This window comes from Brienomyrus brachyistius, chromosome 7 (genome assembly GCF_023856365.1).
Source record: "Brienomyrus brachyistius isolate T26 chromosome 7, BBRACH_0.4, whole genome shotgun sequence".
Classification (NCBI taxonomy): domain Eukaryota; kingdom Metazoa; phylum Chordata; class Actinopteri; order Osteoglossiformes; family Mormyridae; genus Brienomyrus; species Brienomyrus brachyistius.
In genome coordinates, this window is record NC_064539.1 from 31,059,589 (window position 1) to 31,131,677 (window position 72,089).

At 50.7% G+C, this 72,089-nt stretch overlaps 1 protein-coding gene and 2 long non-coding RNA genes across 3 annotated transcripts; 2 read left to right on the forward strand and 1 right to left on the reverse strand.

Moving 5' to 3' along the window:
* Positions 1–16,360: 16,360 nt before the first annotated feature.
* On the reverse strand, positions 16,361–45,105 carry LOC125746423 (leucine-rich repeat transmembrane neuronal protein 4-like). The gene is made up of 3 exons (XM_049020364.1): positions 45,045–45,105; positions 30,708–32,239; positions 16,361–16,543 (listed from the first exon to the last, which is right to left on the reverse strand). Exons 1-3 carry the CDS (start codon positions 45,046–45,048, stop codon positions 16,361–16,363), a joined length of 1,719 nt encoding a protein of 572 aa, XP_048876321.1. The 5' UTR covers positions 45,049–45,105.
* A 936-nt stretch (positions 45,106–46,041) lies between these two features.
* LOC125746344 (uncharacterized) lies at positions 46,042–53,156 on the forward strand. Its single transcript, XR_007398949.1, has 3 exons — positions 46,042–46,171; positions 52,175–52,232; positions 52,418–53,156. It is a non-coding gene; the product is annotated as an uncharacterized LOC125746344 (long non-coding RNA).
* Positions 53,157–59,613: 6,457 nt separating this feature from the next.
* Positions 59,614–60,795, forward strand: LOC125746345 (uncharacterized). The gene is made up of 2 exons (XR_007398950.1): positions 59,614–59,675; positions 59,761–60,795. It is a non-coding gene; the product is annotated as an uncharacterized LOC125746345 (long non-coding RNA).
* The last annotated feature ends 11,294 nt before the right edge of the window (positions 60,796–72,089 follow it).

Genomic DNA, 72,089 nt, shown 5'->3' on the forward strand with positions numbered 1-72,089 from the left:
CGATGGAGTACAGCTGGCTCACAGACGTTGATGGGATTTCGATGGAGTACAGCTGGCTCACAGACACTGATGGGGTTATGCTGGAGTACAGCTGGCTCACAGACACTGATGGGGTTTCGATGGAGTACAGCTGGCTCACAGACACTGATGGGGTTTCGATGGAGTACAGCTGGCTCACAGACACTGATGGGGTTTTGATGGAGTACAGCTGGCTCACAGACGTTGATGGGGTTTCGATGGCATACAGCTGGCTCACAGACACTGATGGGGTTATGCTGGAGTACAGCTGGCTCACAGATGTTGATGGGGTTTCGATGGAGTACAGCTGGCTCACAGACACTGATGGGGTTTCGATGGAGTACAGCTGGCTCACAGACGTTGATGGGGGTTTCGATGGCATACAGCTGGCTCACAGACACTGATGGGGTTATGCTGGAGTACAGCTGGCTCACAGACACTGATGGGGTTTCGATGGAGTACAGCTGGCTCACAGACACTGATGGGGTTTCGATGGAGTACAGCTGGCTCACAGACACTGATGGGGTTTTGATGGAGTACAGCTGGCTCACAGACGTTGATGGGGTTTCGATGGCATACAGCTGGCTCACAGACACTGATGGGGTTATGCTGGAGTACAGCTGGCTCACAGATGTTGATGGGGTTTCGATGGAGTACAGCTGGCTCATAGACACTGATGAGGTTTCGATGGAGTAAAGCTGGCTCACAGACACTGATGGGGTTTCGATGGAGTACAGCTGGCTCACAGACACCGATGGGTTTATGATGGATTACAGCCGGCTCACAGACAGCCCAGCACTTCCACCCTTTCTGAGTTCTCCCAGTATCGGACAGATCTGAAGCTCTGGTCCCGTGGGTGTCAGGGACCGCTCCGAGGAAGCCCCTATGATGTCATGTGGGGCTTCCCTTCCAGACCCTCAGAGTTTCCCAAGAAGGGAGTCTAGCAGCGCCCGGAATATTCCCTCCCAGCCCCCCTGGGAACTGGCAACTGTACACCTGCATGTGTCAGCTGACTTCCATTGGGGTTAATGAATGATCATACTTATTATTGCAATTTTGAGCAGTTATACTCCTTTGCCTGCCTGTTGTCCTGGCCCTGTTCTGCCTTTCCGACGTCGAATCTAGCCTAGCCCTCTGAGTACTGATGAAGATCGCCTGAACACCCGCCTGTTCCTGGACCTTGACCACCATTCCTGGATTACGTTTTGGTTTTATGTCTGGATTGCAAGCAGGATTAAAGCCCTTTCACCTGCCTGATCCGCAGCAGTGTCCCCATTATTTACGCGACCCCCTCCACGACAGTGGATGCAAATAACAGCCCAGCTACTCCCCCGCAACAGTCTCACAAAAACCTTCATTAATTTCTCGGGACAAGATGTTAATCCCTAGCAGATTAAACTGCAGGGAGCTTTTAATGGATCATTCTGGGATGTGTCTCGCTGGCTCGTAGGGACCTTTAGAATGTAAACCTTCATCAGGTTGCTGCAGAAATGTAAAATTCTCAGGTTCCTTCCTTGAGATTGGGTTTCCATAGTGATGTCAGTCTACTTTGGAGGGGGCCAAATGGGAGGTGACACTCTCCCCCCCTCGGTGAATGAGAGGGCACCACCCCCCCCCCAAGCCACCCACACAGATTCTCCTGCTTTCTTCCGTGATTTTTAATTAGTCAGTTTCCGGATGAAAGGCTCTTGTTCGCGGTTCTGCCTCAGTATCGGGTTTCTCAGTCATAAATGATGGTGTGTAAACAAACAGGGTGAGTAGATGTAAAGTTCTCCCAATGTGCATCTCGTCACCTCACTCCCTCTCAGTCTGCGACTCACCCCCCCCTCCAGCCTGAGGATAACCTGGCTACAGCTTGTTTGTGTGGCTCGTTTACAGGCCACAACTTCTCCCCGTTCCAAATTTCCCTGCCCAGAAGTGTGGGCCCTTATCTGTCTGGTGGACGAGAGGGGCCACATGGTCGGAGCAGAGGGAAAAAAGTCTACGTCTTTCCAAAAAGATGCCGATCCAGTACTTTTACATCCAGATGCATCATACTGAGTGAACAGATACACCGACACACTGCAGCCTGCTCAAATGACAGTGGCTGAGAGTTGTGGAGATGCTGCTGCTTGCCTCCTCTCGAACCATGTGTTTGCGTGGGGCCCCCTGTTGGCCACAAACAGTCACTACACTGTAACAGCAGTAACACGCTCAGGGTCAATCATACCAGCGGTGCCAATCATACCAGCCGGCCAATCAGAGGAGGTCACACGAAGGCAGAGGCGGGCTCATAATGGCGCCTTGGTAGGGGGTGTTGTGCCCTTTAGCAAAGTACTTAAGAGTCCCTAAGTAAACATGCACTTGAGTCAGCATCCAGCTGTGAAAATCTGCTGTGGAAATTATGCAAATTGCTCTGATTAAGAGCTTCTGCTAAGCTGTGTGTTATTACTATTGCTAGGGACTTTCCACAGGTGTGGATGGATAGTGGGGGAGGGATAGGAAACACGCTACCCCTGGCCACCCCTTGGTGGCGCCCTTTGCGTGTGAGTCCGTGCACGTGTGGCCCAGGCCAGTGCTTGGCCAGGGAGCGGACGAGAAGAACCTTTACATAGATCTAATATGACTGGATTTATACTTGTAATTGGTCAGCCAGTATCAATACTCGTAATTTACCAGCTGTTATTAGCACTCACGATTGGCCAATTGGCATCAACGCTTGTGATTGGTCAGCTGTTAGCGACAAGCATGATTGGGCAGCCAGCATCGACATTTGTGATTGGCCAGTTGATAGTGACACCTGTGACTGGCCAGCTGGCATCGACACTCAAAATTGGTCACCAGGCATTGCCACTCATATCTGGCCAGCCAGCATTGACACCCATGATTGGCCAGCTGGCTTTGACTGAGAGGCAAGTGACTGGGAAAAGTGAATGCCACCAAAGACAGGGAGACCATCGTTAATGAGCGAAATAAGGCACTGCTAAATTAGTGCTTAGTGTCTGTATTTTATAGCTGATTTAGCTGTCTGGAGCCAAGGGGAAAGATCCAGTGCAGCTAAGGATTCTGGGATGTTGCTGCCACAGAGAGGGAGACAGAGAGCAGGGGGAGGTGAGAAAAAAGAGGAGGGAGGAAGAGGGGGAGGGAAAGAGAGGGAGAGATGAAGGGAGTGAGAGTAAGGGGAGTGAGAAAGGAAGAAGGGGGGAGAAAGAGGGAGAGTGACAGAAGGAGGGAAAGAGAGGAGAGACGAAGGGAGGGAGAGGGTGGTGTGGGAGGATAAAGGAAGTAAGTGAGAGAAAGATGAATGAAGTAAAAAGATGACGAAAATAAAAAGAGGTGTTTAAAATGAAGCAACTGTTGCATTTCATCCGTCACACTGTTCATGTGAAGCGTGGCAGCTTACAGAGGGGAGAAAAAGCTGCCCTCCTTCCTGGAGCTTCACATGCGGCAGCGGAACGGGACCAACGCTCCACTGGGAATTCCATTCAGTCTGTAACTTGGGAGTAAATTGGAGTGATGAGCAGCCACTCTGAGTGGGACACAGCACTGGAACCCCGGCCACACCGGGAAATCCAACACAGCAGGGGCAAGATTTGAAGCCGCAGCTGCCCGACGGTTCTCTCCCGGGCATGGAAATGACAATATTTAAGACATAAAACAAAAATGTTGCTCTGCTTCTTCATTGCATAAGCAGCATCCCATAGGTGGATTTAAGGGACAAGCGGAGCACCGTCACATGACCCGCTGCAAAGCCTAACCCCGCCTCCAACTCCTCCCACTCTGCACCCATGTGCCACTCAGGCTTCCTCTGTGAGGACTGACACATGCTGCCCCCTCACTATCACCCATGTGTAAAATCACAGGTGCATGCCCACAGCCACCACACCCCCCTGTTGTCTGACAGACAGGTTGCACAATGAGTTTTGTTCTCGCTTTCCGAATGGGGGAGGCTTCTGTCAGGCAGCATTGTCCTGCAGGCCCATGCTAAGTACCAAAGTCAGGTAACCTTTCCAGGGTGACAGTGACTGGCGTGTGACACCAGGGGGCGCTGCATGTGGCCAGAAGGACGGACCGCAGCCATTCAGATTCCACTATGCAGAGACACAGTCAGGGCTCACTGTCACTGTGGCTCATGGGAGTTTTACTTACACAAAAATGTTCTGAGGGCAGAAGGAAAAATGACTGGTTCAGAGAGATAACCTAGCTAGAGGAGGTGGGACCAACCAATCAGATGTCTTGGTCCCTGTGTCATCTACAGTCTGATTGGTTATCTCTCTGAATAATTTTTTTTTCCTCTGCCCTCAGAACATTTTTGAGTAAAACTCCCATGAGCCTGTCAGTGTGACCCAGGTTCAGAACATGATTCCGCCCTTAGAACAGGACCTTGAGGAGGACCATGCCCTAGGGTGACACGGTGACATGTTGCAGCCTTTCCCACGGCAGGCCTCCGGAGCTTTCCGGAAGGCTGCTCCTCACCCTCAGTGCAGATTGTGCCAGTTATGCTCCCATGTATCTGCCCGTGTCTGACAGATAGCGAGGAGAACAGACCTTTGCATGTCTCCTGAGAAACGCGAGGTTGGTGCTGCATGGGAGGTTGTATGATAGGGCGCAGGACAGCGTTAGCCAGGACGAGCTCCCAGCCACTGGGATCGGCAGTGGCGACATGCACTGGCAGGCTGGCATGTTAGCTGGGATGGACCAAATGGGAATCTGCCATAATGGTGCTGCAACAATGGACCTGTCAATCATTCTCGCCCACAGGCAGAGAGAGAGAAAGAGACAGCGAGGGAAACACAGCCCCCTCCACAGACTGCAATTTATGCAAAAAAAAAAACTATTTGTGATGCGCGGCTGGAATAATGATATTGTAAACGATATGGGCATAGGGGTGGCGAAACAAGCCAGGAGGGGTGGGATGAGAAAGGCGGAAGGTCTGTCCCAGTCAAGCAGCAGGGGCAAATTCCTACAGACGAGACAGGCGGGGGGCAGGAGCCTCTCAGCATCCCTTAGAGCGTTACCATTAGCTGTGAGTGACCTGGCCGTAGCTGCACACTGAGCCATGCGTCTCTCACCCAGAACCTCCCTGTACGACCCGGCTAACAGATCAGCTCCAACGGTGCATCCTGACTGCAGCCGCTCCGCTTCCACTCTGACAGTCCCAAGGGTCGAGGATCCTTCCGGGTGGCCGGGTGGGCAGGGCAAGCGAGGGGGTCCGTCTCGAGGGGGACTGTCTGCGGCGTCGGCATTTTGCTCTGCGCTTGCGGCCTCCCTGAGTATGTCCCAGTACCACGCCGCCCGCTAAACGGCTACCGTGAGTGTGCTGCCCGCCAAGGTGTCATCACATCACCTAACCCATGCACTGCCTTTATTACACCAACAATGCAAGATCACTTCAGGGCCAGTGGGGGGCGCTGTTATGTAACGACACCGCTTAACTGACATGAGATGCAAAGGCTTGTTGACATAGCAACAATAATGGGATAATGGAATGCTCACGTCACATCGAGAAGTGTAACGACGGAATGCCTTGTCTGTTCCATACTCGGTCACCATGGTAACGTGCCGTTGGTACATGGAGTCTGCAGAGGGGCACATGAGGTACTCAGAGGGAGACAGAGCATGTCACACATTTAAACAGGACGTGACACGCTTCCCACCGCCATGCCATGGACCCCCCACCCCCTGCAGAAGAGCCGCTGCCATGCCATGGACCCCCCACCCCCTGCAGAAGAGCCGCTGCCATGCCATGGACCCCCCACCCCCTGCAGAAGAGCCGCTGCCATGCCATTGCGGCGAAAGCTTTCGAATCACTTCTGCTGAGTCAGTGCTGCTCTTTGGAGCTTCTCTGGACTTGATGAATGTAGCAGCCAGAGGCAGCAGAAGGAAATCCAGCCGGCAGGTTAACTTGAGGGATTTTAACAAAACGGATGCCAGACCTCCACATGGTGGGGACCTCGACGACGGCACGTGTCTCTCCCTGGGGGGGATTTCTCCTGTCCCGCCCATGCTGGTGTGATGGAGATGGGGAGTGGGGCTCCAACCACATCAAATGTTCATCTTGGTCCATTTTCCATTATCTGCCACGGTTTTGCCTGAATTCACCCCTGAAAAGAGCCAGGCCTGCGTCACGTCGTGGTTTAATGAGCCCGATACCTGGCTGGCAGGGAAACACGACTGTTAACAGTCTGTATCAGCAGAGGCTGACTGAGACCTGGGCCTGTAATCTCCGCCTCGCCCGACACTGTTCCTGCTATCACATCCATAATGACCCTGTCATCGGGGACAGTGTCACACACCTGAAAACACTGAAAGTTTAAGGTACCTGGAGCACAGATCAAGGAGAACCTCAGAGAACCACAGATGAAAAGCCAGGCTGTGAGAGTATCAGCCCCCCAGCAGGAAGGCAACCAATGCAGGAGCCCTGGAGAAGGGAGGGAGGCTGGGCTCCTCCAGCATCTTTTCTCTCCACCCTCCTCCTCATGCTCTTCTCTTTCTTCTGCACTTTCCCTTCTGCTCTGCATGTTCCCGGTTGGACCCAGACAGCTGTGTGACATCGGTACTCAAATGTACAGCTGGAGAGAGATGGTACAAACACAGGGGCTCTGCATTGCTGTCCCCTCTCCATCGCTGTCCTCTCTCCATAGCTATCGCCTCCCCATCTCTCCTTCCTTGAATTCCAGATGTTGAAGTGCTGTCCAAATACTGAAAATAGTCATTGAGGGCCAATTTTCACTAAAATCACTCAATCAATTTGCCGGTGGCATGTGGAAGTTCAAATGAGGGAACCCTGTACTGAAGGGAAAATCACCTTTGGTGACACCCATACATGAAGTGGTAGAGCCTCTACTTCAGAGGTGACTTCAAACATGCAAGGGGAACGCAACAAGTCATCAAGGATGCAAGTGTGTCCCGATACCACTTTTTGTCCGTGCTGCCTTCCTCGCTCACGCACTACTTCCAACCCTCATCAGCTTCATAAATGTTCAACTTTAGCCAGGTGTCATCAAGGGAGCTGTCAAATGATCAGCTTTGGGATGTAGGCCATGTCTTTGTACTGTGTGAGGGAAGCATGTAACGTGGGAAGAAACACGGTGAGAACATGTGAACTCTACACGGACAGAGTAGAGGTGGGATTCAAAACCCCAACCCATGACGTGTGAGGATGTCTACTGAGGCACCGTGCCTCCCCCGTGCCCCCCCCGTGCCCGAAACAAACACATGCAACCTAAGATGTACTTTGCATTATTAACACGGCAGTACTGAAGCTGCAAACTGCTCAGTGTTATGTGGGCTGCGTCTATCCGGCAGCCCTGCTGTGCTGAGGGACATGCATCCCACACCTACCTGCTTGATCACTAGCCCAGCCCAGCCCACAGCCACCTGCACTCTGCGACCCCCCCCCCCCCCCCCCCCCCCAACACACACACTGGACCTGCCCTCCCCATCCCGGCCCCGCTCCTTCAACACGTTCCACAGAACGGGAGCCAAGCTAAATCCCACAGGTCCCACAGCTGTATGTTTTCCTTCAATAACCTGCCGTAATTACTACTAATTAGCTATACAGCTTTAATACCCCCAGCGTCCTCCTGTTGTATCACCAGAATCCACAAATACACCAGTGCAAACAGTACAGGACCAACTGGACAGTAAAGCCAAAAGAAGACGCGACAGGCACAGTCCACTGCGAAGTGAGTTTAATGCTCCTGCTATTTATACCAAGTCTGGACCGTTCCACTGTTGCTTCCCGGGGGTGGGGGGGGGGGGGTGGGTCCTTCTAGTCACGCTTTAATGCTCGCAAGCAGACGCCACTTAGGACACCTTGGGAACCACTTTACTAATGATACCAATCAGGCAATTAAAAGACAAGCACGAGTGAACAGCTGTGAGTCTCCCTCCACCTCAGCCCGCATCGAGACAGACTCTCCTGTTAACGAGGATTATGACCTGAGGTGCTGAAAAATCTGAAAGCTGGTGTGACAGCCTCCATCAGTGAAAGCATCACGAGTGGACGTGGAGGTGCTGTGGCAAATCCCACAAAAAGGGCACCTTTAATGACAGGGGGCCAGCAAAGCAGAAATGCACACCGCATATGGCATGCCGTAAACCAGGGTCAGCTTTTCCAGTGCCATGCACTGGCAGGCCTGCAGGGGGGCGGCAAAGTGGCCTGGAGGTGCTGTGCTCTGCCTCTGCCTAAATCAAGCATGCGTGAAACAAGCTTTAGTCAGCACTGTTTAAGGCAATTCTTTAAGAGCGTGATTCATTTCCTCAACAAGGACGAGGCCTCACCTCAGCGCCTGGGGGGTGGGTCTGGGGGGGTGATGAACTGCTGAGAGGGCTTACAGCCGCCGCAGAATTCACCGTAATGCTGAGGATAAGATGCAGCCTTTGGTGGTGTAGCTTATAGAGAGCAGCCCCACTGCTGTGCCCCACTCACATACCGGCCTGGCCTCCGGGCAAGCCCGCCCCCCAACGCCTTATCCTCCACCCCCCACGCTCTCATTAATGCATGTTTTTATTTTGCCCAAAGCCACAATCAATGGCCTAACTCAAAATCCCACACCGAGCATTAATATTATTAATTGATATTAATTAATAATGAGTATTATCACTATAACTGTATTATATGAAGGGTTTCCCCTGGGATCAGTAAAGTATGTTGTGTCCTATCTTTTGACAACATGCAAAACAAAACAATATTTTTGCCCTTTAATGGTCATTTCTGTCATCATTTTTTCTGCAGAGCTGCCATGCAGCCTAAGCGCTTCTCTCTGAGGTGCAGATGTTAGACTCAGATGGAGATGCCGGCTTATTCATCTTAAGTGCATTCCTAGGGGATGCAGGGGCTCCACTGCCGACCGCAAGGGTACCTGATATGAGCCTGTGCTGTGGGCCCTGGGTGTTGGGGTGTGGGGGGGCTGAGTTCTGAGGCCTGGGTGTTGGGGAGTGGGGGGGCTGAGTTCTGAGGGCTGGGTGTTGGGGAGTGGGGGGGCTGAGTTCTGAGGGCTGGGTGTTGGGGAGTGGGGGGGGCTGAGTTCTGAGGGCTGGGGTGTTGGGGAGTGGGGGGGTGAGTTCTGAGGCCTGGGTGTTGGGGAGTGGGGGGGCCTGAGTTCTGAGGGCTGGGTGTTGGGGAGTGGGGGGGCTGAGTTCTGAGGGCTGGGTGTTGGGGAGTGGGGGGGCTGAGTTCTGAGGCCTGGGTGTTGGGGTGTGGGGGGGGTGAGTTCTGAGGGCTGGGTGTTGGGGTGTGGGGGGGTGAGTTCTGAGGCCTGGGTGTTGGGGAGTGGGGGGGCTGAGTTCTGAGGCCTGGGTGTTGGGGAGTGGGGGGGGTGAGTTCTGAGGGCTGGGTGTTGGGGTGTGGGGGGGTGAGTTCTGAGGCCTGGGTGTTGGGGAGTGGGGGGGCTGAGTTTCTGAGGGCTGGGTGTTGGGGAGTGGGGGGGTGAGTTCTGAGGGCTGGGTGTTGGGGAGTGGGGGGGGCTGAGTTCTGAGGGCCTGGGTGTTGGGGTGTGGGGGGGCTGAGTTCTGAGGCCTGGGTGGTTGGGGTGTGGGGGGGCTGAGTTCTGAGGCCTGGGTGTTGGGGTGTGGTGGGGGGCTGAGTTCTGAGGGCTGGGTGTTGGGGAGTGGGGGGGCTGAGTTCTGAGGCCTGGGTGTTGGGGTGTGGGGGGGGCTGAGTTCTGAGGGCTGGGTGTTGGGGTGTGGGGGGGCTGAGTTCTGAGGCCTGGGTGTTGGGGTGTGGGGTGTTGGGGAGTGGGGGGGGCTGAGTTCTGAGGCCTGGGTGTTGGGGGTGTGGGGGGGCTGAGTTCTGAGGGCTGGGTGTTGGGGAGTGGGGGGGCTGAGTTCTGAGGGCTGGGTGTTGGGGAGTGGGGGGGGGTGAGTTCTGAGGCCTGGGTGTTGGGAGTGGGGGGGCTGAGTTCTGAGGGCTGGGTGTTGGGGAGTGGGGGGGCTGAGTTCTGAGGGCTGGGTGTTGGGGAGTGGGGGGGGGCTGAGTTCTGAGGGCTGGGTGTTGGGGAGTGGGGGGGCTGAGTTCTGAGGGCTGGGTGTTGGGGAGTGGGGGGGGTGAGTTCTGAGGGCTGGGTGTTGGGGTGTGGGGGGGCTGAGTTCTGAGGGCTGGGTGTTGGGGAGTGGGGGGCTGAGTTCTGAGGGCTGGGTGTTGGGGAGTGGGGGGGTGAGTTCTGAGGGCTGGGTGTTGGGGTGTGGGGGGCTGAGTTCTGAGGGCTGGGTGTTGGGGAGTGGGGGGGTGAGTTCTGAGGGCTGGGTGTTGGGGAGTGGGGGGGCTGAGTTCTGAGGGCTGGGTGTTGGGGAGTGGGGGGGTGAGTTCTGAGGCCTGGGTGTTGGGGAGTGGGGGGGCTGAGTTCTGAGGGCTGGGTGTTGGGGAGTGGGGGGGGTGAGTTCTGAGGCCTGGGTGTTGGGGAGTGGGGGGGTGAGTTCTGAGGCCTGGGTGTTGGGGTGTGGGGGGCTGAGTTCTGAGGGCTGGGTGTTGGGGTGTGGGGGGGTGAGTTCTGAGGCCTGGGTGTTGGGGTGTGGGGGGGGTGAGTTCTGAGGGCTGGGTGTTGGGGTGTGGGGGGGGTGAGTTCTGAGGGCTGGGTGTTGGGGAGTGGGGGGGCTGAGTTCTGAGGGCTGGGTGTTGGGGAGTGGGGGGGTGAGTTCTGAGGGCTGGGTGGTTGGGGAGTGGGGGGGCTGAGTTCTGAGGGCTGGGTGTTGGGGTGTGGGGGGGTGAGTTCTGAGGGCTGGGTGTTGGGGAGTGGGGGGGCTGAGTTCTGAGGGCTGGGTGTTGGGGTGTGGGGGGGTGAGTTCTGAGGGCTGGGTGTTGGGGAGTGGGGGGGTGAGTTCTGAGGGCTGGGTGTTGGGGTGTGGGGGGGTGAGTTCTGAGGGCTGGGTGTTGGGGAGTGGGGGGGTGAGTTCTGAGGGCTGGGTGTTGGGGAGTGGGGGGGCTGAGTTCTGAGGGCTGGGTGTTGGGGTGTGGGGGGGTGAGTTCTGAGGCCTGGGTGTTGGGGAGTGGGGGGGTGAGTTCTGAGGGCTGGGTGTTGGGGAGTGGGGGGGCTGAGTTCTGAGGCCTGGGTGTTGGGGAGTGGGGGGGCTGAGTTCTGAGGCCTGGGTGTTGGGGAGTGGGGGGGCTGAGTTCTGAGGGCTGGGTGTTGGGGTGTGGGGGGGCTGAGTTCTGAGGGCTGGGTGTTGGGGAGTGGGGGGGCTGAGTTCTGAGGGCTGGGTGTTGGGGTGTGGGGGGGCTGAGTTCTGAGGGCTGGGTGTTGGGGTGTGGGGGGGTGAGTTCTGAGGCCTGGGTGTTGGGGAGTGGGGGGGCTGAGTTCTGAGGGCTGGGTGTTGGGGTGTGGGGGGGCTGAGTTCTGAGGGCTGGGTGTTGGGGAGTGGGGGGGCTGAGTTCTGAGGGCTGGGTGTTGGGGAGTGGGGGGGGCTGAGTTCTGAGGGCTGGGTGTTGGGGAGTGGGGGGGCTGAGTTCTGAGGGCTGGGTGTTGGGGTGTGGGGGGGCTGAGTTCTGAGGGCTGGGTGTTGGGGAGTGGGGGGGCTGAGTTCTGAGGGCTGGGGTGTTGGGGTGTGGGGGGGCTGAGTTCTGAGGGCTGGGTGTTGGGGAGTGGGGGGGCTGAGTTCTGAGGGCTGGGTGTTGGGGAGTGGGGGGGCTGAGTTCTGAGGGCTGGGTGTTGGGGTGTGGGGGGGCTGAGTTCTGAGGGCTGGGTGTTGGGGAGTGGGGGGGCTGAGTTCTGAGGGCTGGGTGTTGGGGAGTGGGGGGGTGAGTTCTGAGGCCTGGGTGTTGGGGTGTGGGGGGCTGAGTTCTGAGGGCTGGGTGTTGGGGTGTGGGGGGGCTGAGTTCTGAGGGCTGGGTGTTGGGGTGTGGGGGGGCTGAGTTCTGAGGGCTGGGTGTTGGGGTGTGGGGGAGATGGGTACGGGGGCTGAATTTAGCTGGCAATGGGGCCAGTGGATCAGGTCTCATGTCCTCCAGGTGCCCCCCGCATCTATGTGGATGGAAACAGTACAGAGAGAAGCAACAGAAAACACAAAAAACATGGTAGAATAATGAGAGGCCTGACAGGCTGGAACAGCAGTGTCTGCTTTGCAGTGTCTGCTTTGCAGTGTCTGTGTTTGCAGTAGATGTCACTGTCACCCGTTTCACACCCTCAGCCAGCGCCCATAAAGTGGCTCTGTGCAGGACAGGTCCGCCACTCTGCACACAAACACTGCGTTCTCTGGAAGGAGGCTTCCTCAGAAATACAGACCTGCGTTCTGCTTGTCTGTGAAACCTGAGCAGTGTGAGCCGGCAGCTGGGCAGCCCGTCTGGGCAGAGTTACAGCCCCTTAATAGTGCCACCTGTTGAGGCTCCTTCTGCCCACCACATTCCCTTTAACACCTTTAATAGCCGAGAAACCTCACATTCCAGAACACCTTTAATATTTGAGAAAACCTCACATTCCATCCATCCATTTTCCAAATTGCTTATCCTACTGGGTTGTGGGGGTCTGGAGGCCTATCCCAGAAGCAATGGGCACGAGGCAGGGAAACAACCCAGGATGGGGGGCCAGCCCATCACAGGGCACACTCACACACCATTCACTCACGCATACACACCTACGGGCAATTTAGTAACTCCAATCAGCCTCAGCATGTCTTTGGACTGTGGGGGGAAACCGGAGTACCCGGAGGAAACCCCATGACGACATGGGGAGAACATGCAAACTCCACACACATGTGACCCAGGCGGAGACTCGAACCCGGGTACCAGAGGTGTGAGGCAACAGTGCTAACCACTGCACCACCATGCCGCCCCATCAGAAGATCCTGCATTCTGCAATATCTTTTCACAGCTGGTTTATATATAACTTAAGGTTTTGTCCAGATTATCTTGTATGCAGATGAATCCCTGCGCAACAGCACCATGACGCGGTGTGGGGGTGGGTTGGGGCTCCGGGAAAACCTGCTAGCGGCGTCTTTATGACAGCAGAGTGATAATGGATCAGATGGCAGAACAGTACAGTATCATGCGGGCGACCAGGGGGCCACTCAGGAAGGAAGAGGCAACTGAAAGCTCATCTGCCTTCGGGAAAAGGCAGCTAGCAGGGAAACACAAGAAAAAGTACATAATGAAAGTCAGGGAAGCATCTGTGAAGCGAAATACAATGTCTTCAAGCTGAACAACTCCGCTGATGTGGTGTTTTTAGTGATATTAAATGAGCCCGACATTGTTTTGATGGTCACAGAGAATGCAGGCGTTTGTGTGGGCTGTGCAGAGCTGCCCCCCGCCGCTCAGAATACTGTGACGGCTCCTGAGATGAATGAGGGGAAAATGCTGAAGGGGGGGGGGGTGCAGGCAGGAAAGCCAACTTCGGCGGTGAAAAAAGCTAAAAATCTGAATCAGGGATGTTGCCGGTGTGTGGGGCGGTAAGGAATGCTTGGTGCATGGTTTAGGGTCCATCTCCACAACCTGTCTCAGCAACAGATCGAGGCGGATTGGACTTGGAGCATGAGGCCCTGAGCACGATGACCAACCCCACCCATACCAGTCCTCCCCCCTCAGCATGGTATGGAAGATGGAATAGGGGATGGAGAAGGAGAGCACAGACTGTCATCACCACCTGCTCTCCTCCATCACCTACAAACTACATGTTCTCCTCCATCACCTTCACACCACCTGCTCTCCTCCATCACCTGCAAACTACATGTTCTCCTCCATCACCTTCACACCACCTGCTCTCCTCCATCACCTGCAAACTACATGTTCTCCTCCATCACCTTCACACCACCTGCTCTCCTCCATCACCTGCAAACTACATGTTCTCCTCCATCACCTCACACCACCTGCTCTCCTCCATCACCTACAAACTACATGTTCTCCTCCATCACCTTCACACCACCTGCTCTCCTCCATCACCTGCAAACTACATGTTCTCCTCCATCACCTTCACACCACCTGCTCTCCTCCATCACCTGCAAACTACATGTTCTCCTCCATCACCTTCACACCACCTGCTCTCCTCCATCACCTGCAAACTACATGTTCTCCTCCATCACCTTCACACCACCTGCTCTCCTCCATCACCTACAAACTACATGTTCTCCTCCATCACCTTCACACCACCTGCTCTCCTCCATCACCTGCAAACTACATGTTCTCCTCCATCACCTTCACACCACCTGCTCTCCTCCATCACCTGCAAACTACATGTTCTCCTCCATCACCTTCACACCACCTGCTCTCCTCCATCACCTGCAAACTACATGTTCTCCTCCATCACCTTCACACCACCTGCTCTCCTCCATCACCTGCAAACTACATGTTCTCCTCCATCACCTTCACACCACCTGCTCTCCTCATCACCTACAAACTACATGTTCTCCTCCATCACCTTCACACCACCTGCTCTCCTCCATCACCTGCAAACTACATGTTCTCCTCCATCACCTTCACACCACCTGCTCTCCTCCATCACCTGCAAACTACATGTTCTCCTCCATCACCTTCACACCACCTGCTCTCCTCCATCACCTGCAAACTACATGTTCTCCTCCATCACCTTCACACCACCTGCTCTCCTCCATCACCTACAAACTACATGTTCTCCTCCATCACCTTCACACCACCTGCTCTCCTCCATCACCTGCAAACCTACATGTTCTCCTCCATCACCTTCACACCACCTGCTCTCCTCCATCACCTACAAACTACATGTTCTCCTCCATCACCTTCACACCCACCTGCTCTCCTCCATCACCTACAAACTACATGTTCTCCTCCATCACTTTCACACCACCTGCTCTCCTCCATCACCTACAAACTACATGTTCTCCTCCATCACCTTTACACCACCTTGACCTTTGAAGAAATACAGAACATTCTCCTAGAGCATGTATTCAGTTAACTGAAGTGGAAGATAACATTCTTTTCATAGTAATGCAATGATCCAGACCCTGTCCAGATCTGCAGAGTCCCTCATGTGTTTAGCATCTGCTGTTGACAGAAGAGATTAGATACTCTAATCCATGCAGCACTAAACATGCTATCCACCACACGTGTGAGTTACCCTAGTAGAAAGTACCTACTAAAGGAATATTGAAGTAAAAGTATAGCAACACTGTGAAGAAGTAAAGGGACAGCAGCCACCCGTCTGATACAGAAACATTTACCACAGAGCCGCCTTTGGGAAGCCGACAGAACTACTGGGGCCCAGAAAGAGACGAGATCTTCAGAATCTTGTCACTTCGCAGAGGCTTTTATAGAAAGTGTAGGGTGTGATCTAGGGCCTGTTTATCCTTCACTGAAGAGTGCAGGAGAGTAAGATGCGTCACCATGGCCAGAGAAACAGCTACAAGCAGAACAGATTAGGATAAAAAAGAACAAGATGACTTTATAATGACAAAATCCTGGGAGCCGGGAGAACCGTGCAGGTGGAGTGAGGGTGAGACTTCAACACAAAGCAGGGACCTGATTCAGTGAAGCTCACATGAGTATCGGAAGGATCAATAAGAAGCTGTGCAGGGCAGTGAGCCCCAGCCAGCCATACCCAGCTCCAGCCAGTCACAGTCAGCCATACCCAGCCCCAGCCAGTCACAGTCAGTCATACCCAGCCCCAGCCAGTCACAGTCAGCCATACCCAGCTCCAGCCAGTCACAGTCAGCCATACCCAGCCCCAGCCAGTCACAGTCAGTCATACCCAGCCCCAGCCAGTCACAGTCAGCCATACCCAGCTCCAGCCAGTCACAGTCAGCCATAACCCAACCGCAACCAGTCACAGTCAGCCATACCCTGCCCCAGCCAGTCACAGTCAGCCATACCCAGCTCCAGCCAGTCACAGTCAGCCATACCCAGCTCCAGCCAGTCACAGTCAGCCATACCCAGCTCCAGCCAGTCACAGTCAGTCATACCCTGCCCCAGCCAGTCACAGTCAGCCATACCCAGCTCCAGCCAGTCACAGTCAGCCATACCCAGCTCCAGCCAGTCACAGTCAGTCATACCGTGCCCCAGCCAGTCACAGTCAGTCATACCGTGCCCCAGCCAGTCACAGTCAGCCATATCCAGCTCCAGCCAGTCACAGTCAGCCATACCCAGCCCCAGCCAGTCACAGTCAGCCATACCCAGCCCCAGCCAGTCACAGTCAGCCATACCCAGCTCAGCCAGTCACAGTCAGCGATACCCAGCCCCAGCCAGTCACAGTCAGTCATACCAGCCCCAGCCAGTCACAGTCAGCCATACCCAGCCCCAGCCAGTCACAGTCAGCCATACCCAACCGCAACCAGTCACAGTCAGCCATACCCAGCTCCAGCCAGTCACAGTCAGCCATACCCAGCCCCAGCCAGTCACAGTCAGCCATACCCAGCCCCAGCCAGTCACAGTCAGCCATACCCAGCTCCAGCCAGTCACAGTCAGTCACACCCAGCTCCAGCCAGTCACACCCAGCTCCAGCCAGTCACAGTCAGTCATACCCAGTTCCAGCCAGTCACAGACAGCCATACCCAGCTCCAGCCAGTCACAGTCAGCCATATCCAGCCCCAGCCAGTCACAGCCAGCCATACCCAGCTCCAGCCAGCTATACCCAGTCCCAGTGACCCTCTGAGTGCCAAAGAAGTGCCAGGAAGCTGACTATCAAACCAGACTGGCAGCAGACCAAATGAATTCCAGTCCCTTCTTAAGGACCTGAATATGTGTGTGCCAGGCTGGCAGAGGCATTCTGGGACACTGGGACCTCCAGCATGCCTGTATGAGGCAGCCTGCCCTCCCAGCTGTTAGCGCTGCTGTTTCCCAGAGCCATTCTTCTCATCGTGTTTGCTGACGCCGGCTGACTGCTGTCAGAGCCCGGACAGCACGGCTCTCCAACAGAACGCTGAAGCCATAGCCTGGCCTGTGAGCTCAGAGCGACTCAGTGAGCTTTAATTAGCAATCACACCAAGAAATGGCCTCAAGTCTTTAAGCCTCTTTTTAAATGGGCTGCTCAAGAAACCATGAAGAGGCGGACAGACCGACACAATCAGGGTTTTTAACACGAATGACGCACTGCTCACTGCGATCATCCCCACCGGCTGAGAGCAGGCCCTCATGGGGGCTGTTAGCAGTGCGTCAGCATGGCGTCCACTGTGGTTCGACAGTGAAGACTGAGAGCGACCTGAGACAATCAGACACACACACATACACTGTAACCCTAATGCTAACCCAGCCCTAACCTTACCCGGTTAATAACAGGTGGTCTCAACAATGAAATATAAACATAATCCACACACACACATAGACAAACACGGAAATGCGCAATCACCAAGGAGGGCACTACCCATCTCTCTCAGCCCGAATGACCCTCCCACCCCTCCCAAAACACCATTTAATCAGCAGGTACCTTTCAAAGCAGCACATTCATTCCATTCATTAATTTTATTTATGACGATCAATCAGAAACGAACATGTAGCAGCCCGTTGGTCTTTGACCATTACGCCATCTGCTGGCCATCTGCTGCCCTACTAGCACTGGGACACCAGTGGGACGCAGCACTCACTGTGGCCTTTACTGTGCTGGGTGCAGCCTGGGTATCTGCATGGGTCCTGTGACCCTACGACCCGAGAACAGGGCCCTTTGTGTTCACGGAAAAGCACCTCCCCCCCCGCCAGCCATGGGACACCAGCACCCCCTACAACCCAGGTCTGTGAAGCGTGAAGAGTTCCACTGTCCCGATGTTAATTAAAGAGCCACCCGTTTCTTTAAGTGTTAAGATGAGAGGAGGATTTTACGGGCATGTTATGTCTTTGTACTGACATTACCCTTCAAAAATAAGCTTATTCATTCGTGTTCTCCATAACTGAAATATCCCAGAAGTGATTACGGCGATGTCTTTCTTTACACAATAAGCCGCATTTTATATGATGATACATGAAAATGTTTATTAACACCGATTCGGAAAGCAATCCCGAACGAGCGCTGAAGGCGGGGAATGTGCTTCAGCAGCTCCCGGGGGTGTCAATGGGCAGGTTTTCCTGAGGTAAACATAACAGAGGCCGAAAGGTGACTTTAAACAACCTCCCCCATGGGGGCATGCTTCCATCCAGTCATGGCGCCGAAGTTCCTGAACAAATGATTGGAGAAGGAAGGACATGGAAGCAGAATGCTATGTGTGAGGTGTCAGGGATGGAGCTATGGTGCCCCCCCCGAGTCTGAGGGACCCTTCCTAATTACTGCTGCCAGGCTTCTCATGGACATTAACAACCCCCTCAGCCCCCAGCTTGTTTGTTTGATTTTTTTAAGCAATTAAAAAATGTAACGGGGCTTTCTACTGTTCCCAGAATTCCAGGTCTCAGGATTAAATAAAGTGGAAAAGAAAGCAGGCAGGGTCCTGCGTTGCGGAAGGGTGTGCTAGGAGCGTGACCTCGTTGAGGTGGCCTCAAGACATGCGGAATCTGCACTCGGAAACAGCCTCCAATACTGAACACAGACATGCGGAATCTGCACTCGGAAACAGCCTCCAATACTGAACACAGACATGCGGAATCTGCACTCGGAAACAGCTCCAATACTGAACACAGACATATGGAATCTGCACTCGGAAACAGCCTCCAATACTGAACACAGACATATGGAATCTGCACTCGGAAACAGCCTCCAATACCTAACACAGACATATGGAATCTGCACTCGGAAACAGCCTCCAATACTGAACACAGACATATGGAATCTGCACTCGGAAACAGCCTCCAATACTGAACACAGACATGCGGAATCTGCACTCGGAAACAGCCTCCAATACTGAACACAGACATGCGGAATCTGCACTCGGAAACAGCCTCCAATACTGAACACAGACATGCGGAATCTGCACTCGGAAACAGCCTCCAATACTGAACACAGACATATGGAATCTGCACTCGGAAACAGCCTCCAATACTGAACACAGACATGCGGAATCTGCACTCGGAAACAGCCTCCAATACTGAACACAGACATGTGGAATCTGCACTCGGAAACAGCCTCCAATACTGAACACAGACATGCGGAATCTGCACTCGGAAACAGCCTCCAATACCGAACACAGACATGCGGAATCTGCACTCGGAAACAGCCTCCAATACTGAACACAGACATATGGAATCTGCACTCGGAAACAGCCTCCAATACTGAACACAGGCATGTGGAATCGGCACTCGGAAACAGCCTCCAATACTGAACACAGACATGCAGAATCTGCACTCGGAAACAGCCTCCAATACTGAACACAGACATATGGAATCTGTACCCGGATACAGCCTCCATTACTGAACGCTGACATGAGGAATCTGTACCCGGATACAGCCTCCATTACTGAATGCTGACATGAGGAATCTGTACCCGGATACAGCCTCCATTACTGAACGCTGACATGAGGAATCTGTACCCGGATACAGCCTCCATTACTGAACACTGACATGAGGAATCTGTACCCGGATACAGCCTCCATTACTGAACACAGACTTGCAGAATCTGCACCCAGATACAACCTCCATTACTGAACACTGACATGCAGAATCTGCACCCAGATATAGCCTCCATTACTGAACGCTGACATGAAGAATCTGTACCCGGATACAGCCTCCATTACTGAACACTGACATGCAGAATCTGCACCCAGATATAGCCTCCATTACTGAACGCTGACATGAGGAATCTGCACCCGGATATGAGCAGCAAGAATATGGCTTGAAGGTTAGCAGAAAACGTCTCAGAAGGGAGCAGCTGTTGTACCTTTCAATTGGATAAACATTGAAGATATGATCTTCATAATTCCCTGTAGGTTGAAACACTAGATTACTCAAGAAGAACACTGGACTTTGTCTGCCTGCCATCGTGAGGCTGTCCGTGTCAAGGTCAGAGGTCACCACACACAGTGAGGGTGACGGTCATACTTGCCTGGTAGAGAAAGACACAAAGTCGTGGAGCACAGCAGGTACCACAGAGAGTAGAGCAGGGGACAGCACAGACCAGAGAGCAGAGGGGGTACTGCAGACAGCACAGACCAGAGAGCAGAGCGGGTACTGCAGACAGCACAGACCAGAGAGTAGAGCGGGTACTGCAGACAGCACAGACCAGAGAGCAGAGCGGGTACTGCAGACAGCACAGACCAGAGAACAGAGCGGGTACTGCAGACAGAACAGACCAGAGAGCAGAGCGGGTACTGCAGACAGCACAGACCAGAGAGCAGAGCGGGTACTGCAGACAGCACAGACCAGAGAGCAGAGTGGGTACTGCAGACAGCACAGACCAGAGAGGAGAGCGGGTACTGCAGATGGCAGAGTGGTGAACACAGCACACAGGCTGATTAACCCCTACGGGACCAGCAGAGGGTCCACTCAGCTACTTGGGTTTAGCTTTTTCTGAATTTCACTGGCAGTGCAGTGTGTCAATCATCTGTGAGCCCTCCCAGTCTGCTGTTTGAAGATGCCAACATTTCTTTGGTGTTGGTCAGCAGGGGGCATCAACGCCTCCCCATCCAGCAAAGTCCCAATTCAGATGCACTGGAACAGCTGCTGTCTAAAAACACTAGTGCTGGATTTACATGCAAACTGGATTTAATGTCCCTCTGCAGCTACCGAAACTCCGCTTGGTGTGTAAATGTCAATGCAGCTGCATTTTATCACACAGATTTCGATTTTCAGCAGTTTAGCTTCCAAAAAGCGAATGTAAATGTTATGAATGCAGATCCGGGGGCACAGTGCTGCATGATGCATGATCCAAGTGATGCAAGTGATGCATGATCAAACCAGGGTCTGTAATGCATTTATTCACGCCGAGATCAGCCAGGAAACATATGCAGGGCTGCGCTGCTCTCGCTATACCACACACTGCTCTCACTCTACTGCACACAGCTCTCTACCGCACACAGCTCACTCCACCGCACATTGCTCTCTACCATAAGTTGCTCTCACTCAACCGTACACTGCTCCCACTCTACTGCTTGCTACTCTTACTCTACCACACACTGCTTGTACTCTACCGCACAATGGCATCATTCTGTCACACACTGCTAACACTTTACTGCACACAGCTCTCTACCACACACTGCTCACACTCTACAGCACACTGCTCTTACTCTACAGTAAGCTGCTCTCACTCTACCACCCACTGCTCTTACTCTGGAACATGCTGCTCTCTTGCACACTGATTTCACGACACCTCATGCTGCTTGCACTGTATCATACATTGCTGTCACTGCCACACACTGCTTCTGCTTTACTGCACACTGCTTGTACTCATTCATGCTCCTCTTATTGTACCACACACTGTTCTCACTCTAACACCCACTGCTCTTACCCTATGGCACATTGCTCTCACTCTTTTACAAACTGATCTCAAGATACCTCCTGCTGTTCCCTTTGTACCACACACTGATTCCACTCTACCACATGCTGCTCTCACACTTCATTACATTGCTCTCATTCTACAGTAAGCTACTCTTAGTTTACCGCACACTGCACTCTCTACTGCAGACTGCTCTTGCTCTACCCCCCACTGCTCTCATTAATGCTGCTCTTATTCTACTTCATGCTACTCTTACTCTGATGTTACGCTACAGCACACTGCTCTCTCTACTGCACATTGCTGTTAAGCTTCAGCACACTGCTTTCTGTTTACTACACATTGATCTCACTCTACAACCCACTGCTCTCACTCTACTGCACACTACTCTCAATCTGTCACACACTGATCTCTGTCTACTACAACTGATCTCACTCTACAACCCACTGCTCTCACTCTATCCCACACTGCTCTCAATCTGTCACACACTGCTCTCACTCTGTTGTACACTGCAGTCACTCAACATCACACTACTCTCACTCTACTTCACACTGCTCTGATACATATAAACTCCACTAACACTCTACCACATGCTTCATCAGAGGATCTGTTATCGACGCGACTCCCACTAAGCGGTTTAAACCTTTAATCTGTGATTAGAGCAGATCCTGATTCTGGTTACTTGCCATGATCTCAGACACTGATCCTGACTTCAGTGATCTTCTGCATTCTCTGGGGCCATCATCATCATCATCATCATCATCAGCAGCAGCAGCAGCAGCAGCAGCAGTTGGAAATCACAGAAAATATAAAAATGGCTAACTGGCATGTAGTCGGTATGATTCGCATCTGTGGTGAGAGAGTGACAAGTGAGGTGCTGTGACAAGGACCACGGGGCCATTGCAGGGCACACGCAGCTGGGCACACAGCTCACACGAAGCTCAACTCCGTCACGTGAATATGGAGGGGACAGAGCAGTGCACAAGGAGGACAGACACCTCTGTGGATGATAAAGGTGGGGGCTCTCCATCCTTGTGTGTGTGGGGGTGTAATTTGGACTGTGTAGGAATGTGACCCAAATCAGTGTAGATATCAGAGCCTGGAAGGGTTTGATCTTCAAACGAATGGGTAGGAGGAAGCAACAGCAGGAGATCCAGCCCGCCGAGCCGGCGTGAAATGAAAAGATAAGCGAATGAAGCGACAGGAAGCCAGAGGGTAACCCTTAAAAAACGGCCCTGAAAGATGAGCGTCTCCTCCCCCAACACCCCCCCCCCCCCCATGATCCCTCCTCTGTGTGACACCAGCGCCCCCTGGACCTCACCAAGCATAGTGATCTGCTCTGAAATCAGCTCCAAGCATGAAAGCAGAGGACTGACAGAGGTCTCAAACTAACCCTAAACCTAACTCTAACTAACCATAAGCCTAGACCTACCTAACCCTAACCCTAGCATTAAGTGACACTGCAGCTGTCTGTTTAATGTACCACAGACCCAGCTGACAAACCCCCCCGCAGACTGTGGCACACAGCTGCATGCCAGGATCCACTCGGTGCTGCCTCTGAACACACCAAGATAAAGGTTTTCCGTGGGGCAGAGCTGCTGAGGCATGTTTATTACAAATTTTCACGCTGCGGTCTGTCACAGACGGAGAGGGACGTGGGGGGGGGGGGGGGGCTGGGGGCGGTATTCACCTTTCCGGAACCCTCAATTATCGGCCCTGTGATGTTACTGATGTGAATGATCCATCTTCATCAGGCAGACAGACACAGGGATGCACGGCACCATGAGAGGGCATCACTGCTGAAGGTGCTGTGTTCACTGACATGTTCTACACGCTGTGGACACTGCAGGATGATGATCAGACCCACAGAACACAGTCCGGCTCCACTCACAGACGGCCCTCGTGTTATACGTTCCACTATGACCCCCCACCCCGCTCCTCCCCAGCTAGAGCGGGGTGCTGGGGACAGTCAGGGGAGTGTCAGGGACAGCTGGGGGGGGATGTCACGGACAGTCCAAAGAGGTGGATACAGAGTCTTGTGAGCCCATCCAGCTCTAACAGTCTGTGTAATCAAGCTGTATTGGAGGACCAGTGTCCCAGGATGCTTTGCTGTGAGTGGCAGAGCAACAATACGCTGCTAAACTCCCCACCCCCCATGGTCCCAGGGAACCTCTGTGGGCCAGAAATGAAAAAATACATATCAAATGGGGAAGCACTTTGTTCCTGATTGACACGGGGGGGGGAGGGGGGGGGGACAGCTTCACATGCAGCTTTTATGACATGATAATAAACCGCGAAGCACTGAATTGTCAGACTGTGATCAGCACTAAAGCAAAAGCGAGTGAGATACTGCTCTGAGGCACTTCCCTCCACAGACTTGTGAATTCCTGCCCCGTTTAGCCTATCTAACCCGTCCTCTCTTTCGTCTACCTGACCCCTACCTTTGGCATCTCTACCTTTTCCCCTAATCCCTTTTCCCTAGCACCTCCCCTAATCCCTTCTTTGATTTACTTAACCCTTCCCGCAATTCCTCCCTTCTTTGGCCTCCCTAGCTCCTCCCCTAATCCCTCCCCTCTCTGGCCTCCCTAACCCCTCCCCTAATCCCTTCTTTGATTTACTTAACCCTTCCCGCAATTCCTCCCCTCTCTGACCTCCATAGCCCTTCCCCTAATCCCCCCCTCTTTGGCCTCCCTAGCCCCTCCCCTAATCCCCCCTCTTTGGCCTCCCTAACTCCTCCCTTAATCCCTCCCCTCTTTGGTCTCCTTAGCCCCTCCCCCAACCCCCCCGTTTTTGGCCTCCCGAGCTCCTCCCCTAATCCCCCCTCTTTGGACTCCATAGCTCCTCCCCTAATCCCTCCCCTCTTTGGTCTCCTTAGCCCCTCCCCCAACCCCCCCGTTTTTGGCCTCCCGAGCTTCTCCCCTAATCCCTCCCTTCTTTGGCCTCCCTAGCTCCTCCCCTAATCCCTCCCTTCTTTGGCCTCCCTAGCTCCTCCCCTAATCCCTCCCTTCTTTGGCCTCCCTAGCTCCTCCCCTAATCCCCCCTCTTTGGTCTCCTTAGCCCCTCCCCCAACCCCCCCGTTTTTGGCCTCCCGAGCTCCTCCCCTAATCCCTCCCTTCTTTGGCCTCCCTAGCCCCTCCCCTAATCCCCCCTCTTTGGCCTCCCTAACTCCTCCCCTAATCCCCCCTCTTTGGTCTCCTTAGCCCCTCCCCCAACCCCCCCGTTTTTGGCCTCCCGAGCTCCTCCCCTAATCCCTCCCTTCTTTGGCCTCCCGAGCTCCTCCCCTAATCCCTCCCTTCTTTGGCCTCCCTAGCTCCTCCCTTAATCCCTCCCTTCTTTGGCCTCCCTAGCTCCTCCCCTAATCCCCCCTCTTTGGTCTCCTTAGCCCCTCCCCCAACCCCCCCGTTTTTGGCCTCCCGAGCTCCTCCCCTAATCCCTCCCTTCTTTGGCCTCCCGAGCTCCTCCCCTAATCCCTCCCTTCTTTGGCCTCCCTAGCTCCTCCCCTAATCCCTCCCCTCTTTGCCCTCCCTAGCTCAACCCCTAAGTTCTCCCCTTTCTGGCCTTCCTGCCCTGATCTCTACTTTTTACATTTTACCTGATCCCTCCCCTAGCCCATGCCCTTTATCCCCTCCATTTCCCATCTCCCTAATCCCTCCCCCTCCTTAACCTTAACCCTCAATACAACCTATTTGTGTTCTTTATTCAAGTACACTGAGTCTGAACCTCACAAACGTGCCGAAGTGTCCATTTACAATCTGCATGGAAAGGCTCTGATAAGCAAAGACGCCGTCTTTTATGGGATTTAATTAGGCAGCTCTGTAGCAGCAGATCAGCACATTAGCATTTGAGTGAAGCTGATATATTCGAAACAGAAAGGCACCTCATCTGGTTACAACAAAGCCTCATTAAATCTACAGTGATGTCCTGCTGTATAACAACGAAACAAAGAAGGTCCCGTGGAGATGAATACTCTGACAGGCAGGCGCCGCGTAAGGGACGTCACTGAGCCACGGAGTGCTATAAACGCCCTGAATAAACCTTAGTCTCTGTGCTTCCTGCTTGAGTACAGAGGCTGAGCTGCAGGTGTCTCTCAGTTAGGGAGTGACCTCTGTCTGCCCCTGACCCTAACCCTGACCCTGTCTGCCAGCACTGAACAGCAGCAGGGAGGGCACCCCACCAGCATAACCAATCAATACAAATGAAGTCAGTCATCTGACTCCTGGGAGGCCACGCCCACATCACCTCATGACGACATAACATGTAATGGAAAAATTCATGCTTCAAGTCCATACTCTCACCTGTGGTCAGGAGCTCTGTGTATTGACTGAAAGACTGAGATAGTGGATACAAGCGACGGAAATAAGCTTCCTCTACAGGGTGACTGGGTTCAGCCTTAGAGACAGAGTAAGGAGCTCAGGTACCTGGGAAGGGCTCAAAGTAGAGCCACTGCAGCCCCACATCAAAAGGACTCAGCTTACGTGATATGGACGCCTCCTGGAAGCCTCCCCGAGGAGGAGCTGTGAGCATGGCCAACTGGGAGAAGACCCTAGGGCAGACCCAGGACACACTGGAGAGATTATATCTCTCAGCTGACCTGGGAGCACTTGGCTGTCTCCCCAGAGGAGCTGGAGGAGGTGACTGAGGAGAGGGAGGTCTGGACATCTCTGCTTAGACTGCTGCCCCCATGACCCGGATAAGCGGTGGACGATGGGTGGATGGATGGATGGATGGATGGGTGGCATTTCTGCATTGTCATTATTCTAAATGTACATTTTCACCACATTATCCAATTTATTGGACTCTGTTTATCATATATAGTGTCACATTGTAATTCTGTTGATGAACACAGAATACAATTATATTTAATCTGGAATGGTAAAGTTTAACACTCAGCTAACACGGCATGCGGGTAAATTCTGAATCCGAGAAGAATCCGGACATCTGCTTTATTGTATGCAATTTTATGTAATCATTATCCAGCCCCTGACAGTTCAGCATGGAGACTGAACTGGAGAAAAACAGACACTGAAATAGCAAAAGAACATTGTTAAAACTGGAGGGCTGTCACACAGATTACATACAAATAAACAGAATTTCATCATGTTTACTTCATCACACCTCACAGCTTAATCTGGTGCTTTTTAATAACCCGACTCCAGGACCGAACTAGACAACATAAGTCTGTGAAATTTCATTTCACCGAGTGGAAACGAGTTTCTTCGGGAAACTCAGGAATTCTCACAAAGTTTTTGTTTCATGTCTTTCAAATATGAAATTTGACGGCATGTGTTCATTTGTTGAAAATAACTGTTTTCTCTGGATTATTCTCTCAGCAAATGTTTTTAAGATTCAAATAACTTTGATTCATTTGGGTTGAAATGGGCTATATGGAGTTGCGCCATCTAGTGGCTGGACGGGGGGGTTACCAGTATGCAGTGAGAGTGGGGCTATGCTGCCAGGCTGATGTGGTGCCCAGCCTCACACTCCTTACTTTATGCCCCAAATTATTTGTTTGCTTGTTTATTTATTTATTTAACAGGGACAATGGACAGTTAGTAAATGTCCAGAGTAAGAGAGAAAGTTGTTTCATCGGCAGTAAATTTGACAAAATAATGTACAGCAGTGTCCAGTCATAAACCTCATAAGACACAACACATAAAAGTGTGCTATCCTTAATATCTTATACAAACTAATGGTCACATGATTGATTTCAGTCATATTTTTAGTTGTAATTCAGTTCAATTCAATTCAGAAATGCAGCTTTGTCTGACACTGCTGGGGACAGAGTTCCAAATGTTTGTAGCTCTAATGGAAAACAACGACCAACCAAATTCCGAGCACCTGCACTGCACTTACCCTTGGCGAGGGACTTGTTTGCCTGATGTTATCTGAGTATAGTAAAACAAATTCTTTCAAAGGACGGGGGGTAGCTTACGAAAAATTTTGCACATTAAACACATATTTGCACTACTGACAAAATAAAAATCTAAAGGTTATACTTAGAAATATAATGAGAGTGATGACAGCTAACTGGTTTTTGTACAGGACTGTCAGGGTGTATTAATATAAACTGAACATCGGCTTCAGAAGGCTTTTTCCCCACCTGGGACCATGCGGTGATACAGCTTGACAAATTTGCAAAAACCATAGAATCTATGTACAACTTGGCAGCATCTGTTGATAATCGATTCCTAAAAAATTAAAAATGTCTAAGGTTCAGTTTAGCCGTACTAATTACCTTTTCCACTTGCTTTTCAAAGGTCAGGTGTAGATCAATAGCTATCCCAAGGTGTTTAATATCTAAAACAATCTGCAGCTTTTCACTCTTAGCAAAGATATCAGGATGATGTTCTTCCATCTTGCTGATTAAGAAATCCATGCATGCAGTCTGGCTAATATTTAGAGTAAGACAAGCCTGCTTAAGCCAGTCAGAGATACTAGACATGGCTGCTGTTAATGTTTGCAACACAAACTGTCTTGTTCTAGTATGTATATAAATAACAGTGTCATCTGCAAATGTCTGGGTCACTACCTAAGGGAAAGCAGTAGGTAGGTCATTAACATATACGCTAAAGAGCACGGGTCCCAGGACAGACCCCTGTGGGACACCAGTAGTTTAGTGAATTAATGAAGAGAGCTCTGTACAGGTACATTGCCTCCTCACTGATAAATATAACTCTATCCATGTCACAGTATTTTCAGAGAAGTTAAAATGTGATGTTCGAAAGGTAGCCAGTTTGAAACAAGCAAAAGTTAAAATGCTTTATCTTGGCTATAGTTCAAATTCCACAATTGTTTGACGATGGTACCAAAGATGAATGTCCCTCTAAACCGGAGCAATTACCTTGATTGGAGATGGTCTCAGCCAGCATCCACTGAGCAATGCCGGCTGCTAGATCGGACCTTGGATTTTTCTGCATCTCCAGCACACACTCCAGGGCGGGGCGGGGGGCAGCCATTGGATAAATCGAGAACTTTCGTTGAGGTTGCTAAGATCTTTCTCTCATTGTGTTGGTTTCACTTGCCGTGCTCAGCTGCTTTGTAAGGTGTTAGAGCATGAAAGTAGCTGCTTGATGAGTTGCAAGTAACAAATGGCTTTGTTTCAGTCGTCTTCACTAGTTCATTAATCCAGCAGCCATGTACCAAAAGGGCCAGGAGAGCAGCCATGCAGCCAAAAAGTACAGTTTTCTACATAATATTGTTAAATGATGGCCAGTGTTTGGCTCTACCATTACAAATGAAGCCATGGAAATGAAGCTGATTTTGTGAGTGTGAATAAAATAGTTGTGAAGTTGGCGAGGGGGTCCGCAGGTCCTGGCTCTCCGTCAGACAGCGTCTGCCATCCATGACACTCTAACTCTAGCTAACTAGTTAATTACAGGTCATTACTTTCAATGGCTGAGTAAAGAAACGCGAGAAAATGACCAGCCCAGTATAGGATAATGAAGCTAGTAATTATGTGCAGGTTAACTAAGACGTCATCAGAGAGTGTCAGAGCAGCCCATCGGTCGCAGGTCATCATGACGCGATGCCACACATATCAACATGGGACCTTGATGTGTGAAGCACAGACTGGGACAGTGAACTGTAGTGACCTTGCAGGGTAGCAGGGAGGGGCAGCCGGCAGACAGGACAGGGCCGCGGTTCTCTGTCAGCTCCGGTCCACACTGCTGCAGCGCCCACATGGGGCTCGAACCCACCACTATGCTGTCGGTACGTGTCTTCCATCTATAACGTTACTGAGTGATAATCCAATGAAGAAGAACCTGACCTGGAGGTGAAAGTGGGGCTTCCATTTCTCACACATCTGCTGGACCGGGTATTAAACCTGACTGATCTCAGAGCAGTTCAGCTCTGCCCTGATTCAGAGGCCCCTTCCCTTTTCTAAAGCCCCCCCCCCACCCCCAACCCACCCGCAAGCAACTGCCGCCCCTTCTTTTGGGCTGCCAGCCCAGTTTTGAGCAATGCAACTATTATATAAATCAAACTCAACGTAATTAATAATTGAGTTTCATAAGAGTTCTCCAGGCTTAAAGCACATCAAATTAAATCTTCGGCACTCGGAGTACTATGCAGGCTACCCCTCCAGTAGATGATGGCATGTTCCACTTTGGCCTCGTCCCCCTTCCTTTCTGTTTGACATGGCATGGCCCAAACGCTTCAGACTTCAACATGCAATCCGTGAGTTAGGTGACATTAAAATATTACTTTCAATGATGTAAACAGTTTACATGAATCAACAATATACAAATTAGTAAATGATACCATTTCTCTGCATCTTCCATAGATCTGGGCGATATCTAAAAAAATTAATATGCGATATTTAATTTTCCAGAATATCAGGATGGTCAATAATATTGAGTTGTGCCCCCCCGCGCACACACAAACGCACACACACGCACAGACACGCACACACACACACACACACACAAACGCGCGCACCAGTGTCTAATTCCATAAAGGCCAGGTGCGATCGACACTTGCAGAATAAATGAGGGCTTACAAATTATTGTCTACTATATATTCAATAAAACTCCAGTGTAAATTCTAATAAAAATGTAATAGATCATACTAACAAACTTGCTCATCTGAAAGATTGTTTTTGTGTTGCAATCCCTTAAAATTTTCATGCCAGTCACTTAACACCCCATACAAAACTTTCTACACCCCCCCACCCAGACGCAGCCGACCTTGGCTTTGTGCTGCTGATGGAATTTTGCCCTCAGGGATAAATAGGTGGAGGCCCTACTTATGAGTATATAACTCACAAGCAAGAAAGCGCGGTAACATCACATACATTAAGACGGCAGTTAACTTCACGGTCAAGGGAGCCCATTCCGGGGGTCCTAAAACAGTGCGCCTCCTACAGGACTCTCCTGCCTCGTGTTTGACTTCCCATGAGCTTGTGGGATTATCAGGTGCAGGGGAAATCACCGTGGGAGGTTCCCAAAATGAAGCTCTCCTCTGAAGAGCTGAGGCTTACAGCTACCTGCTGACTTCAGAATTACCGGCAGAGAGGAAACATGAAGAAAGGGAGAGGTGCAGAGAGCTGGCGTTTGAAGTGATCCCGAAATGAGACATGAAAGAGGCCCAGAGGAGCAGAGAATGGACATCCTGAGCCCTGAGTGGAAAACATCATCATTTATCAGGGAGAGATAGCAGAGCTGTGTGTGATGCACGGCGCCGAAGGCCGTGTTTACCTGCAGCTCAGCAGGCTTCCCGGGGTCACAGATCTTACCAACCGAAGCAGCAGTGAGGAGCTCCAGCTCAGTACTCCAGTTACGAGTTAAAATGCTTAATTCATAACTCAAACACTGGCTCAGGTGACTATCGGAATAATTACTCTAACGAAGCTAGAGCAGATAGTGAAGATGGGCACTCCTTGCAGACCTCAACCCTGAATCAGAATAGACAGGCTGCAGAAACGGGAGGCGACAATCACAGGGCCAGATATCAATGGAAGTGTCTTACCTCGCAGTCTCTGGAGCCTGAGATGGTGTAGGCACAGGGTCCCGACCCGTTCACCAGCACGTCCATGGTCTCGGAGCTCGGGCCGGGCTTGTAATCCACGAAGTACTCCTGCAGGGGCGAGGCGAGTGGTCGCTCCGTCTCCGGCGCCCTCCTGCGGTGCCGGCGAGCCGAGTGCTCTTGGAGCTGCCTCACGCTGCCAGGATAGCGCCTCCAGGACACGTAGATGACCAGTAGGATCATGGCCACCGACAGGAAGAGGGCCACGCTGCCCGCGATGATCTTGTGGAAGGAGACATGCTCGAATTCCAGGTCTGGGAGCGAGGGGGTAACTTGTGAGGGTGTGGGGCTGGGAGCAGCCCCACGCGCTGGCCCCCCCACCCCTCCGGGCGGTGAGGGAGGAGCCACGTGCTCTGGTCGGATGACCATGGTGGACACGACGGGAGCAGCGGTGGAAGGGGCGGGCGTGGCCCTACATATGCCACGCTTCTCCACCATGTCCATCACCTTCTCTCCCTGGGCCTCCTTGGGGGCAGCACAGATCATGGTGGTCTCCTTGTTGCCCCGGAACCCCCTTAGCCAGGCCACCAGGGGGCAGACTACAGATCCACAGTCCCATACGTTGCCCGCCAGGCTGATGGTTGTCAATGAGATCCAAGCGTCCACTGTTTCCCGGGATACATTGCTCAGCTTGTTGGAGTCCAGGCTGAGGGTATGCAGGTTGGGCAGCCGCTGGTACACATCGGCCTCCAGCACCTGCAGCTCGTTGCCGGAGAGATCCAGCTTCTGCAGCGACGTCCATGTCCAGGTAAGGCCCTGGCTCATGGAACGGATGCGATTCCACTGCAGGTAGAGCGCTCGCAAGTTTGAGAACCGAGGGAAGTTCGAGAAGTTGATCTTGGAGAACTGGTTGTGCTCCAGGTGCAGCTCTGTGAGCCTCAGCAGCCCATAGAAGGCGTTGCGGCCGATGCTCCTCAGCCGGTTGTAGCCCAGGTCCAGGAACTCAAGGTTGCGGCAGTCCTGAAAGAGGCGCACGGGGAGGGTCTTCAGTGAGTTGGAGCGCAGGTGCAGGCTAAGCAGCTTGCGTAGCCCCTGGAACTGGCCTGGCTGCAGCTCCTGCAGCTTGTTGTAGGACAGATCCAGGTTGCGCAGGTTGGGCACGGCCTGGAAGGTGTTGTTGGGCAGATGCGTGATCTTGTTGGAGCTCAGGATGAGCTCCTTGAGGCGGCGCACGCCCTGGAAGGCGCGGCCGTCCACGCCGCTGATGTAGTTGTGGTCCAGGTAGAGCCAGATGAGCTGATTGAGGCCGCTGAAGTGGGCGGTGCGCAGGGCTGCCAGGCTGTTGTAGCGCAGCGACAGGCCCTGGCAGCCGCCGGACAGGCCGCGGGGCGCATCGCGGAAGCCGCCCGACTCGCAGTACACAATCTTACCGTCACAGCGACAGCTTCGGGGGCACGGCCGCTCGGCCACGCCCACCGCCAGCCAGGCCTGCACCAGCAGGGGGGCCAAGAGCCAGCGGGCTCGCCCAGGGGGGCCTGCAAACACAAGGAGGATGCCGTTTAGCTGCAGAACAGGTGCCACAAATTGCCCGCACCCCTCCACTGTCTGCCTCCCCTTTACATCTGAATCCCCCCGAATTAGCAGCCTCGGTAATTCAGGAGATGCGGTTCACATATACAAATCTGAAGGTGTTGCAATTTTCCGCTTCACGCAGACACGTTTGAGGGTTTAGTGTGACTAACCAGCCCAGGGAGGCTCCACAGAGAGAAACTCGGCTTATATGCACTCAAAAACTCCGACAACAGTTAATTGTATTTCAGTGACACACCTGTAATGCTCAAGCAAGGAATCAAAGCCTTCCTTATATCATCCCACTTGGTTGTTGTTGAACAGGGCAGGTCTGTATCTGGTGATGGCATGTGATGAGCAAAACCACATCACGACCAAGACTGTGACTGTGACTAAACGTGACTCTGACCATGGTTCTAAATGTGATTCTGACCATGACATATTAAACCGTAACTGTTTTTGTCTCTCCAGCCTGATTTCTCTGGATGATGGTAGCTGACAGCATGTGTTGATACATGCCCTTGATCACCTTCATCTCTGACATGTGACCTTTGACTCCTGGGACCTGACTGCCATATCACGTGACCTTTTGACCACTACACCATTCCTCTACACATATTCCCCTCCTTGGCAATAATTAAAGCTGAAGCCTTTAATTATCACCTGATAATTGTTCTGAGGTGTAAGTGAGGCTGCATCCAGCACCCTGCTGCGGTCGGTATGTCTTAAGGTGGACCTCAGAGCAGCAAGATTGTGATCATGATTCACCGGTAATAAAGCTGGGGGTGCGGGGGGGGGGGGGGGGGGGGTGCGGGTTAACCATGGTGATGATTCTCAGCAGGAGCTAGGACCTGCACACCAGCCCCTCCACTCATGTAGCACTGACTGATATTCAGGATATTTTGGGTTAAGGACACAGTGCCCAGTGGAGTTTTCACTGATCTTCCACTTTTAAACCACTGCACTACCTGCTGTTCTGTGAAAGCAGGGAGAAAGGCTAGGGTTACTGTCAGATGGCCATGGGGGCTAGAAGGTGAAGAGCACCATGCAGACTGAGAGTGACTCTTAGGAAATGCTGGCAAACCTTCTCAGCCTCATCTGTTGTTGCAAACGTGATGCAGAAATCGCCCACGTTCACTGACTCTGACTGACCATCCAGCAGCCCACCTGTGGGGCAGCAAAACCAAACAATAACTTCCAGCCGACAGAAAGCGGCCAGTGGAGATTTCATTCATGACAGAGAAGCCTACAGACCTAAAGACAGAGAGGACTTAATACCGCCGCATGTTACAACTAGATCACAAACTAAAAAATGGGAAAATCGGAGGAGAGGTAAAGGGAAGGAGAACAAATGTAGAATACAACCATTACATGAAGAGTACAGTCACCATATGGAGAGTACAGCCACTGCTGTGACAGTACAGACACCACACGCAGAGTACAGTCGCTGCTGTGACAGTACAGACACCACACAGAGAGTACAGTCGTTGCTGTGACAGTACAGACACCACACAGAGAGTACAGTCGCTGCTGTGACAGTACAGACACCACACAGAGAGTACAGTCGCTTCTGTGACAGTACAGACACCACACAGAGAGTACAGTCGCTGCTGTGACAGTACAGACACCACACAGAGAGTACAGTCGCTTCTGTGACAGTACAGACACCACACAGAGAGTACAGTCGCTTCTGTGACAGTACAGACACCACACAGAGAGTACAGTCGCTGCTGTGACAGTACAGACACCACACAGAGAGTACAGCCGCTGCTGTGACAGTACAGACACCACACAGAGAGTACAGTCGCTTCTGTGACAGTACAGACACCACACAGAGAGTACAGCCGCTGCTGTGACAGTACAGACACCACACAGAGAGTACAGTCGCTTCTGTGACAGTACAGACACCACACAGAGAGTACAGTCGCTGCTGTGACAGTACAGACACCACACAGAGAGTACAGTCGCTTCTGTGACAGTACAGACACCACACAGAGAGTACAGTCGCTGCTGTGACAGTACAGACACCACACAGAGAGTACAGTCGCTTCTGTGACAGTACAGACACCACACAGAGAGTACAGCCGCTGCTGTGACAGTACAGACACCACACAGAGAGTACAGTCGCTTCTGTGACAGTACAGACACCACATGGAGAGTACAGCTGCTGCTCTGACAGTACAGACACCTCACGGAGATTACAGCCACTGCTGTGACAGTATAGTCACCTCACTGAAAGTACAGCCACCACATGGGGAAAACTTTACTGCTCATAATCTGGTTCTTGTGAGACAAAACTGTGATTCTCATGTTAGCCCCATGCAGTTTAGCTTCTGTTTTGTCTTATATCTTTCTCCTAATATTCAGTAGGAAAAATACAGTAGACATAGGAGAGCCAGAGGACAGGAGTAATATTGACAAGTAGAAAATTTTGCCAAACTTGACTCGGTCGCATTAATGAGCAATAATGGAGCCAAAAGATCCACACCACTAAAGTAGGGGGCAGAGACTCAAACCCTGGTCTCTAGAGGTGTGAGGCAACAGTGCTAATCATGGCACCACACTGCAGAGCTTGGAACGTCATCCATGACAGGGCACGATACACAGGGTCAAAGCACTTCAGTGGCTGTGGCCAAATATGGCTATGAATTTGAGGATAAAGAGAAAACAAACCAGAAGACAAACTGCTGTGCTTGCAGCAGTAAATATAGCAGTTGAAGCAGTATTGAAGGAGCTGAATCAGTAATTGAAATTTTTAAAGCAGTAAAGTAAGAACGTTTATTTTTTGCTGCAGGAGCCAGGGTAAGCCTCACACAACAGAACAGAGCTGCTAACTTTGGTCAGCTGGCTGTCGTGAGGTATTCCAGACAAATCTGCACATGTATTTACATGTATGTAAGAGTTTTATTGCCTTGTAAATAGTCTGCAGGGTTTGCAAACTACCCCAACGCTTTTGATGCAGCTAATTTTAGCTTTACAGTGAAATAATATTGATTTGCGATAAGATTTCTCGTGTGAGAGACAGAGAGTGTCACGCCAGATGCGGGACAGCTGGCACCCCTGATGGAACTGATTTTCATTATTTTCTGATCGTATGGGTGCCAACTTCAATTTGACTGGGATGAGAATAGTTTGAGCTCATAACCAGTGCGCTCTAATTTCTCCAACATAGATCCATAGAAAAGTTGAGACAATTTTAAGAACTATTTTAGAGCACAATGAGATATCTTATAAAACTGAAAGGGAGACTGATATGAGATTTTGTGTCTTTTTTCGGTCGAGAAAAATGAGAGATAGGAGACATAAGCAGGGGTGGACATAGTTAAATGAAATGTTAGCTTTGATAAACCAAAGTTTAATTCAACAACGCTAAACTGATAAAGCACTATAAAAGTTAGCAGAAACTAAGCATAACTGCTAATTGTTAGCTTTCATTATATGAATTAAGCTTAGGTTTGGTTTTGGGCTCAAAATCCCTTAAAAACATACCTGGAAAGTTGAAATTCTATCTTGTTTAGCAATTTAGTTCCGCGGGCTGGAGTGATCGAGTACCTGGGAATACTTAGGACATTTCGGAATAAATTTTCTTTCAGTGATATTCCATTTGCGAAATAGAAGTGTTTTTCTCAGACGAGTCAACTGGCTCATACTGATTATTTTGCCCTCAGTGAGACCGCTTGAGGACTACAAACATGGCACCATTCTGGCAACCAGAACCCAGAAAATACTCAGATAACAAAGTTAGCTTCGCTAATTAGCAGTTAGTGGATTAGCGGTACCCTGTTCACCACTGGAAATAAGTCATACTCTCATTTTCATTTTGTACAGATCCTATAGTTGCCTAGGAGAATTAAACAAAACAATTTAGAGATCTCATTTCTGATTTTATTTTCACCAGGACTGCACAGACGGTACCGCTTTAAGAGTAAAGCTGCCCCACAGAGGGTACTACTACTGCACAGAGAATACAACCGCTACAAAAAAGTACAGACACTACACAAGGAGCACAGCCGCTGCATGGAGAGTACTGTTACAGCTCAGAGAGTAATGTACCATTATCATTTCTAAAACGCTTCAATTCATCATAAATGTTTTCCTTTAATATCACGTAATATAATTATATGATTAGTTCAGATTTTCACAAAACAAAAAAAGGTGGTTTTACACTGTGCAGAGTTTGAGGGGATACTACAGGGGCGGGAGCGTCTGACGTCCGCTATTCCGGACCCTCACAATAAGCAGAACCACTGTAAGTGTCTATTCGTGTTTACTAAGTTATCATTGGTACAGAGGGGATTTTAATATGTTTTGTCATTGTAGCTGCTAAATACACTCATTATTAAAGACATAAAGTTGCCTGCCTGAATAAATTAGAATCTCCATTGAATACGTTTTTGAGGAAATGTTTTGGCTAAAATCTGGGCTTATTCGATGTGGATTGACAATGCCGGCGTCTGTTCGAGAACATTGGGTTTGTTGGGACCAGTGTTGTTGTCGTAAACTAAAACTGAAATGAAAATGGACACTAAATAAAATAAAATAATTAAAAAGAAACTGAAATAAAAATGAAAACTATATTTACAAAAAAAAATGTCGGACTTTAAGCAGCAAAATGCAGCGCCACACCGCCATCGTTCATCTCCTCTTTTCTGAAGGTGCTGTGCTTTCTGAGCTGCACCTTTCTTGGCTTCAGTGCTTATGGCTTCCATGATCTACCAAAACAGTTACACGAGACTTTAATAAAGATACGGCAAATTTATACAGAAAATTGTGGGTGAAAATAATGTTCATATAGTGCCGAAAAACCGACGTCCATTAGGTAAAGCCCTACAATAACATAAAATTAACTTAAAGGGTCTATTTGATTTTCTGGAGGAAAACTAATCGTTTAGATTAATCGACCAATTGGTAACATAGTCGATAAATTAATCCACAGAAAAATAGTCATTAGTGGCAGCCCTAGAGTACAGCTGCCACAAAGAGAGTACCCTGCGTCTGACAGAGTATTGGAGCGACACAGAAAGTTCAGCTGTCCCAAGGACAGTACTGCTTCTACAAAGAGATTGCAGCCATACAATAGAGTTCAGCTGCCTGAGGAAGAGTACTGCCACTGCTCAGAGTGTACATCCACCACATGGAAAGTACAGCTCCCCGACGCAGATTACAGCCATCGTTCAGAGTGTACATCCACCACATGGAAAGTACAGCTCCCCGACGCAGATTACAGCCATCGTTCAGAGAGTACAGCCACCACATGGAGAGTACACCAGCTTTACAGAGAGTACAGCCAATGCACAGAGATTACAGCCACCACTGAGAGTACAGCTGCCACTTTGAGAGTATAGACACCACATGGAGAGTACAACACCCCTCAGAAAGTACAGCCACTACACAGAGAGTACAGCCGTCGCACAAAGAGTACAGCTTCCGGTCTGAGAGTATAGTCATCACCCGGAAAGTACAGTTGCTGCTCCGAGAGAATAGCCACCACATGGAGAGTACAACCACTCCTCAGAAATGGTTGAGAGAGAGTACAGCTCTCTCTGCATAGAGAGTACAGCTCTCCCAGGGAGAGTGCCGCCACTGCACAGAGAGTACAGCTATCCCAGGGAGAGTGCCGCCACTGCACAGAGAGTACAGCTATCCCAGGGAGAGTGCCGCCACTGTACAGAGAGTACAGCTATCCAAGGAAGAGTGCTGCCACTGCACAGAGAGTAGAGCTATCCCAGGGCGAGGGGCGCCACTGCACAGAGAGTAACGCTATCCCAGGGAGAGGGCAGTCACTGCACAGAGAGTACAGCTATCCCAGGGAAAGTGCCGCCACTGCACAGAGAGTACAGCTATCCCAGGGCGAGGGGCGCCACTGCACAGAGAGTACAGCTATCCCAGGGAGAGTGCCGTCACTGCACAGAGAGTAGAGCTATCCCAGGGCGAGGGGCGCCACTGCACAGAGAGTACAGCTATCCCAGGGAGAGGGCCGTCACTGCACAGAGAGTACAGCTATCCCAGGGAAAGTGCCGCCACTGCACAGAGAGTACAACTATCCCAGGGAGAGGGCTGTCACTGCACAGAGAGTACAGCGATCCCAGGGAGAGTGCCGCCACTGCACAGAGAGTACAGCTATCCCAGGGAAAGTGCCGCCACTGCAGAGAGAGTACAGCTATCCCAGGGCGAGGGGCGCCACTGCACAGAGAGTACAGCTATCCCAGGGAGAGTGCCGTCACTGCACAGAGAGTAGAGCTATCCCAGGGCGAGGGGCGCCACTGGACAGAGAGTACAGCTATCCCAGGGAGAGGGCCGTCACTGCACAGAGAGTACAGCTATCCCAGGGAAAGTGCCGCCACTGCACAGAGAGTACAACTATCCCAGGGAGAGGGCTGTCACTGCACAGAGAGTACAGCTATCCCAGGGAAAGTGCCGCCACTGCACAGAGAGTACAGCTATCCCAGTGAGAGTGACTCCACTACACAGAGAGTACAGCTATCCCAGGGAGAGTGCCGCCACTGCACAGAGAGTACAGCTATCCCAGGGAGAGGGCCGCCACTGCACAGAGTACAGCTATCCCAGGGAAAGGCTTGGTCAGGGGGGTAAAATGTGGCTGCAGGGTAAAAGCAAAGGAAATTGGACTACTCCACACCAATAATCTGTTGTGGGGGTAGTGGAGATTTAACTTTTCTTTTCCTTAATGTTGGGATTTATTTTTTATTATAATGATATTGATTTGGTTGAGTAGTGGGGATGTATTTTGCTGGACATTTGGTTTATTTATTGTTTAATTATTTAGTTAATTGTTTAATATCTGTTTCCCCTTTGTATATATACATACCTGTGTCATTTTCTGAGGTACTGAGTTGTTAGTTGAGTTTTCTTGTGTCAGCTTAAGTTTACTTTTGATCCTTTTAGTTTGTTTGAACTAAAGTTTATTTTTGTTGTGGTTTTTTTTGTAAATATTTGTAATATTTGTAAATATTCATATCTCTGTACACTTGCATTTGCTGGAGATGACAATAAAGTTGACTTTGACTAATAAAACATTACAATTTTTTTTTGTCACAATTTTTTTCTGTTACAAACCTTCCTGTGTCCTCGAGCCCAGCCTGCTTGGCTCCTCACAGAGTATAGCCACTCCACAGAGAATACAGCTGCTCCACAGAGGGTACTGCCACTGCTTTGAGAGTATAGCCACTCCACAGAGAATACAGCTGCTCCACAGAGGGTACTGCCACTGCTTTGAGAGTATAGCCACTCCACAGAGAATACAGCTGCTCCACAGAGGGTACTGCCACTGCTTTGAGAGTATAGCCACTCCACAGAGAATACAGCTGCTCCACAGAGGGTACTGCCACTGCTTTGAGAGTATAGCCACTCCACAGAGAATACAGCTGCTCCACAGAGGGTACTGCCACTGCTTTGAGAGTATAGCCACTCCACAGAGAATACAGCTGCTCCACAGAGGGTACTGCCACTGCTTTGAGAGTATAGCCACTCCACAGAGAATATAGTTCTCACTCTGAGAGTACAACATCTCACGGAAAGTACAGCTGCTGCAGAGAGATTACAACTGTTGCTAAGAGTACAGCAGCCCCACAGGGAGGACAACTGTTACTCTGATAGTACAGCCACTGCACAGAGAGTACAGTTGCCACACTGCACAACTGCCCCAGGGAGAGTACTGCCACCACATGGAGAGTACAGCTACTGCATGGACAGTAGAGCTGCTGATCTGAATGTACAGCCACTGCAGGGAGGATACAGTCATCGCACAGGGAGTACATCCACAGGACATGGCCACTCGGAGGGTCGACCAAGAGACTAAACACTTACGCTTAGTCACCATGGCAAAACGCACACCTCCTCCACAAAGGGAGGCAGTGACAGGCTGCACGCATAAGGAGGTGTGATGTGGGTGTGGCACCGGTCACAGACATTCTGTGCTCAATAGCATGTTCACCCGTTTAATGCATGTACATCACAACATACCCTGAGAAAAGCACAAACAAGGAATAACAGGCCAAGGAGCAGGAAGAAGGATTTATGAGGCAACCTAGATAAAAGCCTGAGTGGGTGTGAAAAGATGAATGTGAAAGCAGAAATACCCAGTACCTGTATGTCTTTTTGGGGAGTAGAGTGACAGCGAGCGCAGCGCATGCTGGGAGTTACGACAAAGAGACCTGAGTCTGCTCAGAGGGAGGTGGTTCGTACTGGACCTACGTATACTGCACACCTGCAGTGTCCGAATGTGCAGGATAGGAGAGACAAGGAGAATGGGGGGCTTTAGGGGGATGGACAAGTTGTCTGAGGGTTTAAAACACAGGAACTTACTGAGAGGGTTACAGCCAAATGAGAGAACCATCAGCGACCTTAAAGCAATGGACAGGCTGGAGGTGCTGTTCTAGCTATGCCTACCCTGTGATTACAGTGCAGAGCACCACCCACTGGAAGTCCCCCAGCTGGTCTTACAGTGGCCCTGGACTTGTGCTGTATCACCCTAACACGTGAATCTGCCTGAAGCTGGCACTGGAATCACCGCGCTTTGAGTTTGAGCACTCCTAAACAATGTCATGGTGAGATGGCTTTCTCTACATCCCATAATGCCGTGTTCCTGGGCCCGCGTGCCCAATCACTCGTGCGAGCGGCTGAAACAACTTCCTGCTGTACGAGGATCCCGCATTATGCAAAGCTGAGGAGCAGATCCCATTACACTGTTCCCTCCCGCCCCCTGGCGTCTGCCCTGAAATCCTCCACTGATTCGGAGTATTTCTCACTAAATATTTGGTGTTTAAAAGCCTTCCTCAGCTTAGCACCCATAATCCCCTGGGGGCCTCGCCTGAGTCTTCCACGCAGAAGCCGGCTGCCTCGTCCTTCTGGAAACAACGAAAGTGCAGCAGCTGGCGCTGGAGGGCTTGTAAAGACTGCTCCTGGTGGACTGAAGGCAAACTGCGCTCCCAAGGAACTGGCTGAGGAAAATGTTCTATGTGCAAGGTTGGGGGATAGGTCCCAATCCTGGGTGCTGTGGTCGGAGTCGTCCCCTGAGGCTGATCTTAACCAGAAGCAAAGCTCTCACCAGCGAAAAGCTCAGATTCTCAAGTCAAGGTCTCAAGTCAGACCTTCTTTCTGCTGCTGGGAATAATATACTGAGCGGCTCTTCCCTGGTCAAGTCCGAGTCACACTGTACCCAAACAGGCCTACACTCTGGTGCACTCGAAGATCTACCCTCCCACTCACAGCCACACGGTCATGGCACCCGAATGAACAGGTGAGATCGGCCTAACTGGCCCGAGGGCTGAGGACAGAGGGCATACCCAGAAGCCTTTGCCTGGTGTCTCACAGGTAGAACACGGCATAAAGTGGGCCATGTGTGTGTGCGTGTTCACATCTCTGTGAAAATGTTCTGCTGTGTTGAGGTGTCCACACTTGGGCGCATTCAGAAAGGTTACTATGCCATTTAGGGCGGTGGTGTTTTGGTAGGTGGGTATACTGTTATACTGTATAATATGCACTTCTCCTCTGACTAATACACATTTCTGGCAGTTTTTTAGTGGGTATACAGTAAATCCATTTTTTTAAAGATGGCTATATGTCGTCTACCCACAACTACACCTCTGCTTTAGTAACGGGGTAGGGGGTATCTCCCCCCTGCAGCCAGAGCCCACGCTGGTCTCTGATGACACATCAGCCCCCCTCCCTTTCCGTCCGCGGCCGGTTAATTACTGAACAGACAGCAGCCGTTTTGCTGAATAATTAACGCTGATCGGAAAACAGCAACAAACGGTATAAACAAGCGAGCGGTAACGGGGCAGCCCGTCATCTGCGGATCCTCCGTCATCCTGCCCCTCCCGTCAAGGCGTCTTTGCTGCTGCAGTCTCCCGTCCCAACAGCGGGACACCGGAGCTACGCCAGACGCAGGCACGCATTAAGAGGTATTCTAAACGGCTCCTGCTCTTAATGCCTCTCCCGCAGACCTGAGGTGGGAGGGAGGGTCACATTCCCACAATAACCCTCACCGACAGCTCCAGCTCCCAAACAAGGCAGCCCTTTAGGGGACTCGCAATGACTAACCGATATTTAACGGGACAAAAAAAGCCAGTGAGCTTGATACTTAAATCAAGAGTCCAGGGCTCCTCGTCTGCATGAGGGCGCAGGTTGGACACACTGACCAGTAACTGGCCAAAAGTACTGGGTGAGAAAGAACCTCAAATGGACTTTAATTAAAGACGGTTTTCGCCTGAGTCCGAAACGCGACATTTATGTATTTTCCCCCTTGTTTAATTTCCTCTAAACGTTTTATTGAATTTTCAACCTTATTCTTTAAGTTAAACACTTATTCCTTGTGCATTTAAATTATTAGGTTTTATTGAAGGAGAGTTGGTAGTTTATTAAACAAATAAAGTAAATGACTCATCTTTGAAGAAGGATATTTATATAAAATATGAATTCGGATTTTCAGTTGAAAGGAAACGACAGATATACACATCAGTAACACTCACTGAATGCATAACTTGGAAAATGTTATTTTCTGGGTATGAGAATCATGTATTACTGAAATCAAAAGTGTGAAAAAAGTTAAAACTACAACGCTCTTGGTTGCAGTCACCATTAAGCAGTCCGTCCGTGAAGTTTCGAAATATATGCGTATTTATTTGTAGGTCTTTTAAATTTATGAGTCTTCATTTTGTAAATCCCATTCAAAGCGAATCTTGATGCAGAATTTTAGACTAAGACTTACACAGACATATTGTAAAATTTTATAATAGTGTATTCATTTGTTGCCTGTAATTCCGACTCTAAAACTGGCACTGCCTGACAATATTTATTGCATTTATTTAACGTTATACATGAAACACAGAAAGAACATAATAAAGTAGATCTACCGAACGTTTTCGATTACTCGAATTTTTGGGGAAATAGTCTAAGGCTTCAGCGTAAAAAGATTCTCCGTCTGAAAGAACCGAACTAAACCGTTCTTGAAGGGACGCGGCCGAGTTGTGCCCCGAAGCGATTTAAATGCTCTCCAGCGTCTTTATAATGCAATACATGCGTTTCATTGCGCGGGTTTCTGGGGAGGGGTTAGGATGTGTTTATGGTTTTAGCGCCCTGGTCGATGTCTACCGCCGTTCAGCAGTTACAGTTAGTATTAGAAGAGGCAGGATTCTGTTTTTAAATACGATTAACGAGGCAGTTGAGAGTGTGTGAGACAGTATGAGAAATTGTACTCTTCGTGTGTGTGTGTGTGTGTGTGTGTGTGAGAGAGAGAGAGAGAGAGAGAGAGAGCATTATGTTTATATTACATTGTTGAGACCAAATGTCCCCCACAATGTAATAAAAACCTGTTATTTTGAAGTTATGGGGACCATTTTTCAGATCCCCACAAATATTCGTGAATTCAATCAAAAAACAAAAAATGCCTTGTGTTTTATTTGGTTACTTATGACTGACTGGTCCCCACAAAGATAATTACAAACCTGTGTGTGTGTGTATGTGTTTGTGTTGGGGAGGGGGGGGCGTTAAAAAATTGGAGCACATTATGATTAGTTTGGGTTGGGGACCCCATATGATATGATTTCATGGGGTCCAAAATGTCTAGCAGCATCCCCGTGTGTGTGTGTGTGTGTGTGAGAGAGAGAGACAGAGAGAGAGAGAGAGTGCACATGAACAACCACGAATTACGCTAATGTAGCTGAGATCGACGCTGCAGCATTGCATGTGTGTGTGTGTGTGTGTGTGTGTGTGTGTGCGTGCGCGCGCGTGCGCGTGTCTGTGCGTCTATACTTTGCACAGCGTGGATGTGATGGAAACACACGCTTTTCTCTCTCCTCCTTTACATCATATATAACATACACATTTTCTAAATATATATCACGGAGATGACCGAAACTGCAATGTACGTTTGTTTATGAAGTATGACAGTGATGCCAAATTAAACAGGAATGCAAGAAGCAATTAAAGAGAGAATAACAACAACAAAATGTCAAAAAAAAAAAAATTAAAAAATAAATCCACACGAACGTAGAAATGATAAACGGCGAAATCTTAATGGAAAGAACAAGCGCTTTTAATGAGTTTCGTGTGTCGGTGAGAGTGTACACATCCTCCGGCGACATCACATCACTCACTGGGTAATGTTACACAGCCTGGGGCGGAGAGCAGTGGGGATGCGGGGCAGCAAAGCCACCGTGTGGGGGGACAGCGGACACACACACACACACACACACACACATTGCACACACTTTCTCATACACGCATGCACACACACTCATTCTCACTCAGTCCCACGGCAATGCATGATTCTCCAGCAACAAAAAGAAAGCAGAGGATGCACTGCCGGCTGCGCAGAGACGCGCGGAGAATCGCAAGTTGCACAAACAAACCGCTTCTCCGTCTTTACGTAAAGCAGAGGCGGTCGAGCCTGAGATAACGATGCGGTGCCAGGCGTGATGAACATAAACCCTGATTAGCATGCAGGTCCCGGATCGCTGCCCCGCTTCTGCCCGTTAGGCTGGAGCCGAGCAACAACAGGTTCGCTTGATAAGTGCCGTGAAAAATCCCCGCAACCGAGAGGGGCACAGTCAAGAGGGGGTGCCGCGCATGCCGAGACCCGGCTCACTTTCGCGCATCGCACTACTGCACCGTAACAAGTTGCCCCTGCGGACTTTTAAGTGCTATACAACGTGTGTTATATAACAAGCTTACGTTGGCGCCCGGATAAGCCCAGTACGTGTTAACAGGACATCTACAGAGCAGCACAGCACTGACACACTGACACAGACGTACCCATGTGTGCGTGTCGCTCAGCTCCGCTCCGGTGCGCGCCCCCGGGGCCCCGGATGGCACGCGCTCGAGCCCGTGCAGCCGGACCCATATCGGGGGGCGGGGGTGTGGGGCAGGGGGGTAAGGGGGTGGGGGACAGGTCAGGTCCAGGTGTCCGTCAGCCCCGCACGCCGGCTCCGCGACATGCCTCGGCCGGCATCCCGTGCAAGCGGAGCGTCTCACTTCAGCGCCGGGAGCAGGAACTAAGGCGACGAGCGGCGGATAATCCTCAAAGCGCGCATCGGTACGCCAAACCCCAAATGCGATTCACTGTAAAGTTTAGAGAAGCCGCGTCGAACGGGCTCCTTCCCCGCCGTCCGTCCATCCATCACGGTATGATTCGTTCAGCCTTCCTCCCGGGGACTGTAACAGGTGATAACATGAAAGCGCCGAGGATCCGTGCTACGAAAGCATGCGAGCTGCCCCGGCGTGCTCCATGTGGTCGCCTGGATGCCTGGACGCTCCGGTGGCTGTGATATACACGGACACGCTGCTTCTCCGCTCCAGATCCGTCTCCAGCAGGACCGCGCTGCAGCGGGTAGCGCGCCTGCCTCTCACACGCCGGCTGAGCTGAGCCGAGCGCAGGCTGAATGCCCTCCCTCTTCTGGAGAGAGGAGCGGTGCCGGCGTCACACACACGCACGCACACTCAATGCCCCCCTAACAGGGCTTATACCCGCCTCACCTTCCCCATGTCCGACAACTGCGCACGTCCCGGTGCCGTCAAACTGGACTGTATTGGCGCTTAAAGACAAAAGGATGGCTTTAAGTTTGTTGTATCTAATGCAGATCTGTTCAAATGTACTCATTTATCACTGACACTGAAAATAATAATAATAATAATAATAATAATAATAATAATAATAATAATAATTTACCTGTGGTGTTTAGGTTTTTATGGTAAATTCTTTAGCGTAAATTTTGCCATTATTTCGACAAGGAAATCGCTCTCTGTGTAATGTAAAACTCATATTTTATCGTACAAGGGTTGTCATGGGAATAACGTGGTGCTTCCCAGGTTGACTCCGGAGTGCAAGGAATATCTGGGACAATCAATCTTTAGCTGGGATGAAAGCATTTCCGTGGATGCAAGTAAGTGAAATTCTGCTTCGTTTCTGCTTCCCTGCACCGTATATATGATCCATAATATAATTCCACTATAACAACACAATTCTTCGTGTAACACTGGCCAGTGAACTGATGCCATGTGTGTGGTGGTTTCTATTTGCGACATTGTGGGGACCAAATGTCCCCACAATGTGTTCAAACATGACGCTTTTTAGCTTGTGGGAACATTTGTCAGGTCCCCACAATATAAAATTTTTACCTCAATTTTATATTAATCTGTGCTTGCAATGAAAAAACTAAAAATGCCCAAACTGTCACATTTTGTTTGATGACTTATGGTTAAGGTTAGGGCTGGGTGGGGGTTAGGGTCGTCATATTGGGATTAGGGTTTTCCCCAAAGAAATGAATAGAGAGTTCGTACAGAGATATAATTACAAACCTGCGTTTGTGTGTGTGTGCGTGTGTGTGTATGTGTGTATGTGTATGTGCGTGTGTGTATGTGCGTGTATGTGCGTGTGTGTGCGTGTGTGTGTGTGTGTGTGCGTGTGTGTATGCGTGTGTGTGTGTGTGTGTATGTGCGTGTGTGTGTGTGTGTATGTGCGTGTATGTGCGTGTGTGTGCGTGCGTGTGTGTGTGTATGTGCGTGTGTGTGTGCGTGCGTGTGTGTGTGTATGTGCGTGTGTGTGTGCGTGTGTGTGTGTGCGTGTGTGTGTATGTGCCTGGGAGGAAGGCGGGGGGGTGAGGAATGTATCCTAACAGTATGTGACATGGTGTCCATTTCCCACGTGCCCCTGCAGCTCCCCTTTGGCATGGAGCAGTATGTTAACACATTAACTGACTGCTATGGTCCTCATGTTATCTTGCCTCCACATGACTTCTTAAATTCAGTCCATATTTTTCTTTGTATTCTTGCACATTCTCGCATGATGGTAGATTATTTCAGCTGTGTAGCTCTGGCAAGCATTTGATGAAGTCATAAGAAATGGAAAAATGTGGAGACATCTTCAGTCAACACTGGGGGGGGGGATCAAGGCATTAATTTTAATGTATATTAGGGGCGGACATCGTGAGCAAATAATTATATAATTTAATTACGGCCTTGGTACTTCGTATCATGAGAGGCTCCGAAAGGGTTAAGATGAGTGAGACGTGATGCAGTGAGCTGAAGCAGATGGCCGTTGGTTCGAGGTGTGGGGCGTGAGCTCAGTCCAGGAGGAATCCCCCGTCCCTCCCCGCTCCGGGGCTGTTTCATCCATCCACCGCCACACTGATCCCTGCTCAGTGTTTTGGGAGACATTCACAGACATACAGAATCCCCCCCCCCATACACACATGCCCGCAGACACTAAGGAAGTGTGCTCACCATAGGCTTCCATCACTGGGGGTTACTGACCACTCCAGGCACGCAGGCTGAGTGGCCCAGTTTCATTTTTCATCACAAAAAAACCCTTTGCTTTCAAAATGTCACCCACCCAGAACGCTTCATTTTCCTTCTGGCATAAGGTCTTCAAAAAGTTCCATTCCTCTAAGAGAAGCTCAGATGCCTATACACTGATAACACAGACAGCCCCCGGCTGACCATCACCAGCGCCCCCTAGAGGGCTGAACAGACTCTTACATATCTGTTTGTACGCGGTTGTGTAGCTCGGTGCCTCTGGGTGACCAGCTGGCCGCTTCTCCTGTAGCTGCCAGGCGCGTTTCCCTTTGCTCTCCTCTGTCACCCCCTTTGCTCTCTTTTTTGTGTCCCTGCGGCTCGCATGCAGGCCTCTCTCTGCAGCTTCATCGATTAGAAACTGCAGGAATCGCGGGCAGCTTCCTGCTTCCTCTTCTTCTACAGCAGTGTTTCTCAATCCGGTCCTCAGGGACCCACAGTCGGTCCATGTTCCATGTTTTTGCTCCCGCCGAGCTCCCTGCCAGACAGTCCACATCTTTGCTACCAGGAGCTGGGAGAGAGTGAAAATGTGGACTGTCTGTGGGTCCCCACAGCTCCCATCTGCGCTAGATAACCAATCAGATTGTAGAGAATGTGGATCCAAGCAACTAGTGGAGGTGAGACCAGCCATTCAGATGTCTTGGGCCCGCCTCCTCAACAATCTTACTGGTTACCTCTCTGAACCAATCATTTTTCATGCTGCCCTCTGTACATTGTTGTATAAATAAAACTCCCATGTGCAGGCTGAAGGCACCCCCACATCTGACCCCCACATGATTAAACACATAATAATTTCTCATGTTTTCATTCATCTGTTAATTTGGGGGCTGCCTTGGATGTAGACGGAGCAGTTAAGCTCCTGTTGGGCTCCGGCCCTCCCAGGGAGAACCATGGGTGGGTCACTCTGCCCTTTATTCACACACTGACCTGCTATCACCATATTCCATTCAGGGACAGCAGCAGCTTTGCTCTGTGAGAGATTTGAAGGCATTAAATATTTGTCACAGGTGGCAGTTAAGCTCCTCCTTCACTGTTATTGCACTGTTACCAGTACATTTTAAATCGTCTTTGATGTTTGCTCCTGTTTGCCACTCCTCTGCTTCCATTGATGTTCATTCTAAACATCTCAACATTGTTTACTTTTGTTCTGTATCTCAGTGTTTTTAACCTGCACCCCTCCCACCCCAACTTGCCTTGTATGTCCATGAACTGTATGTATATATGCAGGACCGTGGTCTGGGGAATGTTATTGGTGTCACTGTGTACAGTGCACTGAATATGGTTGGTGTGATGTTAAAGGTCCACTTGACTTGACTGAGAATAGGGAGACTGGAAGGGTGCATGATCTAAGTATCCGAACTCAGGGGAGGGGGTGAACATCAAACAGCCGACCCGTTCTGAGAGAAGGCGGAATGGCAGGAATTTACAGAGAGACTCTCAGCTTATTACTGAACACAGTCAGACAAAACTCCAGCAGCAGTTAGCAGGGTTAGGAACTGACACACTGAAGCTGCCATAATTATCATTCTTTATGTAGAACCTAAACGATGAGTGTTTATCAGCAGATGCTTCTGGGAGCCACGCAGTCGGTTTGATATTTTAGAGCACAGACAGACAGTAAGACAGACAAGGATACAGGTAGACAGACAGATAGATGGGCAGACAGACAGACTTACAGATATCCAGATGGATAGACAGACAGATAAACAGATGGGCAAACAGTCAGATAGAATGACAGACAGACAGATAGACCAACAGACAGTCAGATAGAATGACAGACAGACAGACAGATAGACCAACAGACAGTCAGATAGACCGACAGACAGTCAGATAGAATGACAGATAGACAGACAGACAGATAGAATGACAGACCGACAGACAGATAGACCGACAGACAGTCAGATAGAATGACAGATAGACAGACAGACAGATAGAATGACAGACCGACAGACAGATAGACCGACAGACAGTCAGATAGACCGACAGACAGTCAGATAGAATGACAGACAGACAGACAGACAGACAGATAGACCGACAGACAGTCAGACAGAATGACAGACAGACAGACAGACAGACAGATAGACCGACAGACAGTCAGATAGAATGACAGACAGACAGACAGAGATGGGCGTCATGGGTATGAAAGGAACCCGCTGTTGAGAAATCATTTTAATAATGTTGTGATACAATATAACAGCTTACACATGTCCACAACTGGGAATTACGCAACGAGTCTGAGGCTGACAGACCATAAAGTCAGGTATTACTGCTGGCCGTGCTTTGGTGGGGGGGTGGGAGGTGTCGGGGGGTGGGGAGGGGGTGTGTGAGGATTAACCATCTCAACAATATCTGTGTAGCTGCTGTGTTCCTCCCCAAGGGCATTTCATTAAGGAGTGAGAGCAGACACTGTCAGATACTGACATCTACACCAAAGCATAAATAAGTGGGAAGCTGGTTATGCAGGCTGGAGGGGGGGGGTGGTGTTGGTGGAGGCTGGACAGCGGGGGATAGAGACTGAGGGGTGGAGTTGGTGGAGGCTGGACAGTGGGGGATAGAGACTGAGGGGTGGTGTTGGTGGGGGCTGGACAGCGGGGGATAGAGACTGAGGGGTGGTGTTGGTGGAGGCTGGACAGTGGGGGATAGAAACTGAGGGGTGGTGTTGGTGGAGGTTGCACAGTGGGGGATAGAGACTGAGGGGTGGTGTTGGTGGAGGCTGGACAGCGGGGCATAGAGACTGAGGGGTGGTGTTGGTGGAGGCTGGACAGCGGGGGATAGAGACTGAGGGGTGGTGTTGGTGGAGGCTGGACAGCGGGGGATAGAGACTGAGGGGTGGTGTTGGTGGAAGCTGGACAGCGGGGGATAGAGACTGAGGGGTGGTGTTGGTGGAAGCTGGACAGTGGGGGATAGAGACTGAGGGGTGGTGTTGGTGGAGGCTGGACAGCGGGGGATAGAGACTGAGGGGTGGTGTTGGTGGAGGCTGGACAGTGGGGGATAGAAACTGAGGGGTGGTGTTGGTGGAGGCTGGACAGTGGGGGATAGAGACTGAGGGGTGGTGTTGGTGGAGGTTGCACAGTGGGGGATAGAGACTGAGGGGTGGTGTTGGTGGAGGTTGCACAGTGGGGGATAGAGACTGAGGGGTGGTGTTGGTGGAAGCTGGACAGCGGGGGATAGAGACTGAGGGGTGGTGTTGGTGGAAGCTGGACAGTGGGGGATAGAGACTGAGGGGTGGTGTTGGTGGAGGCTGGACAGCGGGGGATAGAGACTGAGGGGTGGTGTTGGTGGAGGCTGGACAGTGGGGGATAGAAACTGAGGGGTGGTGTTGGTGGAGGCTGGACAGTGGGGGATAGAGACTGAGGGGTGGTGTTGGTGGAGGTTGCACAGTGGGGGATAGAGACTGAGGGGTGGTGTTGGTGGAGGTTGCACAGTGGGGGATAGAGACTGAGGGGTGGTGTTGGTGGAAGCTGGACAGCGGGGGATAGAGACTGAGGGGTGGTGTTGGTGGAAGCTGGACAGTGGGGGATAGAGACTGAGGGGTGGTGTTGGTGGAGGCTGGACAGCGGGGGATAGAGACTGAGGGGTGGTGTTGGTGGAGGCTGGACAGGGGGGGATAGAGACTGAGGGGTGGTGTTGGTGGAGGCTGGACAGCGGGGGATAGAGACTGAGGGGTGGTGTTGGTGGAGGCTGGACAGCAGGGGATATAGACTGAGGGGTGGTGTTGGTGGAGTATGTCTCTGGGTGTGACAGGCAGGGCTGCTCATTTGCTTTCTGTCTCTGGCTGCGGCTAAATATCTGCGCAATTTATATCGCTTTGGCTCTGCCCGTCTTCTGCAGGGTTAGCATGCAGGCTGATGCGTGACTGTCGCTGCGAGCTTCACCGGAGCATGAAGACGCTTTATTTAATAACGGAGGAAGAACAAAACAGCAAAATGTAAAGCTGCTGAATGCTGCACAGTAACAGGCTGATGTTTTTAAGGTTCAGTACCAAAATAGGGTCTTAAAGGGAAATTGCGATGCAGTGAACTCAAAGGTTTTACTGTTACGTTTGTGTCATACTCAGTCAGTCAGTATCTTGCATACAGCAGACATGAGTCACTTGTACTTTTAGATGCCTGTTTGACAGACAGAAGTAAATGACCAGCAGGTGGAGCAGTGTTTAAGGAACCCAGCTGCTAATTAAAACCCAAGAGGGAGCCCTGGTGCTATTCTGGTTCATTGTGTAAATGGGTCAGAGTGCAGAATCACAGCTGTGCGACGTCCTGTATAATGAATGGTTCTGAAGGAGCCAATGCAGGAGGGCATGTGTTCGTCACCCGCCCGCTCCATCCCCTCTCGCTTCAGCACTCCACAGACTTGGAACATTCCTGACATCCCGACATCCATCTGTAAAATGTGTATAATGGGTTGAAACTGTATGAATCGGGTGAAATGCATTCTGGGAAGTGTTTAAACTGGGCTGCTGAATGGAATTGAGATCCATGTATTTACGCACATTGCCTTTATTTGCAAACTGTCAGGGAGGAAACCTGAAATGTGAAAAATGTGAAAGAAATACGGGCGTGACGATAACTGATTTTAATCAGAAATGCCATCTGCAGTGAGACTGCATGGACTCCGAAGCTCAGCTCGTATAGAGGAGGAAGCCACCAAAGACAGGTAAAGGCAGACATCGGTAGGCCTGTCACGTCACAGGGACGCCACCTAGTGACCTGGAGCCTCAGGTGGTTTTACCGTGCAAAATAAATATAGTGACACATTTTGAATATTAAACGGATCAAAATGATATCCAATCAGTGCTGGAGTGCTTACATGTTTATTTGTCACTTTTGGTGTCTTTGTAGGCTGTGAATCTGGGTGTGTTTCCTGCTGTCAAGGAGGGAGAGACAAGGAGCAGAGCAGCAGCTGCATCGCTGAGCCCCAAAGCCGCACGCACAGCTGCCTGTGACAGACGCTCACCATATGAAGTGTGACACACCTCTGAGGGAGGGGACAGTGTCCTGAGGGAGGGGACAGTGTCCTGAGGGAGGGAACAGTGTCCTGAGGGAGGGGACAGTGGCAGCACGGGGCCTCCTGGGGCCACACACCCTCCTGCGAAGCCGTCCAAAACGGCCCGATACTCCACAATGGGGAACATTTCACATAATGTCAGGGTCTCCATGAATAAATGTTTCATGGCTTTTTTTCCCAACTAATTTTAAGGTTATTTAGAACTGTTTATCATTGTTAATGTTAACAGTAATATAGTTTTCAGTTTTACAGTCACATCCTTTAAATGTCACCACCCCCCCCCCCCCATATAACTTGTATAACTGTTGCATTAGAAACGGAAGGAGACGATGAGTGTGTGGTAGACGTGGGACAGAGTGTCACCAAGAGGCTCCTGTGTAATTAGGCTGTTTTCCGCTGTTCATGACTAATGCCTTCCTTCAGAATGGGCTTGTCTGTGACACTAACGAGCGCCGGTTTCGGCTGGTGGCCAAAGTGGCCAGGAGGTCGCTTCTCAGGGTCAAACTGAGCCTCTCGGGGGGGGGGGGCAGCCAGTGCCTGGCAGGGCCCAGCAGGGGGCACTGTTTCCCACCAGCTAACTATACTAATTCCCAGGTGTCTGGTGCTTTTATAGGTTGACCCGTTGGATCCCTGTTATGCCAACTTATCCAATTGGGGGCTTTCTGACAGGCTGAAAAGCAGAACCCCAAAACAGAGTAGGGACTGATCTTTGGACAGCTGGGGAGGAAACCAAGGCCTGCTGGTGAGTAAACAGGAATAATGACCAGGGATGGAGAGAGTCAAATGTAAGGAACCTCTGGAAGGAATAAAGACACCTTCAAGAATGAGGAGACCAGGGTGCTGTTTATGAGGCCTGGTAGCCTGCCTCCTCCAAAAGGTGCTGGATCTAGGTGGTGCTGACCTCTAATGGACAGGTGGACTCTCTACCATGTTTCCTCATGGTTCAATGTCTTAAGTTACATGGTGGTATGGAATTGCTGTGGTTGTGATGATTCTGAGTGTATGTAAGTTCACCCATTATGGGACCCACTTTGCAACATCTGAGCCCCAGGCAATCTGACCTCCGCCGGTGACTGGATGGCTGGAGAGAAGGATCCTGTAGCCATTTGTTGCCAAACAGTTTACCAGAGGAAGCAAGTTAATTAGTGAATGACAATAAAAGGCAGCGGATGCACCTGCATGGTTTAATAGTTCAGTTCTGTTTCCAGCAGAACATGCATGTTGTGTCACACATGTCTGATTAACTGTTTGATGGTAAGTGTTTAATTGTGCCGTCCAGTGATAAGTGTGTGTTAGTGATGATTCCACAAACCTCTTTTCAAGGAATAATTATCTAAATATCGGTGTGTGCATCTCTAGGGAGAGCTAAAACATCGCCAGGTGCTCTCTGAATGCTCGGCTTTTAAAAATAAACCGTGGGTCTCTGATCAATCTTACCGGCTTATTTCTAAGCCTTGATTTTTTTCGCTTTTTTTGAGGCCGTGTTTGTCCAGCTGGATGCAGGTGACACATACGGTGTGGTGGGTTGTGATGTCATATGGTGTGGTGGGTTGTGATGTCATATGGTGTGGTGGGTTGTGATGTCATATGGTGTGGTGGGTTGTGATGTCATATGGTGGGCGGTGCTCTTTTGCTGGATAGGAGGAGCCAATGTAAAATAGACGGAGCTGGGAATGAAAGACGGAAGATGAGACAGGTTGACAGGAAGGAGTGAGGGGAGGTGGGTGGGCTTAACCTCAGGGCAGTGGGAGGGGTTTATATGAGAGTGCAGGGCTGGGCCACCTCTCCATCCTCTGCTGAGTTTACGCACCACACACCTGTTCATATCAGGCTAAACGACGGCATCCCCTCCCAGCAGTAACTACACCCCTGTGAAACATCTCGCTGGATTGATTTGGTTTTGCTCAGCAGAGTGCTGAAGGACCTCTTCAATCCTCTGTTACCCCCCCTCCCCCCCCCCGCCCCCTCACCCCCAACCCTCTCCAGCAACCAGGGGGTCTGCCATCTGTCTCCTCCTCCAGCTGCCCATCCAGAACTTGGAGCCAATCGCAGAGAGGTGCCTAAGTTCTGGATGTTTCCCAAAGTGGATTTTGAGAAAGGGGATTAAGCGAGTGGCTGTTTAACAGCTGGGGGAGAAGCACACGTCCGGCGCCGGCATTAGTGACCCAGTGGGAGCCCCCAGGCAGCAGCGGCCAGCGATCAGACACCAGAGAGCACCAATCAGAGGGGACATGCTGCACTCTGTACTATATATATCATGATAAAAATCAGGTCTCTATGCCTGGGAATCCGGAAATTCCCAGTTGACAGCCAGGAATCTGACCGGTTATTTACTTAAACCTGCTTTGATAGATTAAGGTCAGGACAAGTCAGACTTAATTGTTTTTTTTTGGTGTTCCTCTCTTATAAAATCCCTGCTTGAAGACCTAATTTCAGACTAGAACCTTGCTACAGTATAAAAAGCTGAAATGTGTCATCCATGTTAGCCACCTGAGAGCTGTCCACTCTTAAGTAAATAAGGTAGTTGAACTTTATTGATCCCAGGGGTGATAAATGTGAGTGCGGACGGTACCAAAGGAGCATCAAGCAGAGATGAAAATGCCGATAGAGCAAAACAGACAAAATGTGAAGAATCATAGTGCAGAACAAAAGTCAAAGAACCAGGAATGGAAATTCATTAAAACCCGAAACACAGAAAATTAAGGAAATAAATATACATTTATAAAATAAAAATAATAATCCATCCATCCATTTTCTGCCACTCACAGTATCTGGGCTGCGGGGGCAGCATTCTGGGCAGAGATGAGCCTCCAGCTCCTTTAGGGGGGGCACCCAGGCTCTCTCCAGTGTGTCCTGGGTCTGCCTCAAGGTCTCCCCCCAGTTAGACATGCCTGTAGCACTTATTTAGGGAGGTGCTCAGGATGCATCCTACACAGATTCCCAAACAGAGGAAGAGCCTGCTCTACTTTGCCCAGATGTCCAAGCTTCTCATCCTCCCTCTAAGGCTCAGCCATTTGTATCTGTGATCTCATTCTTGCAGCCACTACAGTCCGTGACCGTAGATGAGGCTAAGAACGTAGATCAACCGGTAAATCAAAAGCTTCGCCTTTTGTCTGAGCTCTCTCCTCACCACCACAGATTGGTACGGTGTCTGCATAACTGCTGACGCTGCATTGATCCACCAGTCAGTCTCCTTCTCCATTCTTTAGATCTGGCGGACTGTTCCAAATCACCCCCTTCTTGGTTTCACTGTCTTTACCCATGTGAGCATTGAATCCCTTGGTAGAACAGTGAATTCCCCAGAGAGGGCACTTCTCAGCACCCCACTCACTACTGTCCCTAGACCAGGAGGCTATGAGTAAACCCACACCTGCCCGACGCCTCTCCAGAGCAACTCCAGAATGTAATAGATTGCAACACCTTTCCAGAAGTTTGGTTTTAGAGCCTGTTCTGTGTGTTGAGGTGAACCTGACCATATCTAGACGGTACCTCTCTATCTCCTGGACCAGCTCAGGCTCCTTTCCCACCAGACAGGTCACGTTCTGTGTCCCTAAAACCTGTTTTGGTAGCCGATCAGTCTGCCAAGGGCTTTGCCTTCGACTGCCTCCTATACCACAATCAACTGGACACTTATAGCTCCTCCTGCAGGTGGTGGATCCACAGGTAAATGCTTCCACTTATCTGGGTTGTGCCAAACCAGGCCCCATGGGTAAGAGTCCAACCACCAGGAGATCACCTAGGAGTCTCCGAATATAGGGCAGGGGGACAGCCCTCGTATCCATGCTGTGGGTGAGGTTTCTGGTCCCTTGTCTTTATTTTTCATAACAGTCATTTAAATCATCTTTAATCTGGCCCCTCAATTGCTTTGGGAGACCCTAACAAGAGCAACTGACGTTGACCACAAATCTCCTAGGATGACAGAAGCACACAAATCCCTCGAACACGATAAGGTGGAGATTAAAAATAATAATAATGTTGACATAAATAAATTAGCAGACGGTATATTGAAAAATTACACCAGTGTGTCTCTGGTACAGGGTCTGGGTAATGATGCAGCACACTGGTCATTGTGAGGGGTGTGGTCTGTGGTATAGGGTCTGGGTAATGATGCAGGACACTGGTCATTGTGAGGGGTGTGGTCTGTGGTATAGGGTGTGGGTAATGATGCAGGACACTGGTCATTGTGAGGAGCTGTGGTCTATGGAATAGGGTCTGGGTAATGATGCAGGACACTGGTCATTGTGAGGGGTGTGGTCTGTGGTATAGGGTCTGGGTAATGATGTAGGACACTGGTCATTGTGAGGGGGTGTGGTCTATGGAATAGGGTCTGGGTAATGATGTAGGACACTGGTCATTGTGAGGGGTGTGGTCTGTGGTATAGGGTCTGGGTAATGATGCAAGACACTGGTCATTGTGAGGGGTGTGGTATATGGAATAGGGTCTGGGTAATGATGTAGGACACTGGTCATTGTGAGGGGTGTGGTCTATGGAATAGGGTCTGGGTAATGATGTAGGACACTGGTCATTGTGAGGTGGTGTGGTCTGTGGTATAGGGTCTGGGTAATGATGTAGGACACTGGTCATTGTGAGGGGTGTGGTCTGTGGTATAGGGTCTGGGTAATGATGTAGGACACTGGTCATTGTGAGGGGCTGTGGTATATGGAATAGGGTCTGGGTAATGATGTAGGACACTGGTCATTGTGAGGGGGTGTGGTCTATGGAATAGGGTCTGGGTTATGATGTAGGACACTGGTCATTGTGAGGGGCTGTGGTCTGTGGTATAGGGTCTGGGTAATGATGTAGGACACTGGTCATTGTGAGGGGGTGTGGTCTATGAAACAGGGTCTGGATAATGATGTAGGACACTGGTCATTGGCAGGGGCTGTGGTCTGTGGTATAGGGTCTGGGTAATGATGTAGGACACTGGTCATTGTGAGGGGGTGTGGTCTATGGAATAGGGTCTGGGTAATGATGTAGAACACTGGTCATTGTCAGGGGCTGTGGTCTGTGGTATAGGGTCTGGGTAATGATGTAGGACACTGGTCATTATCAGGGGCTGTGGTCTGTGGTATAGGGTCTGGATAATGATGTAGGACACTGGTCATTGTGAGGGGGTGTGGTCTATGGAATAGGGTCTGGGTAATGATGTAGGACACTGGTCATTGTGAGGGGTGTGGTCTGTGGTACAGGGTGTGGGTAATCATGTAGAACACTGGTCATTGTGAGGGGGTGTGGTCTATGGAATAGGGTCTGGATAATAATGTAGGACACTGGTCATTGTGAGGTGGTGTGGTCTGTGGTATAGGGTCTGGGTAATGATGTAGGACACTGGTCATTGTGAGGGGTGTGGTCTGTGGTATAGGGTCTGGGTAATGATGTAGGACACTGGTCATTGTGAGGGGGTGTGGTCTATGGAATAGGGTCTGGATAATGATGTAGGACACTGGTCATTGTGAGGTGGTGTGGTCTGTGGTATAGGGTCTGGGTAATGATGTAGGACACTGGTCATTGTGAGGGGTGTGGTCTGTGGTATAGGGTCTGGGTAATGATGTAGGACACTGGTCATTGTGAGGGGGTGTGGTCTATGGAATAGGGTCTGGATAATGATGTAGGACACTGGTCATTGTGAGGGGGTGTGGTCTATGGAACAGGGTCTGGATAATGATGTAGGACACTGGTCATTGTGAGGGGCTGTGGTCTGTGGTATAGGGTCTGGGTAATGATGTAGGACACTGGTCATTGTGAGGGGGTGTGGTCTATGGAACAGGGTCTGGATAATGATGTAGGACACTGGTCATTGGCAGGGGCTGTGGTCTGTGGTATAGGGTCTGGGTAATGATGTAGGACACTGGTCATTGTGAGGGGGTGTGGTCTATGGAATAGGGTCTGGGTAATGATGTAGAACACTGGTCATTGTCAGGGGCTGTGGTCTGTGGTATAGGGTCTGGGTAATGATGTAGGACACTGGTCATTATCAGGGGCTGTGGTCTGTGGTATAGGGTCTGGATAATGATGTAGGACACTGGTCATTGTGAGGGGGTGTGGTCTATGGAATAGGGTCTGGGTAATGATGTAGGACACTGGTCATTGTGAGGGGTGTGGTCTGTGGTACAGGGTGTGGGTAATCATGTAGAACACTGGTCATTGTGAGGGGGTGTGGTCTATGGAATAGGGTCTGGATAATAATGTAGGACACTGGTCATTGTGAGGTGGTGTGGTCTGTGGTATAGGGTCTGGGTAATGATGTAGGACACTGGTCATTGTGAGGGGTGTGGTCTGTGGTATAGGGTCTGGGTAATGATGCAGGACACTGGTCATTGTGAGGGGGTGTGGTCTATGGAATAGGGTCTGAATAATGATGTAGGACACTGGTCATTGTGAAGTGGTGTGGTCTGTGGTATAGGGTCTGGGTAATGATGTAGGACACTGGTCATTGTGAGGGGTGTGGTCTGTGGTATAGGGTCTGGGTAATGATGTAGGACACTGGTCATTGTGAGGGGGTGTGGTCTATGGAATAGGGTCTGGATAATGATGTAGGACACTGGTCATTGTGAGGGGGTGTGGTCTATGGAACAGGGTCTGGATAATGATGTAGGACACTGGTCATTGTCAGGGGCTGTGGTCTGTGGTATAGGGTCTGGGTAATGATGTAGTACACAGGTCATTGTGAGGGGGTGTGGTCTATGGAACAGGGTCTGGATAATGATGTAGGACACTGGTCATTGGCAGGGGCTGTGGTCTGTGGTATAGGGTCTGGGTAATGATGTAGGACACTGGGTACTGCGTGACTGGATTGATCTGTTAGTCTGAGCAATGCATGCTAAGCAGCCAGTATGGTTTTTTTGTAAGAAAGTGACTTGCGGCCCTGCCCCTTTAGTATGATTGTTCTGTGATTGGCTAAGCACCTTGCTCCTACTTTTGTGTTTCTGTTGGACACCGTTTTGCAGATTTGCTGCCTGTTTCTGCATCCCTGGTCTGTCTGGCCATTAGCCCTTGTCTGCAGCCCCTGCTTACATCACGTCCCAGTCCAGGAGGGCTGGTGGGCGTCAGATTTACACGCCGGCAGCAGCAGGTTTCATCCTGACCTCCGCGGTGAGCATCCCCAGAGCATTTTGTGCTCTGCAGCCCTCGCCCACACGCCACCCCCCCCTCCCGCTTACCTCCTGATGTATTACAGGCGCTGACGGAGACGGCTGCATCGCTGAAGAGCTCTCTCATCTCGGGAGATGTCTTAGATTCGGATAATAAGGATTCGTCTCATTATATAGCAGCTAAATTTACTGCTGAGTTTCTGGGTTCACCAATAAAAACAATTATGACTCAACAAGAAGGTCGAGTGAAGACAGGAGGCTTTGGGCTGCTAAGAGATATTTTGCAGATGATTTGTCTGGATTCGCCATAGAGGTCCATCAGCCTGAGATCCGGAACCTTGTGACATGGACAGCGGTCGGGTCTGCAGGCTGTGTCCTGACACCTGGCTTACAGCTGGAGGTGTTCTTCATGGTACTTTCTCACTGGCAGAGTTTAAAAAGGTAGCAGCAGCCCAGAGAGTCCAGCCGGCCTTGATGCTGCACATACACCATGCTGGGCTGGCTGGAAGATATGCCCAGAGAAGAGAAATGAGGGGAAAATGTTTTTAAAAGTGAAATCTTTCCATTCTGGAGATCTCATTAACATAGCTGATAAAGCTTGTTCCTTATACGCACCCGGGAGGAGCTGACAGGATGAAGACATCAACTCTGATGCATAAAGTCACACACACACATAAACGCATGTTAACACACAAACACACACACGCACGAAATGCAAATGCCGGAGAAACAGGCTGATGCTGCCGCACACTGGTTTGTGGTCTGCCTCCCTTGTTTGCTGTGGGTTTGTTAGAACGGCTTTGCGGTTAAATAGCTGAGATGTTTTGAGTCTCTGAGGCACCGTTTCTGGACTGAGTAGAGATCACCTCACTGACCTTAGAGCCAAGGGATAGAGAGAAGCCTCCTGTGAGCAAAGTCTTCAGTTTTTGGGAAAAGCCATCGGCTGTGCGTCTGCATGCCTCATTAAGGAATCATATTTTGCGCGTTGCATGATGCCCCACTGGCTCCGCCTACTCGCCACCACGGAGATGGAGGGCTGCTGCGTGCTTCTGCGTGTCTCTCTGCACATTCCTTATCTTTATGGAATGAGAAAATGTTCAAATAAAACCATTTCCCCAGGATCACACGGCGTTTCAATCTCATTTCTTGTTTTTCTAAAAAAAACTTTTGTTTCTTATTAATTTTTACTGTTGTTGAGGTTTGGTGGTCTGAGCTTAGGGGTGGTTAAATCAGTAAAATAAGTTACCCAAATATATATATATATATATACATACACACACAAACACACACACACACAATCATATCCATACACACACATTGTTCTGTTTATGAAACTTTGGTTTTCTAATCATTTTACTTTTAAGCACTTCCTCTGCCTGCCTGACAAGGGGGCGGCAGCACTTGGGGGAGCTGAAATTCCCAGAATCAGAGAGGTCTGGCGGGTGGTTGAGAGCTTCCGTGGGAGAAGAAGTCCCCCCCCCCCCGATTATAAATTGAATTGCCCTCTCACCTGATCTCGCCCCCCTATTATTTCCCTGGTAATGTCATGATGATTCATGTCACGGGACAGCAGGGACAGGCCTGAGCATTGGGGGAGGGGGGGGCACTAGGATTGGGGAGGGGATCTTGTTCCCACTCATGTTTGGGATGTGCTGGAAGATCAGTCATTAATTCTCATTTAGGGTCAATAGGAAGAACCATTAGGGCCAGACACACTGGTAATGACCGAGTGTGTGTTTGTGTGCCTCTGTGTGTGACTGAGTGTGTGTGTGTGTGTGTGTGTGTGTGTGTGTGTGTGTGTGAATATTTATAGCACAGACACACTGCCGGGTCCAAACTCACACATGCTGCAGGCTTCCCAAACTCCGGCTCCCTTTCAGGTATGTGCTTGTCCCCTTTGTCCCCCTTGTCCCCTTTGTCCCCTTTGTCCCCCTTGTCCCCCATGTCCCCTTTGTCCCCCGTGTACCCCATGTCCCCTTTGTCCCCCATGTCCCCTTTGTCCCCCATGTCCCCTTTGTCCCCCATGTCCCCTTTGTCCCCTTTGTCCCCCTTGTCCCCCATGTCCCCTTTGTCCCCCGTGTACCCCATGTCCCCTTTGTCCCCCATGTCCCCTTTGTCCCCCATGTCCCCTTTGTCGCCTTTGTCCCCCGTGTACCCCATGTCCCCTTTGTCCCCCGTGTACCCCATGTCCCCTTTGTCCCCCATGTCCCCTTTGTCCCCTTTGTCCCCCATGTCCCCTTTGTCCCCTGTGTCCCCTTTGTCCCCCATGTCCCCTTTGTCCCCTGTGTCCCCTTTGTCCCCCATGTCCCCTTTGTCCCCCATGTCCCCTTTGTCCCCTGTGTCCCCTTTGTCCTCATACAGAAGACCAGCTAAGGAGTGGCACCAGGGAGAAGCTTACCCAGCAGAAGCTGAATGAGGCTTAAAGCCAAGGCTGATGTTTAAGCAGGCGGAGCCTGCCATCAGAGCAGAGGGCAGGATTGCGGAGGGACAGAGCGGCTTCCTGCTTCACGCAGCTGGGGGGACAGAACTGCGGATGGATGGCTGCTTGGAGGATGAAGTAGAGCTCGCTCTCCGGATCCCATGGTGAGAAACTCTCAGCAGCCACTTAAAGCACATTTCCTAATTAAACTGCGTTTCCACTCTGTGGGCCAGACTGCAGTGGGTGTAGCTCATAGACATGGCACCGGGGAGGGGGGCGCTGTCATGCTCTCACGTGGGGGGTTACTGGCATCGGGAATGTAATGTCACTCTAGTTACATTAATATGACAGATCTCAGTTGGCACTGAGCCTGTGATTACGCATCTCTCTGCGATTAAGCCACCCCCCCTTCTAGAAAGATCTGAAGATAAAGTATTAGACAATAGATTAATCTGTGTTAACCCCATGAAGAGGGAAGCGTTTCATGTCATTACGATGATGACGATGATGAAGATGACGATGATGATGATGTTGACTGTCATTTACATGAGGACATTGTATAGCCCCCCCTGGAGGATTTGCAGGGAGCTAAAGAGAGACCCCTGCTAATCTCTAAGGGTTAACTGTTAGCCTGCATTAACCTGCTGCTTACAATACGTTATTACATAATTCCACTTTAACCTCAAGGCCTGGTTCACTGTTAGTCACGCTCTCTGTTTGTCATTGTCGAAACGGAACCTCTCTGCCCCCCCGCCCCCCATCTGCCTGTTTCCTTGGCGATACCAGTCCTTTATTGTTTTCAGAATAAGAATAACATTTTATGTGGCTTTTCTCCAAGCATGGTTTACACATGGTTTTATACATATTTAAACAAGGATATTTATATGTTATTCGCTTATTTTATTATTATTACACCAGTTGTTTAGCAGCTTGTAGGGGCTCTGTGTGGCTCAGCAGATTAGCGCTCTATACCCGTAACCAGAAGGCTACAGGATTGAATCTGAGGGTTGGTAATGTGGTTTTGCGGTGTAACCGAACCTGTTCAGGACATGCGAGGTGCCTGGCATGGCATGGAGGGTAAGATGGGATGGGCAAAAAGACACTGTTTCCCAACAGTGATGAATACAGAATCATGATTCAGTTTTGCTAGTTTGTGACTTTCCCTTATTGAGGTGACATACCTCTGAACTGGCCTGATACAGGACCCAGTGCCTATGACCAGCTTGCCATTATATCACACCCTCTGCTCAAGGTGAGCACCCATTACACAGTGGGAACAATGTGGTTATAATGAGAGCCATTTCTACTGGAGAAATGACAAAAGCTGTTAAAAACTAACCTGTGATAAATGCCACACACCCGTGACCACATGCACACCAACCTCTGATAAAAACCACACTCACATGGTCACATTCACACTATCCTGTGATAAAAGCCACACCCACATGGTCACATCCACACTATCCTGTGATAAAAGCCACACCTGTATGATCACATCCACACTATCCTGTGATAAAAGCCGCATGCACATGATCACATCCACACTATCCTGTGATAAACGCCACACCCACATGGTCACATCCACACTATCCTGTGATAAAAGCCACACCCACATGGTCACATGCACACCAACCTCTGATAAAAGCCACACCCACATGGTCACATCCACACTATCCTGTGATAAAAGCCACACCCACATGGTCACATCCACACTATCCTGTTATAAAAGCCACACCTGTATGATCACATCCACACTATCCTGTGATAAAGCCGCATGCACATGGTCACATTCACACTATCCTGTGATAAACGCCACACCCACATGGTCACATCCACACTATCCTGTCATAAAAGCCACACCTGTATGATCACATCCACACTATCCTATGATAATAGCCATACCCACATGATCACATCCACAATATCCTGTGATAAAAGCCACACCTGTATGATCACATCCACATTATCCTATGATAATAGCCATACCCACATGATGACATCCACACTATCCTGTGACAAAAGCCGCATGCACATGATGACATCCACACTATCCTGTGACAAAAGCCATACCCCAACCCTGCCCATACCCCCTTCCTGGGGAGTAACTAGCAGGATTCTGGTTATTAGCATCCCAAAGGCCCCTTTACTGGAATAATCTGCCTTTCCTGTTGTGTTCCAAATCAAAGCCTGCTGACCAGTACCAGCCCAACAGGTCCAGACAAGCCCTGGCTCCATGCTGAGCAGAACAGCACAAACCCAGGGTTAGTACTCACTTCTCCTGTGCTTTATGTAAGTGACAATTTCACAAGTGGGCTTGAGTCACCTGAGCACAAACCCCAGCCACACGACCAGAACATTAGTCATGCTCCCTCGAAGCTCACAGGGATCAGGCAAAAGCATGACGTAAGGACAGGAACAGGGGGTGGAGCTTAACCCCAGAAACATCCGGAAATATGAGGCTCGCACCTCTTTACTTTGTGACGACTGGCAAAATGTGAAAAAAAATCAAAGGCAGACTGTCATCTGGCTCATAGCACCTCTGAAAGCAGGAAATGTTTCTTTTGCTTGTGAGCATCAGCTTAACTCCTTAAGGCCTCCTTGCTGTGCACCGGCACGGCTTCGTGAGCTCGGACAAAGCTCACAGGACCCGACAAGGAAAAGACAACTGGAGGAAAGCTCCGGAAGCTGCAGCCGACGTGGCGACAGAATCAGCTCCATCCTTGTACCCCATGTGGGTCTGCGTGTCTTTTTTGCATAATTTGACATTTAAATGCATAAATCAGCCGTTCCACACCCTATGTGCTGCCATCGTGTGAAATCGTGTGACAGCTTTCACAGTGACAGGCATCAGGTGAGAGAACCTGCCTCCGTGATCCTGACTATTCCTCGGCGAGCTCCCTGCTCGCCTCTCCATGGGGATTCGGTGGCAGGAAGCGGACCGAGCTTCTGGGATTCAGGACTGGCAGAAAAACCCGGATTTCTCTTATGGAATACTCTCTCTGTTATTTAGCTCCAAACTGGCCCACGGCTGGAAAGGGCTGCCAGCACAGCTGACTGTCAAACGAGGCTATGCTCAGCCAGTCTTGAAGGCTCCAGGATGGAGCGCCAGGTGGGTTTGGGATCATGGACCCGGGTGAGAGCTGTGAGACCGCAGCCCCACAGAGGGAGAAGCAGAGCTTCAGCCCCGCTGAGACTCAGGAGCAGGCTGTGCTTGTCCAGGCTTAAAGCACAGCCTGTTGGCTGCTCCGTGCCCTCCAGGGAATTCCGGGTCAAACAGAGAGGCACTCTCTCACTCAATTACATGCTGCCCTGCAGCTGCTTAAAGGTAAACATCAAGAACCACATCCAAGAAAGCTCCTGACACCAATTGGCAAATAACATCATTCCACAGGAAGTTGTCAAAAGTGACCTGAAAACCACTGTGCTGTCATTATGCCACACCTCCTGTATTCAGCCCGGCCCTCTTCATGGAGGTGACCAATCAGCTTGTGAGGCTATTTTCCTTCCCCTGGGTCAGAGATGCAGGGTGCCCGTACTCTCAGGGTCAGATGGGCATTTCCTCTGTGTCACACCGCTTTATTTACATTTACGTTTATTTTTATTTAGTGGCTGCAAAAAGAACATTACAGTAGAATAGGACATGATAATCAGGAGACTGTCAAGGAGACAACTAGGCATAAGCACAGCTCGGCTGAGCTTCCAGTGAATGCCCGGGTACGAGGGCAGGAGCAGGAACTGCGTAACATCTACCAAAGCAAGAATGAACATAAGACAAACAATTCAAATCAGTAGAAAGTGCTACACTAAAAGCATTCAGGCAACATGGAGTGATATCCAGGTGTTCCTGGAACAGGTGACGTCTCTGGAAGGAAGCGGGAATCCGATGACTGGATGAGGTTCAGCAGCTTGCTTCCTGTCTCCATTAGGTCTTTCTCTGTCTGCACATGAAGACATACTGAGCACTGCATGCTGCTTTTTCAGTACACGTGTAGCTGGTTCGGCGCTTTGCGCATAGCGTGCTTCACCGTGTCATATGCTACGGAACGATCAGTGAGGATTCCGGTGCTCCCACTGCACACGTCGATGAAACACGGGGATTCAGCTTGATGCCAGACTTCAGAGCCGAGACTTTCATCTCAAATCTGATTAGACGTCAGAGAATTTTCTCCGCCTGCACAGCAGAGGCACAACAGGAGCATAGCAGAGGGTGTAGCAAGAGTGAAATAGAGGAGTTTTAGCAGAGGAGCATACTGTAGCAGGAGTGTAGCAGGGGATCATAACAGGAGTGTAACAGTGAAGCATACAGGAATGTAGCAGAGGAGCATAGCAGGAGTGTAACAGAGGAGTATAGCGAGAGTGCAACAGATAAGTATAGTAGGAGTGTAACAGAGGAGCATAGCAGGAGTGTAGCAGAGGAGTATAGCAAGAGTGTAACAGAGGAGTATAGTAGGAGTGTAACAGAGGAACATAGCAGGAGTGTAGCAGAGGAATATAGCAGGAGTGTAATAGAGGAGTATACCAGTAGCATAACTGCGGTTCAAAGAGGACAGCACAGGTAAGTGTTCAGACACACCTAATAAAGCATCTTCTTGTACGCAAAGTCTAGAAACTTTCTCATGTTGTGGTACATGTGAGAGATACGATTATTGCTGTTTTTGAAGCACTGCATGCTGCTGGGTCGCCTGCTTCTGTGGGATCCTGCTTCTAACGGACAGTTATTATGTGTTATTAAATTTACTGGTGTGACACATGGTAATACTCAAGGAGGAGGCCACACTATCCCCCTCCCGGCAGGATGCGTCGTAGCTGCCCTGACAGCCGTTTTGCGGCCCCCACTCCCTGCGGCGGCTTTGACTCATGCGCCGATGAGTGTTTCACGTGCTTGCGGGCGGTAAGCGGCAGATGGGTAACAGCGAATAACACAGGATCACTCTGGGCGCAGAGAGGTAGTTTATCTTGTCAGAATCTGCCTCTTCATTTCTGAAATCTGCAGAGGTCAGTGTGAGGCCACGCAGGGGCTGCTCACTGCCAGCAAAGCAAAGCTGTACCCTCCAGAGGTGATCAGAGCGGCCTGCTCCAGAGCGACCAAGAGAGGAGTCGTCCGATGCTGCGCAGCAGGCCTGCAGGGGGAGAACAAGCCCGACGGCAGCCAGAAGGACGACCTGATGATGTGTAGCAGATCAGATGAAATGCTGGAGACTTCGCCCTCAAACATCCACCTCCTTTCCTCCTCAGTGATTACGAGCAGGATGTGATTGTCTTTAGCTGGTCATCAAAAGTCTGACTGTGTGGCCAGTGAAGAGGTAGAGGGGGAAATGGGCACAGATGCATTCCTGTTTCTCAGAAAAGTGCCCTTTCTGTAAAGTCGAGCCCACGACATGGATCTCAGCCAGCAGCTGCCGGAGTGTAGGAGATACGTCAAGGAGAGCAGCCAGAAAGGTACAGTCAGGAGATGCATAAATCCAGCAGCACTGGGCTTCTCAGAACAAACCTCATCTCAGAGCTGCCAGCAGAGGCAATCACTCACACTGGTAACATCTGAACATACCTTTGCAGGCGAGAGAGGGCGGCCACAGCAGGGGAAGGGGGGGATCAGGGGCACACTGAGAGCCACCCCTGACAGCTCACCTCCCACCTGCTTCTGTGGCACCTGCTCAAGCTGCCAGACTGTGGCCTTTACAGGAAGTGACATCGGGGAGCTTGGTGCAAAAGCAAGATGGACGGAGGCAGGGAAGATGTGCAGATTTATGTTTATCATTTGTCTATTTGGTTGATTTGTTTTGTTCAACTGGAGGTATTACTGAACAGACAGTGGACAAACTGGAGGTTTGGAGGTGCCTCTTACATTTACACACACAACTGCCTCTTACATTTACACAAAAAGCTGCCTCTTACATTTATACACACAGCTGCCTCTTACATTTACACACACAGCTGCCTCTTACATTTACTCCAGGCAGTCTTCCTTACACCACCATGTCTTCCTCACTCTCCTGCGTGTGCTTTGTAAAGTGGCCTCTTTCCTCGCTTTCTCTTGTTCCATCTCCAGCTATAATGGAATGGACACTGGGACCAGTCAGTTATCTTTGCAAATTGCTGTTGCATGACACAAGTGTTTACCTCTTAAATATTTCATGTATTTACCTACTTTCATTGAGGGAAGAAAAGATGAATGAGGGAAGGACGCTTCGTCTCCTGGAAGTTCTGTGTTTGCTGATAAGACTCTCCTGGCTTCGCAGCTGACTACTCCGCTGGGTTGAAAGCCGTTGCATTTTGTGTCCATGCTAAAGACAAATTGTTAGATGACATAGGAATGGAAACAAAACGCAGCACGTTCAGCCCACATGGGGCCAGCTGTTGTACCCTTGAACAAAGGGCTTTGCATAGAATAGTGCAGTTAAATATCCATCAGTATAAATAAAAAGTCTATGTAGATTCGATGCCATAGCAATGGAGTAATGAGAATTTTCACTTTTTTTCTGCCAGGAATAGATACTATCACCTTCTGTGCTGAGAATGGTCCCTACTACCTTCTAACTCCAACAAGGCCAGCAGTCTGTACACATGCAGATGGTGGATCCGACTCTGTGTACCTCATCCTCCTACAAGTCACTGTGAGATAAGGACCCCCCTTTTCAGCAGGCTTCTGTAGAGGGGGCATTTTCTGCGTGCCTTGTTAACCTGCCCCTGGATTTAATCCGAACTGTTTGTGACCTTCGGCGCATGTCTTCCCAAAGCCGGCTGTTAATGGATTTCTGAATTAACATCCTTTAAATGCATCCATTCTCGGAACGGCGTCAGACTGCATCCCTCCTGAGATGTGTGTTTGCTGACTCATGCCATACACTCCCTTATTGTTCAGGTCAATAACTTTTGGGTTTTTCCACATTTTCCAATGATGAAATTCATCTGAAAATTGAAGACGTATTCCCTTGTGTGTAGCTTATGTTTGTGCAGTATTCTGGGGAAGTGACTTTATTTTAACAGAAAAGATAATTAAGTCATAATTAGTGCAGTTTTCGGCACAACACAGTTCTTGGTCTGCAGCATGGCTACCAGACGGTCTCCACAATGTAGCCGCCTGGGTCTCTGGCTTTGGCACGCTGGAAAGCGCAGTGCGAGGTGGCGGTCAGGGACAGGAGCCCGGGATGGCCCTGGGCATGGCGGTTACACTCCCTTATGAGTTTGGGGGGTCCTCCCCCTCCTAACTGGCATTTATGAACCAGATCTTCCAGCAATGAAACATGCAGAACTTACCCCATACTGCCCGAGTTTGTGACCTGCTTTATTTTAATGAGAACACAATCGGCTCCATGTTCTGCGTTCGGGTTCATCAGAACCTCTGACCCCCTTTGTCTTACTAGGGTGAGATAATAACTGATTTTTTATTAAATGAGTGGGAAATAGTGTGTACCATCTGTTGTTTGCTGTGGTATTCATATTTACTAGTATAATATTTACAATGCTAATTAATAACTGACAAGGCACTGATATAATGCCTCTGTGATGTAAACATGCATTTCTGATGTGTTTACAGGAATCACACAGGGATTACATCTCTGAGTCACCCTGCTGTCTCACTCTCCACAGTAACAAAACACCCTGCTGTCTCACTCTCCACAATGACAGAACACCCTGCCGTCTCACTGGCCAAAATTACAGAGTACCTTATCATTTCACTCTCCAGAGTGACCCAGCACCTTGCCACGTCACTCTCAACACTAGTAGAGCACCTTACCATTTCACTCTCTACAGTGACAGAGCACCCTGCCCTCTCGCTCTTAACAGTGAAGGAGCACCCTGCTGTCTGACTGATGTCCTTGGAGGGGGAGGACCTTTAATGTTAGTAAAGCAAGCTGATCAGAGTCCTTGGTCCTTTTAAAAAGATTCATGGTTACCATAGCAATTAGTTCCCATTTGCAGTCATAATTTTTCCTCCATCATTTTGTTCCATTGTAAAGAATATTTGGTTTTAAGTACCTCAGCTGTCCTAAATTGTGAACTCACCTAGAGAGGATGTGGAAGGGTGCATTAGTGTCCTGTGCAGGGAGGTGGGGGGCATTAGTGTCCTGTGCAGGGAGGTGGGGGGGCATTAGTGTCCTGTGCAGGGAGGTGGGGGGGCATTAGTGTCCTGTGCAGGGAGGTGGGGGGGCATTAGTGTCTTGTGCAGGGAGGTGGGGGGGCATTAGTGTCCTGTGCAGGGAGGTGAGGGGGCATTAGTGTCCTGTGCAGGGAGGTGGGGGGGCATTAGTGTCCTGTGCAGGGAGGTGGGGGGGCATTAGTGTCTTGTGCAGGGAGGTGAGGGGGCATTAGTGTCTTGTGCAGGGAGGTGGGGGGGCATTAGTGTCCTGTGCAGGGAGGTGGGGGGGCATTAGTGTCTTGTGCAGGGAGGTGGGGGGGCATTAGTGTCCTGTGCAGGGAGGTGGGGGGGCATTAGTGTCCTGTGCAGGGAGGTGGGGGGGCATTAGTGTCCTGTGCAGGGAGGTGGGGGGGCATTAGTGTCCTGTGCAGGAAGGTGGGGGGGCATTAGTGTCCTGTGCAGGGAGGTGGGGGGGGCATTAGTGTCCTGTGTAGGGAGGTGGGGGGGCATTAGTGTCCTGTGCAGGGAGGTGAGGGGGCATTAGTGTCCTGTGTAGGGAGGTGGGGGGGCATTAGTGTCCTGTGCAGGGAGGTGGGGGGGCATTAGTGTCCTGTGCAGGGAGGTGAGGGGGCATTAGTGTCCTATGCAGGGAGGTGAGGGGGCATTAGTGTCCTGTGTAGGGAGGTGGGGGGGGCATTAGTGTCCTGTTCAGGGAGGTGAGGGGGCATTAGTGTCCTGTGTAGGGAGGTGGGGGGGGCATTAGTGTCCTGTTCAGGGAGGTGAGGGGGCATTAGTGTCCTGTGTAGGGAGGTGGGGGGGCATTAGTGTCCTGTGCAGGGAGGTGGGGGGGCATTAGTGTCCTGTGCAGGGAGGTGGGGGGGCATTAGTGTCCTGTGTAGGGAGGTGGGGGGGGGCATTAGTGTCCTGTGCAGGGAGGTGGGGGGGCATTAGTGTCCTGTGCAGGGAGGTGGGGGGGCATTAGTGTCCTGTGTAGGGAGGTGGGGGGGGCATTAGTGTCCTGTGCAGGGAGGTGGGGGGGCATTAGTGTCCTGTGCAGGGAGGTGGGGGGGCATTAGTGTCCTGTGTAGGGAGGTGGGGGGGCATTAGTGTCCTGTGTAGGGAGGTGGGGGGGGGCATTAGTGTCCTGTGCAGGGAGGTGGGGGGGCATTAGTGTCCTGTGAAGGGAGGTGGGGGGGCATTAGTGTCCTGTGCAGGGAGGTGGGGGGGCATTAGTGTCCTGTGCAGGGAGGTGAGAGGGCATTAGTGTCCTGTGCAGGGAGGTGGGGGGGCATTAGTGTCCTGTGCAGGGAGGTGGGGGGTCATTAGTATCCTGTGCAGGGAGGTGAGGGGGCATTAGTGTCCTGTGCAGGGAGGTGGGGGGGCATTAGTGTCCTGTGCAGGAAGGTGAGGGGGCATTAGTGTCCTGTGCAGGGAGGTGGGGGGGCATTAGTGTCCTGTGCAGGAAGGTGAGGGGGCATTAGTGTCCTGTGCAGGGAGGTGGGGGGTCATTAGTATCCTGTGCAGGGAGGTGAGGGGGCATTAGTGTCCTGTGCAGGGAGGTGGGGGGGCATTAGTGTCCTGTGCAGGAAGGTGAGGGGGCATTAGTGTCCTGTGCAGGAAGGTGAGGGGGCATTAGTGTCCTGTGAAGGGAGGTGGGGGGGCATCAGTGTCCTGTGCAGGGAGGTGGGGAGGCATTAGTGTCCTGTGCAGGGAGGTGGGGAGGCATTAGTGTCCTGTGCAGGGAGGTGGGGGGGCATTAGTGTCCTGTGCAGGGAGATGGGGGGGCATTAGTGTCCTGTGCAGGGAGGTGAGGGGGCATTAGTGTCCTATGCAGGGAGGTGGGGAGGCATTAGTGTCCTGTGCAGGGAGGTGGGGAGGCATTAGTGTCCTGTGCAGGGAGGTGGGGGGGCATTAGT

Excerpts from the sequence above, each read along its gene's own strand:
- LOC125746423 (XM_049020364.1), bottom strand. Across the intron at positions 16,544-30,707 it reads CAGGCTCCAGAGACTGCGAG|AGGGTCACTGGGACTGGGTA; the intron begins GTAAGACACTTC and ends TTTGGCACTCAG.